Below are 61,084 nucleotides of genomic sequence, written 5' to 3'. Positions count from 1 at the left end.
GTGGCCAGGAACAAGGTCCCACCTTGCTCCAGAGGGCAACAGGGAAACAAGAGACCCTTTGTGCTGAATTGTTTATGGGGCCTGAGGGTTTTGTGAAGTATCAATCAGGAACCCATCAAGGGCTCTCTACCGCATGAGCCTACCCACCATTATAGGTGCTAGCTTAGTCCCAGACCTTTCCAAGTCTTTGCTCATAAATAGAACAATGAGCTCTCCAATACATAGCCCCACTCAGTGCTAGAGTAGGCAGCTTCTATACTCCCAAAGTATTCAGCTCCTGCTGTCTAGCGGCCCAAAGCTAAGCCTCCTCCTGGCTGTTGGCATTTTCAACTGCTCAGAGGGTAGGGCTCAGCCACGCCCCCCAGGGGGAAAAAAAAAAAAGGAAAGAACAGAACAGAACACAGGTGCTTCAGCTGCTGTTTATTGACATTCAGGTGGGCACTATAGCAACAGGCCTGGAGACGCTGCAGAGGACAAGGTGGAGAGTGTCTGCAGTGACAGCAGTGGATGCACAAGGAGGAGAGGGGAGGACAAAGCTGTTGGGAACGCAAGTCAGGGCCAGGTCATCTACACGGAACCCTGGGCCCCACGCCCTCAGCCCCTACTCTTGCCTCCTGACTCCAGGCTAGGGCTGGAAATTCTCTGTACTTTGGAGATGCTGCTGCCCTTCTGTGACAGTCAGAGGGTTTCCACCAGCGTTCCTCCTTCACCCCTGGCGTAGGTAGGGCTATGAAAAACAGCTCGACTCTATTGCGTGTTTCACAGGCATTAACTTCTCCTGGCGTCCCAGCCCACCAGCGCCACATCATGGCTCAGAGTGAGCACTACAAGCGTTGCTGGCCTAATGGATAGGAAAGGGGAGGGGAAGGGACGGGGCTAGAAGAGGGACTCCAAAGGATCCTCAAGGTACAGGCACTACACGCATGGTGTTGGTGAAGCCAGAGCCAGGGCGCCACCCGGTCAGCACAATGACCACATCTCCCTTCTTGAAGAAGCCTCGGGCCTTGCCTGGGGGGAGAAGGAGGTTAGTGAGTAGAGGTACACTTGAGGACAACTGCAAAATCCCAAATCCGAATTGAGCAACCATCACTCTCTCCTACCACAAGGCGGTGCTTTCTCCTAACTCAAGACACAAGCCTAACCAGGTAGATGCAAATCCCTTAATGCTTCTAGTCTGGCTGCCAGACTATTACTTCTTTTTACCACAAGGTGGTGCAAGCCTCTTAGCCTAAACAAGGGCCGAGGCTGGGACCTTTGGACATCATTCAGTTTATATTCTAGGGAGTGGCCAACCTTGCCCAAGGTCAGGGTCAGCTGCCTCCACGTCTCTAGATATCCAACCTTACGTAGGAACAAAACCACAGCAGCTTGAGTGCCCCACCCCACAGGGCAGTAGCTCCAGCCAATTTTATACAAGAGCCTCAGTAATGAGGCAATTAGTTTTGCTTTGGGCTCAAAATTGGGTGAGGACAGATGGGCTAAGCCCAGGACTTCAGAAAATGGTAGTTTTGGGGTCCCCATTTCTCAGCACCCCATCCCCTTGTTTCCAGCCACATACCAACATTCATGGCCAAGTTTACACGGAGGTCAACATCCTCAGCCCAGGCGTCCTGTACCGCGTCCTTACACAGCACAGGGAAGATGCCGCGGTACAGATGGGCCTGGCGAGCCGTCTGGGGATTGCGTGTCACAGCAATGATAGGGGCACGAGGGCGGTACCTGGCCACTTGGTGAGCACTCCTGAGAAGGGAAACAGGTTTGAAAGAAGAACCATTAAACATGTGTCACAAGACCCTTTCAGTAAGCCAAAAGCAGTACCCTCTAATTCAACTCAGACCTTACCCACTCACAACCCACTGAACTGTTGCAGGGCCAGGCCAGCCCCAGACCTGTGTCCTGTCCTTTCTAAATGATTATCCTGAGCCGAGCGTGGGTAGCTCCAGGACTGTGGACCCTTCCAACTGGCAGCAAGACAGTTCTGGCCCAATCTCACCAGAACCCATTCCTGGAGCTGCCAGCAACCTTTACAATCCAGGCACCATGTGCCTAGCTCCTGAATTCTGGTATCTGCAAAGAGCAGCAGCAGGCACCAGACCCTTGAAGCCAACAATATCTGCCGCAGTACTATATATGGGAGTCCTATCGGCTAAATTTGGTGTCAAGAGAAACCTCAGAATTTCTATGGTTTCAGAAACCTGGGCGGTGACCAGGTGGTAGGAGGAACATGTGGGAATATAGGGAACCCCTCCTCTGAACCCATTACAAATCACAGTGTTTATTTCTATCAGGTCTGTTTCAGGCTTACTGAACTAACTAGGCATCTTAAGGACACACAAGAGGTATCGGGGAATGAGGCATTCCACAGCAGAAAATACCCTGCTTCATGCTGCCTGCATTACGGAGGCTTTGAAGGACCAAGACCTCTTCAGAGGAAGCCCAGAATTAGCATAGACCTTGTTTGTATCCCTTCAGGACTTTTGGGGTCCCCATTTCTCAGCACCCCATCCCTTGCTTCCAGGTAGTTATACACCAACATTCACGGGCAAGTTTGCAAAGGTCAACATCCCCAGCTCAGGCGTATCTTTCATTCTCTGCACCACGAGCCCTGGAGTGACAAGCACAGGTGTGCTGGGCAGAATCTGATTCTGGGCACCTTCCCTCCTCCCCCCCAGCCATCTGGGTATTTTGACCATGTGCACCAGTACATCATATACATGCAGCGTCTGGACATTAGTTACAGCTGTGAGCTGCCAAGTAGGTGCTGGGGCTTCTGAAAGAACAGTGCTCCTAAAGGACAAGTCACTTCTCCAGGTAACCCGTCATGATTGTGCACACACTTTATTCGAAGACCCCTCGAGTGGGATGAGAAAGAGCTTTGCTGTGTCCTTGTGCATGGACGTGAGTCACCGTTCTCCTTCCTCCGTGGGTCCTGCAGACCAAATATGGGCCAGGCGTGTGCAGCAAGCTATTTTACCAGCTGAGCTATTTTGTGAGATCAGGCTCTGTCCTGGAACTCACTCTGTAGACCAGACTGGCCGTAAGTTCAGACATTTGCCTCCCTCTTCGGCCCAAGTGCCGGGATTAAAGGCATGCTCCACCATGCCTAGCTTCCACACAGCAACTACCTAAGAAACTAAATATTTGCTTCAGGCTCTCCGAGAGGCAGGCTGTAAAGGTGCAGCGGTGCCGTGGTTCCATGTACCTGTGAGCGCTGCCTGGAGTCCTTTGTTGGCAGCCAGGGGTCTTAAATTGGCCCAGAGCCATTCTCAGGACCCCTAGGGACTCACTGCCGCCTCCTACCTGCCAGACTTGGTGAGCACGATAATGGCCCCGCTGCAGCACTTGAAGGAGGCCTCCACGGCGCCCACGGCGGCAGCTTCTGTGGGGTCACTGGTAATGGGCGCCAGGCGGCGGAGTTCCTCGAATAATTGCAAGTGGTAGATGGCGGCCTCCGCCTCTCGGGCAATCTGGGGGAGCGACATCCGTCCAGAGGGACGAAGGGGGGGGGAGGGGGACAGGGCTTTGTCAGAGCTTTGTCAAAGAGAGGGAGGGAAGGAGTCACAGACAACTGGAAAGGAACATGTCCCCGGGCACAAAAGGCCGGAGAAGGTGAGCCACTACATGTTCTGAACTGAGCGAGATAAGAAACTCCACAGGAACCATCCTGTACCAGGTGCCTGTGACTTCCACTGTGCCAACAAGAGAATCCTTGGTCCTGCCCTATCGTGACCTCCTTGGCTGCCTTCCTGCAGGAGAGAGGCTGTGCCCAGGGTCAGGCACATAGCAGGCCTGGTTTCATGAGAAGCTGGTCATCCTATAATGGTTCCTGCCCTTAGGGCCCTACCTGCCAGACTCCGTCAGAACTATCAAAGCTGCTGCTAAACATTTATAAGAGGCCTCCACGCTGCCCATGCCCATGGCCTCCATGGGGTCTGTGGAGTGACTGGAGGCTCGCACAAGCTCTTCAAACAGCAGGCGGTGGAACATGGCTGCCTCAGCCTCCCGAGCTATCTGTAAGGTTTAGGGGAGGAGGGATAAGAAAAGGGATGAAGGCAAAAACAAGACAGACAACACATGGAAAGACAGGGAACTAGTCAGAGGAAGGAACCTTAGGTTAAGTCTTTTCTTCATGCAGAGGCAGAGGCAGAGGCAGAGGCAGGGTGGTCAAAACCTACATGCTCTGGAATAGCATGTGGGATTTGGGGTTGCTCCTTCTGTTCAAACGCAAGGGAAGTTCCTTCCGTTCTGGAACCCTTTTGGGATTTTCTAAATCTAACAAACAAGACAAAAACTAACTTCTTTGCCTCAGCGGACTTCACTTCCACTTGACCACACTGCCTCATGATGTGTACAGGAAGGAACAGGCCCCTCCCCTCACATGGCTGTGTGGTTACAAGGCATCCAGCTCAGCCTGCACACAAGAGCGAGCACTTGCATGTGCCTCATAGTGGAAACACTAGGGCGGCTCTGAAAGCTGGGGCCAAGTGTCAAAAGAGCCAGAGTTGCTCAGTGCACCATTCTAAACAGAACAGTGGCCAGCTCTGGCTCACTTGAACACAGTACATGCAACAGCCATGTGAAGAGGCAGACGCCTGAGAAAGCATGCAGGCCTTTCAGGACACCGATTAAAACTCAATAATTAAAACTGTTATAAGATAGCAAATGTGTCAGTAAAACTAGGCATTAGAAAGACAATGTAAGTTTTAAAGAAAGCAATCCCAAGCTTCTTAGTATAAGAAGGATATGAAACCATCAACCCATCACATTTATTGGTAGTATTAGCAGATTTGCAAGTGGAAATTGCCCTTTTGGTTAAGAATGGAATGCATGCAGCCCAAAGGACACCAACAGGAAACCACCATAGCTGGAATGTCTCGTTTTTAATTACAGGTCGTAGACTGGGTCAGTTAGATACGGGAGGAAACAGATAAAGGGGGAGAAGCTGTCCTAAGTGTTAACTGAGAGAAGTTTGTATCCTCTGAAGGGACAGCCACAGTCTAACCCGGATCTTGGACTCATCTTCTGAGCAGGGCCTTGCAGTCCCAGCCTCGAGGGTCATAGGAAAGACGAAGGCTCGAGAAAAAGCCAGGACCCAGAACTCCTCCTCTGCCCACACTGCTACAGCATGGTGAAATAAATAGCCGGCCCTACAGACAGCAAAGCTGGGCTCAAGTACTCAACACAAGTGATTTCCATTCAAAAATGAGAAAAGGAAGATTATATCAATGAGTCCAGAGGGTTATCTAACACTTAATTATACAGTAAACTGTCAATGTTGTAATTAATTAATTAATCTCAAATGCCATTTTGGGCAAAGTCCTAAGGTCATGTAAGTCACTCAGAGCTATACAAAAATAAATACATTTATGTGACTGCATACTTTAGAATACCCATTCAAAGTCCTGTTCTTGACTCTGAGGCTAGGTAACACAACTCAGCAGCTAGAGAAGGGGTTTTTGGTGTAATACAGGAAGGCATCCACCTTGGGGGAACACACAGTCTTCTGTGAGAGAGAGAATGCCTACATGCTATTGAGAAGCTATGGGGATGAGCTCACAATACCAATCAGAACAGGTGATGACCAGCTGAGTCCAAACTCTAAAACACTTACCAAAGGGCTGGCCTGTTTCAATATTGGCACGAATCTGGATAAGCTACAAATCAGATAAACCATGGGAAGATCATGGGACCTACAAAACTTCATACACCAGGCAAAGGCCCTCACTGCTGCCCTAGTTAACTGCTGTGTTCCGGAAATTCCACAACGGAGACAGCAGTGAGGCCATAAACAGTCAGCAGGAGTCAGCCTGGAGTCTGTTGTTTCTGTAAGATAATGTCTTATTCCAGTCGAGCCTAGCCTCAAGCTATCTTCCTGCCTCAGACTCTGAATGCTCAATTACAGAGTTGAGCCAGACCCTATCTTACTGAAAGCAGAAGGCTTATATATGACCAGAGAAAAGTCCTCACAATTCCCAGCTCAGAAGCTGCTAAATTCAGCACCCATTCCCCACCCCCAAAGCTATTTCTAGCTCTGTTTTGGGTCTGGCACAGCAAGGGAATATCCACGTCACAGGCACCATGCAAGGCCAGCTCAAAGCAGTTCAGTATGCTATAGCCTGCAGTGGAAAAGTATCTGCTCATGGGATCAGGAGTTCCCATCATGGGATCAGGAGATCAAATTAGAAGCCAAACTAGGAGAACAGAACAAAGTGGTTGGTGGGGCGCAGGCAGTGAAAGCACACCATGAAAACTGAGAAGCACGCCTCCACACACCCCACTCTTGCTGTGATCAGCGGAAGGTTAGGACAATGCAGAGACCTCTGTGGCAGAGTTTCTTTTACCCCAGGCTCTGAGGACTTACCAGGTGCTGCATGCGAACAGCCTCCAGAGGGTAGTCCCCTTTGGCTGTCTCTCCAGACAGCATGATGCAGTCCGCTCCATCTAGGACTGCATTGGCCACGTCGCTGCCTTCAGCACGGGTGGGGCGTGGCTTCTTGATCATGCTCTCCAGCATCTAGGAGGGGACAGACAAGGGCTTTAGAAGACCAAAGGGCCAGGTCTCCTAGGTGGAGAACGAAGAGGAAGGAGATAACACATGCCTGCGTGGCACAGATGACAGGCTTCCCAGCTCGGTTGCACCGCCCGATCATCATCTTCTGAGCCAGGAAGACCTTCTCTGCGGGAATCTCAATGCCCAGGTCACCTCGAGCCACCATAATCCCATCACTCGCCTCCAAAATCTCATCAAACCTGATAAAGGAGAGAGAGAGATGCGGTCACAGGAAGCACCAGAGCAAACAGAAGCTCTCCCAGGATCCTGACGGAGACGCCCAAGGCCACATGCAGCAGTGAGAGGTGAGGGCATCCACCACCACGATGCCACCCACAGCACAGTAACAACTTTACTTGCTGTGCTTCCTAAACACCACCGTGAATACTCCAAAGGGATGAGGTTCAGTTCTACGGACACTGTATCTCACAACCCCTTGCACTGTACTTCCCTAATGGACCCTTCAAAGACAGAATGAGGCCCGTGGATCTTACAAAGGACCACGGCTTCATTTAGCCAAGGGAATGACTGAGTGCTGCCCTTTGAGCATTTGAGCTGCCCATTCCCAGCTTTTCCAGGGCTGAACAAACAAACAGTAAGGCCAGAGGCACCTAAGGCTTATCAAGATAGAAAAACTGCCCAGTACAAAGGACACAGAGCCAAGGACAGTGAATGTGTTGACAATTGCCACCCCAACTTTCCCAAGCCTACTCATAGCCCATAGTAGGTCTAGGAGAAGCAGAAGAAAACCAAGTATGAACATCTATCAGTAAACCCGTTGCTCATCCTTAGGAGTGCCACCTATGGGAAGCCAAATGGACCACTCTTCATCAGCACCATTATCAGGCCATATGATTTCTAAAGGCACAAGCTTTAGCATGGGCATTGGTTTCCAGGTGGGTCCCAAAATGATGACTAAAGGTACTTGGCCTCTCCCTGATGCTGATTCAGGTGTTCTGGACCAGTCCAGGCAGGCTGCATTGTGCAGGACCGTGGACACACCTCTCAAAGGTGGGTCTCCAGGACTCACCTGCGGACACCTTCATGGTTCTCGATTTTGCTGATGATCTTGATGTTCTTGCCCTTCTCGCCCAGGACCTTCCGAACTTCGTGCACGTCGGCGGCCTTGCGGATGAAAGATGCAAACACCATGTCCACATCCTGCTCCACCCCAAACTTCAGGTCCTGGATGTCCTTCTCCGACACGGCGGGGAGGTCCACGGCGGCTCCAGGCAGGTTCACGCCCTTCTTGCTGCCCAGGGAGCCACCATTCTCCACCTCTGTCACCAGGTAGTCAGCACCTTTGTGAAAGGGATTGAGACTGGCTCAGTTACAAGAAGCCAGCAAGTCATTTCTCTCACCTATGAACACAATACCTACCCACAGGCTGCTAAGAAAATTTGAGTTTTGGGTATGGTAGCATAAGAGGCAAATGCAAACAGACTTTCGAGGTCAAGACCAGCCTGGTCCAAGTCAGCAGGGTTACAAAATGAAGCCTTATCTCAAAATAAATAAACAAATAAGTAGCTGTGCGTGGCAGTGTATATCCTTAATGCTAGCATTTGAGAGATGGAAACAGGAAAGACTGGGGTTCGAGGCTAGCTATAGGAGACCCTCTCGTAAACTGTTAGTGTTTAGAAAAATGTGACTATCATTGTAAAGCATATAGTAGTATTCTTATGCACGCTGAGACACCCACCTGCCTGGACCTTTGTGGGATACTTACTTGTCTTTATTTCAGTCAGGCCAGGGATACAGACCAACAAATAACCTTAAACTTTTGATCCTCTGGAGACTGAGCCCAGACCCTCACACATGCAAGGTGAGTGTTTGCCAGAGCTCTGGGGATGGGAGCTGGCATTAGGCCACAGACTGTGCACAATACACACCTTTCTCCTTCACCTGCAGCGAGATGAGCCCATCGTCCACGTAGATCTTGCTGCCCACCTCCACCACCTTGCAGATGTTCTTATAGTCCAGCCACAGGACGTTCTCGTCACACTTCTCCATGTAGGCGTTGTCCAGGGTGATCTTCAGAGTGGCTCCCTTCTTCAGCTCCACCTCGGCAGTGCCGCTCTGTAGAGTCAAGACAGCACCTGGGCGTGAACTTCAGAAGGCAGCACCCGGGGTGCTCAAGCTCTGGCTCAAAGTCCAAGAAACCTTTCACCTTTCTGAAAATCCTGAATTTGCATATTGAGGAAATGAGGAATAAAAAACAACAAACTACCAGTTCTCCAGAGTGAGACTTAAATACCAAAAATGTGTCCCTTAATAGTGCCTACCAGGCAGCTGAAAAATATTCTCATTTATAGACCTAAGGTCTCCATGAATACTCACGCCCTTGATGAGTCCAGTCCGGATCTCAGGCCCCTTCGTGTCCAGAGCCACCGCAACGGGACGGTAGAGGATGGGGTCAGAGGCAAAGCTCTCTGTGGCAGCACGGACATTCTTGATGGTCTCTGCATGGTACTGGAGAAAGATTGACAGGTGACCTCCAGCCCCCAGTCCCCACCCCGGAGCCAATGAAAAGTACACCTGAATCTCAAACCCCGCCCCTTCTCCTAATCTTTCCAACATCTATTCTGCCCTCTACACAACAGCACCAACTCCAGCCTTCACAGCTCCCAGAACGCTGCCACTAAAGCCAATTGAAGGTAAGAATATAAACCTGTCCTGCTGTGTCTCTTCCCTTGTTCTAATGTCCCTAAGGACTCAAAGCATGCTAACAATCAGGACAGGCAAAAACCAGGGATTTGTCTGATGATTTCCTCCCTGGCAGTCTGTATCTGTTTTCCCTATCGATCCAAACTTCAATTCAAACTCAAAGCTGTTGACTTAGTGAACGATGGCCGAGCTAAACAGCTCATTGCTCAGTCATGTAGACACTGCTTTCCCAATCACTTTCTCTGATCAGCCTGCCCCGGTGGAACTGCTTTGCTAGTTTTCACTTGTAATAAAGTTTCCCCTCAAACCTTTTTCCTTTCCTAACTGGGGCTTAGAGCCATTAGCACAACGCTTTTTGCCAATGTGTCTCCATGTGACACTGGTGGCCATTCAGTTTAGCACTTTACGAGCCTTTAACCACTTCGTACAGAAAGACACCTGCAAGCCTGTTATCTATAGGAGGCCGGGGGCATGTATGTAAAACTGCATTATGACTGGAGTATCCGATAATCTATTAACCGTCTGTGCATGTAACACTTTTGGGAGGTGGTTCATGCTTCCCACTTTCATGGCTATGGTTTTTCTGGCACATAACCAAAGGGTGAAGCTCGCCCAGTAGCCATCAGTGCTGTCCCTGTAGAGGCTCTAAATTTAGGCCGCTTAAAAGTCAGTGCGGGAAGGCAGCACTGCCTGCTCAGCAAGAATGACACAGAGATACTGCTAAAGCTGAGAGATTAGTTGCAGCTAGCTGGCTGATGTTCTGGTCAGAGGGAGGGAACTTGATCCCAGCTCCTCAGTGCACATGGAATAGGAGCCCTGGTGAAGCTCTGGTGACATAAAAGTTCACCCAATCTCCAATGCCTTACAGTTTGAAATCAAGGCAGAGCTTCCCTGCCCAACACTGTCCCCTGCCATCTCAGAGCGTCTGCATGGCGTTATTTTACTGGATTCAAGAAGAGCCGTAAAGGTCAGCATCTCAATCTATTTTTGCCTGACTGGAGACTACTGAAAGACCACGTAGATGGATCCAGCTCTGACCGAGCCAGGCTCACCTTCACTCCTGGGAGCTGCTATAGAGAACAGAGGAGCTTGGAAAGCAACGCCCCAGGATCTCACTATGTTACTGAGGCTAGTCCCCAAGCTGGCCTTGAACCCACAATTCTGTAGCGTCACACCCAGCAAAAATGTGTTAAACATTGCTTAGATGCTTGAGGGGCTACCTCAGGTTCCATGACATTTGGGTAGCAGCCTCCAAACTATTTATGGAATATAGTATCTTTAGTCCAAACAACTTCCAAAGGTCAGAGGGCAAAATGGCACAGGGTTAATACTTTTACTCAGACAGAAACCAAGAGGAAGGGAGGGACTCTCCTTTTTCCACCAATGCCTGTAGGAAATCCTCAGTCAAGTTAGAAAGTATCTAAAAGGTAGATCTTAAAATGCTTCCACCTACCCATCTGTTCAGAACAGGTTGTTCTAAACTGGAGCATGGACAGGAATGGACCTTTCCAACAGTTGCCACTTGTTTCCTAGGTACAGCCTCAGGTCATCCCTACCTCACTCCTGGGGAGGGGCACTGATGATGGGCAGATAATGAAGTGGGGACACCAGCGATCATATAGCATTTGTGCACATATGACTCCATCATATGTGGAAAGCCTCCAGACCTACCTACCATCTTGGGCCTGAACTAAGTCAGAATGTTCTTCAATCTTCTGCACTATAGAAACCCTGAGGCATGGGTGCCACATGCAGTCAAGTCATCTGATGGTCTACGGTTTCCAGACAGACCCTCACTGCCCTTTTCAGAAAAGTTGATGGGAGGGATAACCCTGGTCAGTGACAAAGCAGGCCAGGTTGTCCATGCCAATGAAGTTGGCCAGAGGGAAACGGATGTGCTAGAACCACATGCCATTCAGAGACCCACACCTGACTGAGTACCACTGTTAATGAATCCCTCCAGGATGGCTGCCGCTCACCTCATGGGTTCCATGAGAGAAATTCAGCCGAGCCACATTCATTCCAGACTTAATCATCTCCTTCAGCATCTCCACAGACCGGGAAGCAGGGCCTATCAAGAAACCGAGCCACAGGAAGAAAATCATGACAGTCGGGTCAGAAAATGTATGTATGAAATTGGCTCAACATCAACTCTTCATCCTGTTTTTAACAACCTCCATAAATTAAAAGAAAGGTCTTTCCAAAGTACAGAAAAAATTATTGTACTAGTCAACTTTTAAAATAAGTAAGAAGCACCCCACATAATCAGAAAAGTGGAGGAAAAACAATTTCCCCTGCCTTCAAGATGTCTAATTCCCGAATGTTGTTGGTAGCAGAGCACATGAAAAATGAGGTCTCTGAACTATTCCTACAAAGGCCCACTAAAGAAGACTACCCCTGAACCCCACCAAGTGCAGAAAAAATACACTCCCGTGATCTCCCTTCCCCTAGAAATGTGACAGTGTCTCCCTCAGAACCTAGGTGAGCTCTGACCGTTATTATGCCTTTCAAGCCTCCGTGTAGGCCACACTCACCAATGGTACAAATGATGCCAGTGTTGCGGGCTGTGATGGGCGCAGAGTCAATGTCCAGGCGGCACATGTGTTCCAGGAAGGTGTCAGCCATGGCTGCATGGAGCTGCTGGGTCTGAATGAAGGCAGTCCCCGCTTCGCTGTGTGGCTTCGGCATGGTTCCTGAGATCCTGGATCCCAGAGATTTGAAGAGCGCAATTAGACCAGGCAGTGCTTAATGAGCTACTCCACACAGGAGGCTGCCTCCCGCTTACACATTAACCCAATAAGATTGCTCTGTGCACAAGTCACACAGAGGCCTGGCACGTGCTGGTTATGTGGGTGCGACTCAAACTGGGCAAAGGGCTCATGTGATTATGAACAGCAAAGACCTTGGTGAACAGAGCTTGCTACCCAATGTGCATACACACCCTGGGAGCCAGTTCAGGCAGGCTTCTTACAAGGGCTGCCATCTATTTTAAGAGTGTTCACACCAATCCTAGAAAGAACATCACTTCACTCACAGGGAAACCTCCCCAAAGCTGCAGTAAGGAACATCCCACAGAGAATGTTATAGCTAACATTTCAGCACAAGTATCTTGGGAAGCCTATCATGAGAATGTATCAAATCTGCACAAGTACCTGCTTTGGTAGGGCACTCGGCACAGCCTCTTTATCGTGTTCGGCATAACCTAAAGTGGCCCTGCTGACCAGAGAAATAAGCCCTGTCCTAAGTTCAAAGAAATTTTTACTCCTTGAAGTCCTAGATTTACTTCAAGGCATCACCTAAACGTATTCTTTAGCCTCTATCAGACACAGGAATTACAGGCAACAAAGCAGTCCTTCTGGGCAGGAAGCAAAAGTCTGTAATTCTTTAGCAAACACAACAGCACCATCCACAAGACACACAAAGCAAATTTTGCACAAGGACATTGACACAGCCCCAAAGTCATTACAACCTCACTGTAACCTAGAAAACGGAATCACACACAGTAGCTAGTCTATGCTGGCCTGAAATTGACCTTGCAACCTAGGCTGACCTTGGACCTAGCTTCCCCGGCCCCAGTTCTGGCTATATGGAGTCTCTTCCTCTGTGTGAAAGGTACAGCACACAGTAGTCTGAACATCTGTTCCAGTCAATTAACCACCGAGGTCACAATCCCAACAGCTGCCCTGACCTTTGCTTTGACTTTATTACAACTTACAATTAAAAGTTCACTGAACTGGATAGTCAGCCGATTAGAGGACAGAACTCAGGAGAGCTCTGGGCTCTCCCACAGAATTTTCAGGCCACAAGGCTCCCTTCAAACTCCTGAGCACACACTCCTCCCTCAGCCTGTGCTCCACAGTATCACCTTATCCTTGCTCTTCCCTTCCCCCCCACCAAGGACCCTCCACTACTGCTTTTCTGCATGAAGAACATGTACGTAAGCCTGTATCTGTCACCCGAGATTTCAGCCACCAACTAGTGATCAAATATCAGAGGCCTGGAAGTCTTCAACTACAGAAAAGAAAACTTGGAGACAAGTTCTCATATGTAGCCTAGCCTGGCCATGAACTCATAACAGTTCCAGCTCTTGGGAGCTGGGGTTACAGGAGTCCACCACTATTTGCAGAATTGTGAACTTTTAAAAGAAGAAACCAGCGGCCAACACTGGTCATTCCTAACTCTACAAGACCCATTAGGCACTAAGATGTCAAGTCAACCTCCACTCAGAGCCTACTGGTTTTTTGTCTCTCAGCACCTTGTTTATTAAATGAGCCCTCAGTCTCTGCCAAAACCAGTTCTGCCTGGTTTTCCCTCTCCTTAAATCTGAGGAAGTCCTGTTGTGGATGTTCTAGGCAGCCAGGTCCTTGAGGTCTACTCATGGTTGAAACACAACTGGCAAACTCTCATGGCTCCCAGCCAGGCTTAGGTTAAGTGGCCACTAGGGGACAGTACAGATGGTACTAAGCCAACAAGACACAAAGGCCTTGCTGTGACGGCGATGGGACTATGAACTATGAAGTCCAAGTGAGTGGGACAGACATCAGAACAGTGTCTGGAAAGTACTGAAAAGCCAGCCACCAGGACACTCTGTCTGAGACTATCCCTGCAAATTCCTGTTTTGGGCCTGGTGATTAGCATACCTTTGTTTCTCTGGGTCTGGGCTTCTGCTGACATATTGTTGGTCTTTTGACCCAGAGTGGCTTGATGGCCTCACTTGGAAAGACAGCCCAGAGCTGAGTATGCCCCGTTCTGAAGAGCTACAAGGGAAAAGCTGAATGTGACTAAGCTCTTTGGTGGTAATGACCTTAATGGTAGGTGAAAGTTGCCCTTAGGTATCCAGCTACATCAAAAGTGTATACTGGAGAACCAGGTGGTAAAAGTGACCCCTTAACTGGATCTCCTGAAATACTTTACTCCAACACCCAAAATTTACTATTTAGTTTTAGGGGGTACGTGTGGGCACCGTGCAGAGATCAGAGGACCACTGCTCAATCTCCCTACCACTTAGGTTCTAGGGCTAGAAGAACCTGAGTCATCAGAAGTAAGTTCCCAGTCTCCCGAACTATCTCACCGACCCTTGCTGCTTTGTTTCCCCCCTTTTGTTACCTGGGTGGTATTACAACATTCCCCTGCCCTTCTGAGACTGCAGCTCACAATGTATCCCAGAGGTGTAACAGACCAGAGTGGTCTTTAACAAAATCCATCAACTCTGCCTGCCCAGCATTGTCCTTTTATTAATAAACTGTTGATGTGCAATTATTAAGGACAGCCCTTGAAGACAACATAGATTTCCATGCACCCTATAAAGCTCATTGTGAAGTTTCTGTCCTGTGCCCTTCAGAATTACCCAAAGATGCAGGAATGGACGGGTGCTCCCCATCCCCTCACAAGGGCTCAGCAGGGCAGCTTAATCCACTGACTTTTAAAAAGCACCTCCCCAAAAGTGTGTGTCTAATCCTTGGAAAAATTTTATGACGACAACCTATTCCGTTCCATACCAGAATCCAGCAATTTTCTTTTCCTGTTTCAACCGGTCCCAGGTTTGACAGTACAATCTTTGTTGTGCTGACATTTGCTCTGCTGCCTCCAGTGCTCAGGTAAAATCTCAAACACACAGCCCATTTCTCTACCTAGAATTAAACCTAAAGTCTGCAGAGCGGACCTATCTTGCTGCCAGATAATGTGACAAATGGAAACACGTGTTTCAGTGGATTGATACAATCACATAAGACTTCTAACAAAACTTATAAGGGCTTCAAGCCTTCTACTCAACTCATCCCTAAACCCCAGTTCTTTCACTCAAGGCTCTGACCTGGAGTCCCCACCCACACCTCTTCTGCCTGTCCCAAGGCCTCCAGAGCCCCACAACTCCAGCCAACCACCCACATATAGTATAGTATAAATAGAACACCGCTTTAAAGTCTTTCTCCTGGCTCAGGAAAGCAGCCCCAGCCTTGTTTCTCAGGGTAGGGTGGGACTCTGGGCAGGGTTTGCACTATTGCCTAGATACCTGCAGAGATAGGCAGTGACTACCAGGACATGCAGCCCCACCCATGCCAGCACAACTCACTACAGCATCCTCCTCTTCAGGAGGCACCCACATGCACAGCCAACCTCCAGCCGGCAGCAGAAGCCCGGTGTGTCCCACGACAGCAGCAGACACCATGCCCAGGGGCAGAAGCCTTACTCTTGAACCTGAGCCCCTGCAGCAGGATGTTCCTCAGAGCCATTGCCCCTCTGTGAGAAAGGAAGACACCAGCCTAGGCCTCAGTGTGGGCTGCAGGCTGAAGCATGCACAGGCCCAGCTTGGCTCTGATTACCTGCTTATGCCCTTTCCTGTCTCAGGCAATTCCTTGGCCCTTCACATTCACTTCCCTCGTGTCAGGAACAAAGGTCATTAAAGAAAAAAAAAAATCCCAAAACGCCAAATGCCCAGTGCCACCCTGCTTCTTAGCACCAATCCTCTTCTTGTAAGGTCACACCTCACTCCACCTACTACATCTCTATGTTGGTCTAAGCATTGCTGCCCCAATAAAGCATCCCGACCCAAGAACAGGGTTTTGTAGCAACCATTTCCTGATGTCACCCCATAGACCAGGCTGGCCTCACACTCAGATCTGCCAGCCTCTGCCTAAATGCTGGGGTTCACGGTGTGTATCACTTTGGCCCTGTTTATTTGATTTTTAAGGCAGGGTCTTACTATACAGTCCTGGCTAGCCTAGAACTCCATCTGCCTCTACCTCCCAAGTGCTGCAATTAAAGGAATATGCTACCATGTCCAGAGAGAGCATATTTTCTCTCAGGAAGGTCTGGCATTACTAGTCTATCACCCAGTGGAGTCAAGTTAAAATTCCTGTGGTCAAAACAACGAGAAACAAGCAAAACCCAACTCTTACTTAATCCTAACCTGGACCGTCCTACTTTAAACTCCTGCCTGAAAGAGGGATTTGCTGGCTTCTAGCTCAGAGGAGGAAGGAGACAATTTGCAGTTTCTGTTCTGTTGGCACATGCTGTCTTCCTTAGCTGTTAAAAGGGCCAGTGTTTCTGGGAATGAAGCCCATGCTCTGGACCCTGGCTCAGCCCAGAGCCAGGTGTAAGCAGAACGCACAATGGCCTCAGCAACAGGAGGCACTGGCTCAGCATTTCAAGGCAAGCCAAAGCCAGTTGGGGGTGGGGGTGATTAAAGACGGAAGGCAGCACCAGCTGTCCAAGCGCCGACCTACTTACCACTTTGTCCACAGGCTGTACCTACTCCCCCCCCCAGGAGTGGAAGCAAAAACCTCTCCTTTCTCCTTCCCACAACTTAGCATCAACACTGACTTATATTTTCATACTTCCCAAAAATAAAAAAGCATTCTGATTTTATTCAATTCATATACAATTCTGTTTTTCCCAACTCACAACTTCAATCCCACTGTCCTTCGCTCCCACCCTCAACTTGATTACGGACATGTGCAATGATGTGCATCTTATGTAGCACTAGGGATGGCCAAGGCTTTGTGCATGATAGGCAAACATCCCATCAGATCTACATTACCAGCTTCTCTTTGAGACAGACTCTCTACATAGCCCCGACTGTCCTCCTGTCTGAGATTAAACATGTGCCACCATGCCCAGCCCTAAACCTCTGACTCCTCCAAAATGGGCATGGCATGGCATAAAATCTTTTACACACACTGGAGACACCAGTAGCTTAAACCTAAAATATGACCTGTAGGTTAATCACACATTTGGAAGAACACCGCTTCCTTTGGAGGTTTCAGATGCTCAGAGCTCCCTCGAGGCCATTGAAGGTACTGCAGCCCAGACCTCCCTCCTACGTGCAGACCAGCACAAACCACACAGGGGTGTGGCCTCGCTGCGCAGCTAACAGTGGCGGAAGACCACCCTCCAATCCTTAGCTGTTACACTAGTCCTTATGGTCCAGCAGAAGTTTACAGGCACGTGGGCTCACCTCTCCTGACTACTACATAGCCTATCTAAGTCTGGCTCTTGGTAAGTTTCAAGACTCACAAAAGTTCCATGACAGGAAGAACATTCTTTGTCATATAGTCTGTTATTTATAGTCCCCGTAAGTGCAGTTTACAGAGATGACTCGGCCCCTTACCAGAAGTGGTAAGTTTAAAAAAACACCTCACCAGTTAACTTGGCTGTGGGCATTTGGGATGATTCAGAAGCTGAAAGACAATGAGACAATTTTCCTCTACCTCAATCTCCAGCTTACTTGTTGCCCAACCCAGCTTACCTGTTGCTGCAGAAAAGCTACAGATGCTAAAAATCCATGTAATATGAGATGAACTCAAGAAACAGCTTTTCTACCTTTCTGTCCATAGCTGCTTCCTCTTTTCTTCCACTAAATATTAAGCAATCAACAGCTTTAAGAAATAAAAGTGTTTCCTGTGACCAACACAGATGGAAAATCCAGCCCCCTTGAGAGTCAGCTATGAAATGTGCCAAGTCACTCACTGGGGATTTGGTGTTTCACTATGTAGCCCAGGCTGGACTGAACTCACAGCCATGGGCCATCATACTGGCTGGGACACAGACCCCACCCCTTGAAACAGGGTTTCAGTGTATCTCTGGCTGTCTTAGTACTTTGTAGACTAGGATGGTCTCAAAATCAGATTGGCATGCTTCTGCCTCCTGAGTGCTGGCAAATATCTTAACTCATTATAGAAGGGACCTTACAACACCTCAGAGAACAAGTGTGGTCTTCCCACTCACCCAAGGAAGAGAATTTTCTGAAAAGCCGCTAAGTTGAAAGGTTGAGTCATCTTGCCCAGACCCGGTGATGGCTTACACTACTTTCCCACAGAACACCCTCACTGCCTTCCCTACAGCATTCTCAGGCCACCAGAGGCAAATTATTTGCTAACAATGCTACCTTAGTCTTGACCTAAGTAAGGCCCTTCCCTCTGTACCCTAGAATACAGCCACACCCTGAATTTGGGGGTAACAGCATTGCAATAGTACCAAATGCAATTTCCTACAAGCCAGAAGGCATAAAAGTCTCAAATGAACAGAGACTAGAATCGGAAGGCTTCTGAGTACCCGTTTCTTTGTTTCTATCCTCACAGCCAAAGACAAAGGCTGCACAGATTTCTCCCTTTAGACAGCTTTTTCTCAGGAGAGTTGCAATGTAACATTAGTTACTTTGTAAACACTGACAGGGTTCCAGAGAGAATTTGTTTCCATAGAATACTGGGTATTCAGAGCCTATACCCGCCTCCCCAAACTTAGATCTAATGTGCATAAAATTAGCAAGGAAACAGACTCAAACTGGTGCCTTAAATGTAACTACTGCATTCATTGACAAAAAGGATGTAAGTATGTCCTTTTGGGATTAGTCACTATATCGTGGAAGCCCGGTACTTACAAGGAGACCAGTAACTTAGCAGCCTGGAGTAAATGTTTCTGCTCGGGACACAGGACCAGAGGCCAACCAACTTCAAAATATTAATAAATTACACAGAATTCCAAAACCCAGCTGCCCCCACGCACGACTGGATTTGCACTATGAGGTTCACTTTTTCTGAACTATCAATGTCCTGGATTTGTAAAGGTCATCTAGAGATACTTTACTATGACTGGGCTTTATCGTCTTTATACAGCCTTCAGACTAGAAGATGCCCAGCTCCTTCAAACCCGGTATGCCGGCCACCTCGTGCATGTAGCCCCATCTTCCTCATAGCACTGTCTTGACAAATTGTTTCCCTAATTAGACTGGGCTCTGTGGGCTACATGCGTTCTGGTCGCGTCGGGCTCCAGCTTCTGTCGGGAACCCACCCTCCCCTCGACAGCACGTGGGAGCAGACGACCGACAGATGCAGACGCCCCGCAGTACGTGCAGCCCCGCTGCGGAAGGATGGAGGGCCAGGGCACCCTGGGCGGGGTGAGCGAGGGGCCTTGCCCACTACCACACAAAATAGGCAGCAATAGCGGCCAACCTCTCTCGCCTGGCCACCGGGAATACCAGTTACGTAATTCGTAGCTGCATCACCCAGGATCCCTAGTGATTGCATCCTACCTTCCAAGCAGTGGGCCACGAGGGCCAGAGGGGAGTCCGCGGACGTGACTAGAATGCGGGGGAGGGGCAAAGCCGTGGGGAGGGGCGAGGACAAGGAGGATGAAAGGATGCAGTGGCGCGGACGTGACCGGAACGGTGGGGGGAGGGGCGACAAGGAACTGCGAACACAGGCGCGGGAAGAGCACGCTGACCTGAATGCAGGATGAACGTGGGGGCCGAAGGGGAGGGTGAGCAGGGGAGTTATTTCAAGGAGATTACAAGGAGGAGCCGAATGATGAGGGCACAGAGCTAAGATGAAGGTCAAAAGTACTAGTGAGTGTGGGAGGATGAGCATCGGAACAGGGTGGCGAGGATAGCAGTAAGATAAGAGGCTGGAACCAGATTGAGAACAAAGAGCAGAGCCAGGAGGTGGAGAAGGAGCTGGCCGCCCCCCCCCCCCAATTTGGAAGATCACTACTTGGGCTGGAGTGTAGGCTTCTCCCCCATCCCGGAATGGGATGCTCGATGCCTGGGTCCCGCATGAGCAGGAAGCATGCCAGCGTTCCGCACTAGCCGGCATCGGCTCTGGGCACCGATGGCGTAGGTTTTCCCCGCTCACCTCGGGCGTACTTCGGATCCTGTTGCAATACCTAGCGCGGAGGTCCGTACAGTCAGGACGCGTCGCTGCTGTGCGGGGCTGCGCAGACTGGGCCTCAAGGTTATCAGAGCTGCGGGCCGCCGCAATCCCTCCGCAGCCCCGCCCCTCGCCCAATCCCGGCCGCGGCTAGCGGAGCCCCGCCTCCCGACGGGTGCCCGCACCTTCGGAGAGAAGCGCAGGGTAGGCGGGACAAGCAGGTTGCCCTTTTGAGGGGACTACCTTCCGTGGCGGAAGGACATCCTAAACCAAAATTGCGCATGGGCTATTCCGATGACCAATGGGGAAGTGGTTGGGAAAGAGGGCCCGCCTTCGGAGCCACCGCCACCACCCCTAGATCCCCGGCGCCACCGCCACCTGTTGCTTTAGGACTTGAGCAGTGGCTACATGATGTTCCCATTTTGGCCTTCTGCCCAGGTCTCCCCATCTGCCCTGGCCTACCAGGGCGGTGCCCAGATTTATAGGTCCCCGGACATTCCTCCTGCCCCGCCCGGGCACTCTCCACCCTCACCGCACCCGTCCCCGTGCACCCTCAGAAGCTGAGCGGAAAGAGAAGCTGGGGTGATGGGAGCAAGAGAGTGGTAGAAAGTCTGGGCTGCCTCCTAGAGGGTTCCAGACTTAGAGGCTGGATAGGGCGAACTTCTTTTTTTTGGAACCTGAGCGCGACCTCCTAAAAAGGAGGGTCAGATTGGACCCATGTTAATACTTTGAGTAGGATCTCAAATCCTACATTTTTTTTTTTAATGCCTGGAAGCAGTAAACCAGTCCACGTAATCGGTGCTGAACTGACCTTCGCGTAGCCGTATCTAAGCAGGGGTGAGCACTGCTTTTCTTACTCAGTCGTGTATATTTAAATTTGAAGTATTTCAGCCTTCTTTAACAAACTGTTTCCCTACAAGGCATTTTCTAATTTCCCAACTGTTAACACTGGTCTTCATTCTGCAGAATTTTGAAAGCAGATACAATGTTGCCACATTCTAAATAGGAAGACTGTATCAACTCAAGCAGACACTTTGAAGCTGAATCGCAGGCCTTCATTCTATTTCCTGTCAGTTTAGACTAGAGGGGAGAGTAACAACATAAACGCAATTTGTAGTAAAATAAAGTTTTTTTAATTTTCTCTGTAAGCCTTTTTCGGTCCCCTTAGTTTAGGGGAGGAAGTAAATGCTTGCTTGGTTATTAGGGTGGAAAGAACATGAAGTTGGAATCAAAACCAGTTAAATCTGGAGAGAATAAAATTCCTTTCTGCCAGAGGGAGGGGTAGAAGAAATGACCTCTTTGTGCCCTGGACTGAAAAAAACAAAGAACTATAGTGTACAATATAGTGACAGCCATCGGCTCACGCTGAGGTCCGCTGTGTACACCGAGTTGAGCATCGTGGCTCACACCTGTAATCCCAACACTCAAGAGGCCAAGCTGGGAGAAGCTGCAGAGCCAAGGTCAGCCTGACACTCACACACACACACACAAAACCATCACCACAAATCTAGATACAGAGCTAGGCGTCCCCTAGTCTCTGGTCTTGGCACTAAGGAGACTAAGGCAGAACTGAAGGCCAATCTGGATGTGGTCCCAAGGTGACATGAATGTCTATTAAACTAGAGAGCTAACCGGTGGCAGCTGAGAATCGCTATCCATCTGCAGGTTTCAAGGATTCCTGGGAAGTGACAGACAATGGTTGGTCTTGTTCACATCAGATGACAGAATTGTCAGTGACTTCCTAAAGGTTCTTGCTTCTGCTGAGAAACCGGCATGCTATAGGAAAGTACATAGTTGGGTTGTATCTTATCTGTTCTCCACTTTAATCACTAGCCCTATGACTATACCAGTAATTTAACATGTACAGTCCGTTAAAAGTAACTTGAGGACATCCGTATTCCACAGGGTGGAGTTTGATCAGTTCATTTTATATGAATGAGTCCAACAATGTCCAACAGGCACCTTCTTCCTTTGGTAACTGCAGTCTTAGGGGGCTTTCTGGTGACCCAGGCAAGACTACTTTGTGAATTCAGATCTGCCTTCTCTGAGCCACCCTCCCCTCTGAAACATCAGTCTACAGTAACCTCAAGGCTATAGGAAACCAGGGCTGAAGGACACAGGCCTCTGCTCCAGCCAGAAGTAATCCCTTCCTTCGTGCTCACAGGTTTGTTCGGCATGAGACTGAGCTGCTTGACTCACTGTACTGCAGAGATTATTGGCTAAATGGCCACAGAATCTGGTTTAATGACTTAATGGTCTTTAAAATTCAGTGGAAGTTCTTGGGGGAAGATATGTCAAAAAGTCATACTCCAATACAGGATCTGCAAAATAAACTTTGGCCCTGCTGAAATGGTGGATTATAAACTGGCCCATATATCATATGACCTCTTGGTCTCTGGAAATGGCAGGGTCATTTCTAAGGACAAGACAGACTGACAGAGCAGCCCACAAGCTTTGAACTTCAGACCTTCCTCCTTCCAAAGCTGGACCTATTGGACTTGTTCTTGAAATAGGGTTTCACTGTCTACATAGCCGACTAAGATTGTGAATTCAAACATTGTAGGTCTGAACTACCATGCCCAGTGGGCCTTTTTATGAAAACCAGACCTTCTTCAGACATCTACAATATTTTACTACAATGGTAGAGAAAAGTTTCCCCCAGACAAGCCCTGAAAAGGAAAAACATGATGGAATTTTGGAATTAAGGATAAAGAGAAGAGGTTTGTCTCCGTGGGAAAGAGACGGTTTCAAGGAGGAGAAAACATTTTAGCTAAACGTGGAAGGTCAGTTTAGGTATGGAGGGCCTCTCCAGATTTAAGTATTCTGAATGCAACTGGGTTTCTAGGTTTTCCCAGTATCTTGCAAACGCAGCATCGGCACTGAAAAGCAGAGAGATAGGCCTGAGGATTCCTTACTCATCCTGTAAAGTACTATCTCAGCCAAGGAGGCCTAGTCATCCAACAGAACCTCCAACTTTTCTCTATCCCAGAACTGCTGGAACTCGCTGAGGACAAATGGGGTATGGGGGGAGACTTTTTAGAGTGATGTGATCCTAGGAGGCAAACTACCCACTACAGGTGTGTGCTCTCCTTTCTCAGGCTCTACAGTGTATACATTGCAGAGTCAGCAGAACTTATCTGGAGAAGTCCATCTGGACAGTCTGTGACTTTCCATCACAAGGGATAAAAAGGGAAAGATCCTGACACAACAGCTGTGTGATGAAATTGAGGATGGGTTTCAATCAAGATTTGGAAGATTGAGGGTCACGAAGGGCAAGATGACATCCACCAGCAAAGTTACCCACATAGTGAAGCCACATGGATGGCCTATTAATAAAGTTCCCTTGCAGAAGAGACAATCCTAAATTCAGTGCCTCAGAAACATTGAGACCAGTGGACTTCCCTCTATCCTATGACTTCATATCATCCTAAAGGACTTACATCCCCAGGTTTGCTGCTAAGCCAGGAGCAACCAGATACCACAGAAATATTAAAACTATTACTTCAGAAACACCTATGTCTCAAGAAGAAATGGGCTTCATCCATGGGGAAGTCCGGAATGATCATTGTGGATATTGTTCATCATCAGACAGAATAATTCTTTCCAACAAGGAACTTTCAAAATGATCAGTGAAAAACTTAACATTCTGCAGCTGGGCAGTGTGACACACTCCTCCAATCTCAGCACTCAGAGGGAGGCAGAGGCAGGTCAGGCTCTGAGGTCAGCCTGGTCTGCAGAGTGAGTTCTAGGACAGCCAGGGCTACACAAGGAAGCTTTATCTCCAAGAAAAAAAATAAATAAATAAAAAGGAAAGACATGGGCTGGAGAGATGGCTCAGAGCACTGTTTGCTCTTCTAGAGGTCCTGAGTTCAAATCCCAGCAACCACATGGTGGCTCACAACCATCTGTAATGGGATCCGATGCCCTCTTCTGGTGTGTCTGAAGACAGCAACAGTGGACTCACCATAAAATAAACCTTTAAGAAAAAGAAAAGGCAGGAAACAATGGATCAAGTGCACTCTTCCTGAGATATGCTGCCTCTCCTTAGACGTATGCCTCACACTCTGTCCTTACAGACTGACTACCTGACTGACTCATCCGAGGACAACTAGAACTAAAGAGACTGTGGGTCCTCTCCTGTGCAGTTATCTCTGCAGAAAGTTTTTTAAAAAGATTTATTTATTATATAGAAGTACACTATAGCTGTCTTCAGATCACATTACAGAGGGTTGTGAACCATCATGTGGTTGCTGGGATTTGAACTCAGGACCTCTGGAAGAGTAGCCAGTGGTCTTAACTGCTGAGCCGTCTCTCCAGCCCCTGCAGAAAGTTTTAAGAGGGCAGCATCTCTGGCCCTATGGTGGTAACCATGTGAGATGGTCTGAAACTCAGTTTGTGGAAAGTCCAATGTTCCAGAGGCTGGTACCTCGTTTAAATGAACTGAAGCCTACCTTTTACTCATCCCTGGATGGGGGGCTTCAGTGGAATATGTCATCCACAGAACTCACCACCTATGAGAAGCCAGATGTCCCTAAGTTTATCCAGAATAGTTCTGTGAACCTGTAAGAGCCAGTAATGACTCAGCAGCAGACTCAGCTGCTCCTTCCCAGCTCGAATTAAAGGCAAAAGGAAGCTCCTCCCCAACTGATGACTACATTCTTACCACAAACTGAGTCATGGCCACACCCAGCCTGCATGGAAAACTACTGGGGAAAGGCAGGAAGGTGAATTTGAAGGAGTTTTTGAGTCTCTACTTAGCACTGAGGGAAATTGTTCCTTTTCCTAACCCTATCCCTAATTGGACATATCTAGGTCTAAGTGAGGCAGGATTGCTTGTGAAAGGTGGGCTGTGACTGTGTGTGCAGTAAGAGCTCTGGCCCATGTGAAGAATGCTGTCTTCATGGACCCCAGGCCTTTTCCCTCCTGAGCAGCCAGGCCCCCAAGTCTTCCTCCATGGTTGTGATCAGGCATCTCTTAGAAAGCACAGGACCCTACAGAGCAATTTTCTCTGCAGTGAGAATATTCTCCAGTCAGATAGACTTTTTCTTCCTTACACTGCTGAGAAATGAACCCAGACCTTTTTATGTATTAAGCAGAGATGCTATGGCCTAACCACATCCTCTGTGTTCAGAATGCATTCTTGATTTTGGCTAGAATTTTTTAATCTCATGTTTTGAATTATCAGACATTATCAGACATCAGCTTTTCAGTAAAGAACTATAAAATATGTACAATCTCATTGATATAAAATGTTTGTAAGTAGGAAAATCTTAATTTCTAAAATTGCAAAAAAATGTTTTATAACACGTGAGCAGCCACACCCCTAAGGTCCAGGCAGGGCAGCAGGCAACTGAAGTTTTGGGTGCCCAGTGTGGTGGGGCATGCCTTCAATCCCAGCACTCTGGAAGTAGAGGCAGGATTTCTGTGAGCTAGTCTATAGAACAAGTTCCAGGCTAGCCAGGGATACAGAGTAAAACCCTTTCACAAGGGCAGCATATCGGATGTGCTACATTCACATCTCGATTTCTAACAGCAGTAAAATAAGCTGTGAAGTAGAATAACTTCATAGTTGGGGGTCAGCACATATGAGGAACTGTATTAAGGGACTGACTGCCACATTAAGAAGGTTCAGAACCATTGCTCTAGACACATTTAAGATCTCTGAAGAAAAGGCTGGAGAGATGGCTCAGTGGTTAGAGCACCAACTGCTCTTCCAGAGGTCCTGAGTTCAATTCCCAGCAACCACATGGTGGCTCACAACCATCTGTGATGGTATCTAATGCCCTCTTCTGGCATGACTGAGAGAGTGTACTCACATATATAAGTTAAAAAAAAAAAAGATCTCTGAAGAAAATGTGTCTTCCATCTCTGCTTTCAGCAGAAAATGAAGCTATAATCACGGAGCCAGAGAAGGAATTCTGGAATCAGGTTACTATGATTAGGAGTATAGCAATTATTTATCCTCTAAAATTGTTTCATCATCTGCAAAATGAGAATAATAGCATCTATTTCTGGCCTTTGTGAGAATTAGTACTCAATATATGTAACATGCTTGCAACAACATATACTAATACAGTAATATGTTATCAAAATATTAAGGTACTTTGCACACACCTGTCAACTTGTAACTAAAGTATGTTAAGTATGTTAGCTATCTCTGATACCATATTATGGCTTACAAAGTCTTCCCAGGAGGATTTTCAGTTTCATGTGCCCACTGATAGTCATTTATTTGGTGAACTATTATTTCTGTTAGGCTTGAATCTTAGAAGACTTGAGAGTAGTAGAATATAATAGCTATTTCCTCTTCGAGATGAGATTCTTGGTTAATCGCTCAGGTTGACTTTGAAATCCTAGACTTAGTTGGTTCTCCTGCTTTAGCCACCAGGGGATAAGCTGGGACTGTAGGTGAACCCTACCATACTCATTTATAATGAATAGTCATAAGGGCTTGGGAAGACCATGAAAAACGTTCTTCGGGAAGACTCTTCAAGAGAGGTGTTGACTTGTTCAAGATAGCTCTGTAAGAAGATGCTGTGAAATACGCTGATGTCACGGAAGACAATACTGGTCTACTGAAAGCAAGAGCTAGAGTAGAACTTGCAACCATTATTATTGGAAAGCTGGGCTTTTGCTAGGCATGGCGTGTCCACCTTTAACCTCAGCTCTTGGTAAGCAGAGTCAGGCAGATCTCTGTGAGTTAAAGCCTGGTCTATAAAGTGAGTTCCAGGAGAAACCCTGTCTTCAAAAAACCATTTAAGGGCTGGAGAGATGGCTCAGTGGTTAAGAGCACTGACTGCTCTTCCAGAGGTCCTGAGTTCAATTCCCAGCAACCACATGGTGGCTCACAACCGTCTGTAATGGGATCCGATGCCCTCTTCTGGTGTGTCTGAAGACAGCTACAGTTTATTTACATACATAAAATAAATAAATCTCGTTAAAAAAAACATTTAAAAGAAAGAAAAAAAGGAAGGAAGGAAGGGAGGGAGGGAGGGAAGGAAGGAGGGAGGGAGGGAGGGAGGGAGGGAGGGAAGGAAAAAAGCTGGGCTTTTAAAGGAGCTTTGTGGTGTTCTCTGTATTTACATCTAGTTTTCATTATTTCATAAAATATTTGGAAATGTTTAATATCTCAACTGTGCTTAGAATTAAAGAAAAGAATCAGGCATGGTAGCAATGACTTTAATCCCAGGACTTGAGAGAACAAGACAGGTGGTTCTGTCTGAGTTCAAGGCCAGCATGGTTTATACATAGTGAACTGTATGCCAGCCAGGGCTACATAGTAAGACTCTACCTTAAAAATTAACTAAGGGTTTGGGTTTTGGGGTATAGGCCAGACGCTTCCTTAATAAAACAAACCAAAATCTTCCATGGTTAGCCAGTGTTAAGAAAGGCAGTGGTTTCAGGACATCTATCTGGTCAGGAAATTCCAACCCTTTCCTGGTGAATTCTCACACCAAACCCTGACAGCCCATGGTCCCCTTAGGGCCTCATGCACACTAAGCAAACACTGTACCACAGACCTATACCCACAGCCTACAAGCCTTTCTTAAAGGACTTCTGACCATAGAACTCAGCTTTCTCACACCTGCCAACTAATCCTTTCCCTTGACCTCACTTTTCCCAACTAAAGGCCAAGCAGTAGAAAAAGTAAGGGCCTAGCATCTGAGATACAGAGCAAGCATGGCTGACAGGGCTGGCTTTGTGTAGAAAGCAGCCAGTTCTGAAGGTTAAAAATGTGTGTGTGTATTTTCCCCCCAAAGCAGCCCTGGCTTTAAAGGCACATTTAAATCTTGAGTATCCGTCATCAGTTGTGTTCTTACCCTGCTTGTTTCATTTTCATAACTAATAAACTTCAGCTCTTAATTATTTGATTAAAAATACTAACATATAGGGCTGGAGAGATGGCTCAGAGGTTAAAGAACGCTGTCTGCTCTCTCAGAGGTCCTGAATTCAATTCCCAGCAACCACTTGGTGGCTCACAACCACCTATAATGAAATCTGATGCCCTCTTCTGGTGTGTTTGAAGACAGCAACAGTGTACTCATACATAAAATAAATCTTTAAAAACAAAAACAAAAAACAAACAAAAAAAGAAACAAACATCTGTAGAACACAAACTATAACTAACTAAACAAACAATGCATCTTTTACTTCATGAAACACAAGTAGTCCCAACCGTCAGGATATTCCACTTGCAGGGAAAAAAAAATCCTTCACCTAGGACCTCGGTGAGATGCTGGGCCCAGGCCAGTCAGACCACAGTGATCATATCCAGTCCACAGCACCTTCCATTTTATTGTTTTATTTACAAACAGGGTGAAGTCAATTGGGCAAATCAGGGGTGGGAGTCAGTCAGGCCATCCAAATGTGGAGTAGTTCCTGGATCAACCTCCATCATGAAGGCCACCTCTTCTATCCTTTTCTTGCCCCTTGAATTTCTCAGGGCAGCCTCACTTGCTGCTCCTGAGCCCTTTCACAAGAGCAGATGGATCCTGGGGAACAGGGTGGTGCGAGGGCTGGGGCCCCCTCAGTTTGTGTAAACCTGAGTTCCGATCACACGCATGATTTCCTTCTGTATCTTGGGGTCCTGAGTATTAATGTTGGCATCGCCCACCTGCCCATCCTCATATCTGCCAAAGACAGGGCAAGTGTAAGCATAATGCCAAATAATGTCTACCAGAGGAAATGTGTTTCAAGACATGACCGTTTCATCCTAAAGCCAAAGATTTTGTCACTGTTCTTCTACACAGACCCAAATAATCTATCCTTATCCGTAAGAAAGAGTCCCAGTGCCTAAATTAGACAGCCAGGGAAAGGACTCAGACAACATCCTCAACAGCCACACACCGTCCACCGCCCTCACTCTTCAAGGAATTCCAAGGGCTCCTTTTAGACTCACACAAAGAAGAACCTTGTGCAGACATGGTCAGACACAGGGCACACCCAAATGTTCCCATGCTTCTGGAGGTCCTTAGATGTAATCACTGGAAGAAAAAAGCCAGAAGTCGGATAGAAAGTTAAGTCAGTCCAGGTAGGGAAGAAGAATATGATGTTTCAACATAATTTTTGGCTGGTTCATGTGCTAACGGGGCATCAGAAATAAAGGCTAGGGTTCCAAAGAGACATGAACTGGGTGATTTCATACCTTCACAAAGTGCTATACAGTTTAGATTCCGACTCTGCAGGAACCTTGACTGAATGGATCGGGTCTGAAATAGAAAGGAGCAAAGGAGAGTAGAGCAAGGTAAAATGTTAGAGTTCCCTCTCAAAATGGTTGGTTAGATATTGATTATGGAGATAGGAAGCCTCCAACCATTTGTGTTTGCTTACATATTATCACCTAGTAGGTCCACAGCTTCCAAGTTCACCTTGTCATTTAAAAACCTCTCTTTGCTCCATGCATACAACAGAGATGACAAATGACTAAAGATCTTAACAACACATTTAATGTCTTTAAATGACCCACAAGGACCCCAGCTCTACTATTTTCCCATCCATTATTTTTAGCAGGATCCGGGGGAAGATTCCTAACTCAGGCAGAGACAACAAACCATACCTGGGGGATAGTGTTCATCCTGTTGTATCTCTGGACCAGCTCATCCTTAGAAGGCATCCTGTGCTGCCCTTTACCCATTCCTGTCACAGAACAACAAACTCAGTTAATTCATCCATTTCTTAAATGTTTACGGACATACATATGCCAGACACCAGCCTAAGATATTTGGGAACACGGCAGTGAATAAAACAAACTATTTTCCACACGAAATTTAGTCTGGTGGAGACTGCAGGCAAAGAATAAGTAATTACAACACAGTATAGTGAGCATCGTGACCGCTTGTAGAGTACTGTGTGAACCCCATGAAGGGGAACTAGCCTACCCAGAGTCTGAAAATGTCCTGAGGCATTAAGAGTTAGTATAATAGAATATGAAAACCATAAAGACATATAGAGCCACAGGACTTAATTTGTACATAGTATAATGAATGTTAGGAAAATGGGAAAAAATGATGAACAGATGTTATGTAGGGTCAGATCAAGCAGGGCTTATGGGCTGTTACAGCAACTAGGGTTTATCCCCTAAAAACTCCAGGGAACCACTAAAGGGTTCTTTCTAGTACACCAGATAACACATGGTTCAGGAAAGAGGGGCCTAGCAGAGTAGGGTAACTCAGAATCAACCAGAGATAGGAATTAAGAGAAAGCAAGTAGAAGTTCAATATAATATAGTTTTAAAGTTGCAAAGAAGACTGGCCATTCATGATCAAAAAGCAGAGTCCTTCTGTGTGGATTCTCCATAGATGTTTACAATGACAACCACCTTGAAGAATCCGACCTTTTAAAAAAGTACCAATTCCCTCTCATGTCTACATTACTGCAGTGCATAAATTCTATACTTTTTTCTTTGTTTAGAGTGAAACAAGGTTTCTCTGTGTAACAGCCCTGGATGTCCAAGAACATACTTTGTAGACCAGGCAGGTCTTGAACTCAGAGATCCACCTGCTTCTGCCTCCCAAGTGCTAGGATTAAAGGTGTATACACCATGCCTGGCTTTTTTATAACAACAACAACAACAATAAAATCATCTCTACCATCCTTAGCAATTACAGAAGAGACCTTGTTTACAGAGACTGAAAACAGTTCTTACTTAGGTATCAAACAGTACCTGTATGCTCCTACTCCCAACTCCTTTTTTGGCCTAAGGACAGGATTTCAGTGTTTCCAGGCTTATCATAAGTCCAGCCTTACCAGTTAGGGGGGCATGTAACCAAGGAGACGGGGTAAACATGAAATCAGTGATGCTGTCATCACAAGCCATGAACATGGTTCCAACCTCACCATTCTACTTCATCGCAAGTTCACTCTGATTTAATTCTTAGTTTTGCCACTGGCTTTTTATCTCAAAAGTTAAAACTTAATTTTACTTATTATTAGGTGTCTATGATGTGAGTGCAGATGCACTCTGGAGGTCAAAAGACAACTTTTTGGGTTTTGCTGATTTGTTTTTATTTTGTTTGGGTTTTGGTCTTCTATTCATGTCTAACCTAGAATTCACTATGAAGACCAAGCTGGCCTCAAACTCACAGACGACCTGCCTCGTTGAGCATTGGGATTGGTACTGATCACACCAAGCTCAGAGGACTGCTTTTTAAGAGATGTTAAGGATCACACTCTGATATGAGGCTTGGGCGTCAAGCACTTTTACCAGCTGAACTATCTCAGCAGTTTACTCGTGGTTTTATAAGTGGTGTGGGCTAGGTGGTAACCGCTGGATTACAATTCTTCACTGAGCAAACAGACTGTCAACTCAACATACTTACTTTTTGTCATTCTCATGACAAATCCATGGGCTGAACAAAACTCAGCTTGAACTACCAATCCCTTCCTTCTATAGGACAGAACCCTCTACTTCTACGTGTTCTACCATCCTTAACAAGGCTCCACTCTGCATCCAAACATCATGGACTCAGCCCAGACTATTTCATTGGCAAAATTCTAAGAGAAATTCCATTCAGGTCTACTCCAGAAAAATCAGGCAGAAGAAAAAAGAATAATTTGATTTCTTTGGTGAATCTTACAGATGGCATTTGAAGTAACTGAAATCTTGTTCTGCCTCAAACAGTACCTTGTGGTACTATCTCATTCATAATGCCCAAATGATTAATCTATCCTTGTCCTGGGACTAATGATCTCTGGACAGTTTGTGTCCAGAAGGAATCTCTAAACAGAACTAAACAAAGGAAATTTCCAAATCCATTCACTGTCCCTAATTTCTTCTCATACTAGTGGCCAAGTTATCAGCAGTGCCATTGGTCAACTGTATGTTCTCTGTTCATATCGATCCCCACCTGGAAAGTACACCCAATGCTGCCAACCCAAAGGTACCTTGAGGAAAATGAAACAGAAAGCCAGAGCAGACTAAAGAGAAAATATGTGAGAGTAAGAGCAGTGAGTGGGAAATTTGTGTACATCCACCCAATGTTGCAGACATTCCTATTCCTCTTCTAGGACCTCAGAGGCACTGTCACCCAAACAATGCTTCCCCTTCTCAGTCCAATAAAATAGTGAGAACAATAGCCTACAAGTGAGAAGACAGGTTCCAGTCATATCCCTGCTACTCAAAGCTGTATGACTCAAAGTGTTTTCTTTTCTATATATCACTTTCTTTATCCATAAAATAATAAGGAATTGTACTAGATGATCAATAACTCTAATAACAAATTCCTATTGAAATCCTCTGGTAGTCTGGATCTATACTCACTGATAATTCCAAGAGTAAAATCTATGATTTGGAAAGGGCAGTGTGATATGACACTTTAATGTAATTAGTAAGGTGCTAAGAAATTACAAGAAGTCTATAAAGATTCCTGTCTCCATCTAGCAACTGAAGGCATTCAAGTACCCACTGACTCGAAGACAATAAAAGAGAAGACGAGAGACGAGAAAAAGGAGAGAATACAAACACTAAAAGCCAGAAAAATCTGAGTACTTGGAAAAAAAAAATCAGAGGAATGCTCAGACTGGACAAAAGATAAACCCTGAAAACTCTGACAAAGGAGATAAAAAGACTAATTTAACCCCTCTCCTATTTTGAATCTGAACCACAGCATATGATTCACTCACATATTAAGGATGCATCGAGCACTTACCCTGTGAAGATTAAACATGTTATTTCAAGACATTGACTCTAGTCAGCAACACATCTTAGAGGAACTGTTGCCCTGAAACTTATGTGACATTTATCCTGCAGCACTGGGAGCTGAAGCTAGGGCCCAACACATGCTGGGCCAGTGTTCTACTATGAATGACACACCAGCCAGGGTTTCAGTTCTTTCACACTTTCTTTCTTTCGTTCTTTCACTCTTTCTTTTTTTCAGTACACTGCAGCTGTCCTCAGACACACCAGAAGAGGGCATCAGATCCCATTACAGATGGTTGTGAGCCACCTGGTGGTTGCTGGGAATTGAACTCAGGACCTCTGGAAGAGCAGTCAGTGCTCTTAGCCACTGAGCCATCTCTCCAACCCCCATATTTTCATTTTAATCTAATTTTATCACATATACCCCTGTTAAGTTTGATTTTTGTCTGCCTTTGAACAATATAAAAAACACATTACACACAGCCTTCTGGGACTTGCCTATTTTTTTTAGTATTTACTTACTTATTGTACATGTGAATCCAAGTGCACATATGCCATAGGTGGAGTGCATGTGTGGAGGTCCAAGTACATTTTCAGAAATCAATTCTTAACAGTCCCACCTTGAGGCAGGGTCTCTGTGGTCATTCTCTACTGTGACTAGCACTGAAGCGCTCAGGTGTCTCTCCTGCTTCTGTCACCTCTCTCTCCACAGCAGTGCTGGGAGAACAGATACTTATCAATGAATCTAACTTTGTTTATGGGTTCTAGGTACTAAACTTGGCCATTAGACTTGTATGGGCCACTAGCTCTTTTACCTACTGAGTCAACTCCTCAGCCTAAATTGCCTATTTTTAATCAATATTACTAGAAATGTCTATGTTATTACATGCTATTGATGGTCCTTCATTTTTATTGCTCAATAATTATGTGATTATATCAAATAATTTGTCTCTTATTCTGATGATGAAGATCTAAACTATTTCCAAGGTCTGTTGCTGCAAATAGTCTTGTGAGCATTCCTGTATATCTTTGAGTTTGCATATACAGGAACAAAAATACTGGGTCAAAGAGATAAACTATGTTGCTTTATAAAGTAAAGTCAAATTGTTTTTCTGGTCCAGGAAGATGGCTCAGTGGGTAAAAGCACTTATCTTATAATAAAGCTTTATGACAAAGCTGGACCTCTAGAGTCCTCAGTAGAAGACTGACTCCAGCAAGTGGTCCTTCTGACCTCCAAAAGCACAAATATGTGCACACATATACATGTGCACACACATACACATACAACACAATAAATGAATAAGAAACGTTCTTCCTAAAATGGCTGTATAGACACTTAAGGAAATCTTGTGGGTTTTTACAGCCTTTAGCATAACTTGGTATTATCAGATTTCTTACTTTTTGTTAATCCACATGAGTACTAAATAACAAATCAATTTGGTTCTATTTTACTTCTCTCTAGAGGTTCCACAGTTTTCACACGAAGAAGGGCATTTCTCTTCACTTATATTCTCTCTATGTATGTATTATTTACTTGTTTTTCCAATAAGCTTTGCAGTGACTGACAGTCTTTTTCATATTACTTGAGATTGAACTCAGGACTTGGTATATCCGCTTCCATTTAGCTGTATATATATTGGCCCTTCATTTAAAGTCTAAGATAAGGTCTTCTCAAGTTGCCCAGACTGTCCTTGAACTTGCTATACATATAGCCCAAGAAGGCCATATGTTTGTGATCATGCTTCCCAAGATACAACTGTAGGCCGCCACACCTGGCTAAGAAATTTTAAGTTCCATTTTAAATTATTTATTATGCATATAACTGTGCACTATGTGCAAATCCTCAGAAGCCAGAAGAGGATACTGAATCTCCTGAAACTATGTAGATGCTGGAAATTGAAACTGAATTCTCTTGAAGGCAGTCACCAAGCAAGCCATATCTTCAGCACCTTTCCCAGTTTGTAACATGTCTTTATACTCCCTTTAAGATACATTCCTATAGCCAAGTGGGTATCTGATTTTGAGGTCAGCCTGGTCTACAGAGTGAGTTTCAGGATGGCCAATGCTACACAATGAAACCCTGTCTCAAAAAACCAAAAATACATGTTGTTTGTGTGTGTGTGTGTGTGTGTGTGTGTGTGTGTGTGTGTCTAATGGAGAACGTTAGTTTCATTCGGATCTTCCAAGCTTTGATTTGTTGTTGCAATTTCTATTTTCTAGATTTTTACCTAAAATTAAAGCAAGTTGCTCCTTTATAGTTTAAGACTTGTAAGATTATGGGAAGAGGGAGAGGCCACAAATTCCATCCTCAAAGAAACAACCAAAACCCCAAAATGCTGTCACATTTTTCTAGTTTTTTCAAAAAGCTTCAAATGACTGATTTAACATTTACAGACTTTAATGTGTTACATCTGGAGGTATGTTGGCTTCTTTGTTCCCATTTCTACCAAGTCTTCTTAACCATGGGTCTACAAGCTGCTTTTGCTGTTGCCTCACTACACATGTTGGCAAACACTGCACCACGAAACCATATCTTGGTTCCCCATTTTTTAGTCTGTTTAGCTTTTGAAATAAAAGTCTCATTCTGTAATCAAGCGTGGCCTAGAATTTACTATATAGCTCAGATGGCCCTAGAACTCACAGAGACCCCCTGTCTACCTCCTGGGGGCTGGGATTGAAGGCATGAGCCACCAAGTTGCTTAAAAGAATCATCTGGTTTCTCAGTCCTGCCCTATAGTGTCTGTATCAGCACACTCATTTTTCTCTTTATCTATCACTGCCTCTTCCTTTTTGATTGGTTTGTTCTATCATTAAAAAGGGTTCTAGATTTTTTTTTTTTTTTTTTTTTGGTTTTTATAGTACTGAAGATTGACCTTAAGGATTCATGTATGCTATGAAACATTCCACCATGAACTTATATGTAAGTTTATTTTAAAACAGGCTCTCAATAAGTTGCCAAGACTGATCTCAAACTCATGATCCTCTTGCCTCAGCCTCCTGAATATCTGGATTACTGATACCACCATAACTATATTATTAGTTTTGTAGTTATGTGATTCTAGATATGTTTTCTTATTTCTGTAATGACTATAATTAACAAAAATACAAAATAATTTAGAAAAAATATCTAGTGTAACTACCTTCCTATAGAGCACATGCAACTGCATGGTGACCATAGGTTAGAGAAGCCACTGATCAAGAACAAAAGCAGACCAAAGAGAAACATGAACCTAAAAAACCGAGTCACAACTCCAGTTGTTTTTCTGAGCTAGATAATGCTAGAATCATCACCTTAGATCTGGACCTCATTCGTGTCTCTAGAATAAAGTACTTTCTCTTGTACTCAATGTGACTATTATACTAATGTGTGATTATAGACTAAGTCATCTTTGGACACATACCGAGTTCTAGAACAGCATGGACTACTGAAGTTCATCTGTAAAAACAACAAATCTATCTGGTCTGTCTATAAAAAGCCTTTTTTCCCCTCCCCCTTTCCAGTTACTCATTAACCAATCCCCAGGGCCTAGTTCCTACACTGTATAGAAAACCGTTTTTAACAATAACTACTCTTGTCTCATAATCTAAGTTTCTAAGGAGAGAAAAATAGAAAGAGACAGATTATGTATCCATGATTGGAGGAAGTACTGACAAAAATCAAGGATCCATGATGGGAGAGGAGACAGCAGAGATCATGTGTTCACAAACAGATGCAATATAAAGAGTCAAGGGAGCCAGAAGGTATTGCTTACCTGAGTATCCAAAGGAAATACTGGAGATGGGGCTCAGGTAGATGCCTTTGCCATAGGCTGCTCCATGCAGCTTGCAGGGAAACACCAGGATGAATATATGAGCCTGGGCCCCCCATGGCTGTTTATTAGGCATCCATAACACTTAAGCAGTCTTCTGTCCTTCCATTTACCTACCTTCTCACTCAACCAAAAACTCTAGGCGCCTACTCTGGAAAGCCGATTGGCTGGAGGACAGGTAAGGCTAAACTGCTGGCTTACAAAGCCTTAGAGAATGGGGAGTAGCAGAGCCGCTGAGTCACTCTCAGCACTCACACTCCTGACCTCAGGCCTGCAGACATTTTCAGATCCTCAAACAAAGGAACTATGGGAGAGGTATCAGGAAGAACAAAAACCATTCCCAGTACTTTCTCAGGACAATGAAATAAGCCTTTGTAACAACACCCTGAAGAGCCATAAAATGGAAATTCATGGTCCTTATAATAGGTTACTTCTCATTCCCCAAATTACCAAAACACACAGCTCAGCCTAAAATATACACATTCATTCTGCATTTACAATGCCAACTTTCTCTTAGGGAAGCTCCCAAATAGGCTAGGTATGAAGATGACGAGGCATGAACAGGTTTTCAAGTACTTTAGAGCAGACTACCATAAAACTGAGTGAGGTAGGGAATGGAAAGAAAGAGGAAAGGGACACAGCCTCACCTGCAGTTTGGTGTAGGATGCATTGACCAGCCCATTGCGCAGGATAGAATGCCAATTCTCAATGTGGGACCCACTGTAAGGCAGGACAGTACATGTCTCCTCACTGTACGAGATTCCTAGGCGTACTTCATTCCCACCCTCCTTACCCACACGGTAGACACCTATGACTGACATGCTCACAGGTACAGTCATAAGCAGCTGTGTGTGGTTAAACTTTTCATTTCAGGCTCAGTATTTTCATTTGTGTAGTTTCTTGGAGTTTCAAATTCAATAAATTCATCTCAAACCCAACAAACATATCACTGATTGTTTTCTAGTCCAGAAATAAAATCATAGTTTTTTAAAAGTACTAGCAACCCCTCTAATTTACCCTTAATACTTTTCTCTTTCTCCACCTCCCCATTATAAATAAATTATAGATTTCCTCCTAAAATGTACAAGTTTTTCCATCTGTTCCAGTATATCTTTTACATGTAAATATTCTTTCTATCCAACTACATTATAAGCAATTTAAAAATAAAAACTATGTCATATGTAGCACTTTAATCCTTTATAGCACCTACCACAGTAGCACTTAATAAAAAACTAATTAGCTGACAATCATGAAAAACCATAATTCATATTTCCAAGGGCCCTACTTCCCTATCCCACCGCCTGCTGCCCAGCCTCCACCTTCCTTACTGGAAGGCAAAGGTGCTTCCGTAGAGCTTCTTGGCGGTCCGGAACCGAGCCTCCTTGGCAGGAGGGCTGCTCAGCAGGAGAAATTGGTGTGAGGTGTGCATGAACTTCAGCTGCTGCCCAGGGTGGGGGTGGGATAAAAAAAAAAAAAAAAACAGCAGAAATAGAGATCAGGGAAGGAAAGGTTGGAGGGAAGCAGGTAACAAATCATATTTACACTAACCACCCTGAACAAAGGAAACACCATTAGACTCACAGACTGCTGATGAACAGCACCAGCCAAGCTAATTAGAGAAGAACATGGTGAGTGGGCACAGAGCCTCCTTGCCTCTCACCAGATGTTCCAAGCTTACAGAGGGAGACTAATCACTTACCCTGCTGAGAGGTAGTTTGACAATGTGTGACCTGTTGCTAGAAATTATCCTGGGAAAAAACAGAAAATAGGAAGGAACAAAATAAGTACATGGTAAAGCTATCCTGAAAAAGCAACTTCCTTCTAATCTAGGGACAGCAAATCAGATTCCAATGTCTGAACTGTGTACTTATATCCCAGCCACACTGCTATTTAAGTGATAATGCTTATATATAAACTATATATATACTATATATGATATATATGTATTTATAAGTATCATTATCATATATATATGTACCTATACACACACACACACACACACACACACACACATAAGGAATTAAACAATGAATAAAACGAGTCAAGGGGAAAGCTGCTCCATCTAGGGAGAGAAAAGCATAGATCAAAAATGTTAGCTGTTACCAATTAGAGAGGTGGGGGCAGAGTAGGTCTGAATAAAAACAGCTCAACTTGTGTCTGGGGTTTAAAGTCTCAAAACTGAGTCAGAAATCATCTAACTTAAGTTCAAAGGAATCCTAAAGGCTCTCAGGAATGGGAAAATAGAAAGATACTGTTGGCCTCTACTCCTCTACTTCTCTGTCTCTCTGTCTCTCTCTCTCTCTCTGCCTTTCTCTGCTTTTATTACCCTCTTAACTCCCTCCCCATCCCCTGAATAAACTCTTATTCTATACTATACCATGATGTGGCTGGTCCCTCAGAGGAAGGGATGCCTCAGCTTGGGCCGGCAGAGGTACCCCCTTCCCCCACAGCTCACCACACCTTCATAGAACATATTCCCCTCTCTTTATCTTTTTATAAACACATCAAATACTACACAGGTTGGGAAACTAGAATGAACTTTCTGAGGAGTCAAGGGCAACCTAGGCTGTACATAGGCTAATCACAGAGGGCAGGAGAACAAAAGCATAAAATACTGAGGGTTTAGCAGCAACACTGTTGCCTACAGTGAATACAATGTATTTTCTGTGCCTAATCTATGCATTTATTTTGCAGTTATTTAAATTTTTGTGTATGTATATGCAATTGTACACTGGGTTGGTGGCAAGACACATGTGCCCGTGAAGGCCAGAAGTCAATCTCAGGTGTTGTTCCTTAAGAGATGATAGCTTTGTTTGTATACTTGAGTCTTTCACTGGGACCTGAGGCTCACTGATTAAAGTACTTTGACTGGCAAATGAGCCCAAGGACCTGCCTATCTCTGCTTCCCAGTGCTGTGACTGCAAGTGTACGGCATCATGCCTGGCTTTTTTGTGGGTGCCAGAGATCAAACTCAGGACTTCATGCTTGTATGGGAAGTGTTTCACCAACTAAAGAATCTCCTCAGGCTGTCACATGAACGTTGGGAGTCATGCTATGAGGGAGTAATCTATTGCACTGGCTTCTTCGTGTCAGAGGCTGACTTGGAAGGAAGCGAACTAGAAAGAACTGTCAGGAAAACAGAGAAATCAGCAGGAGGGAGGAAGAGCAATAGGTAATAGTCTAGCAGTAGAAACAACAGCGTCTTCTCTAGCCCCTCTGCATCAGGAGATAGCAGGTAGAGATGAATTTCTTTGAACACACAGAAAACTAAGCTGAAATGAACTGGGATGTGATAAGAAACCTAAAACCTACTAAAGGCAGCTATAGTTAATAGCATTAAATTTTTGAAAATTGCTGGGCTGGAGAGATGGCTCAGTTAAGAGCACTGCCTGCTCTTCCAGAGGTCTCGAGTACAAATCCCAGCAACCACATGGTGGCTCACAACCATCTGTAATGAGATCTGATACCCTCTTCTGTTGTGTCTGAAGACAGCTACAGTGTACTCATATATAATAAATAAATAAATCTTTAAGAAAATTGTTAAGTCGTCATGGGCAATAACTTAGCAACCAAAAGAAAAGTCTCTAATAAACCATTTTATAATGCATGTTGTACATGACAAATACACATATTGTATATATTTAAAAACCATTATAATTAAAAGAAGTAAGTAAGAAAACAACCACTGGGAGAAATCATGTCAGAATTTATGAACTCTTTGTAGGATCTCAGTTACTGTTAAAGTCAAGGCTTGTAAGCATAACACCAAGAAAAAGCAGTCATACTTAAAACCTTGTAAAGAATGCTGAAATGCTTCTATAAGAAGGTGCTGATCCATGCCCCCAACTCCTCCCTTCCCCACTTCCTATGAAGCCCCAGCCATTCTATCCGTACCACTGCAGAAGAGGATGGGCCAAGGGATCCAGCTTGTCCATTTGTTTCTTGATTTCCAAATATGAGCCCTGTAGGACAATGGCCATAGATTATTTCCCAGGAGAGGAAGGGCCTCTTCCACTCTTTACAGACAACTGGAACTCAAAGCAAGACAGGCAATTGGAGGAATGAAAGGCCTAGGCAGGTTGGGAAGACTCCTAGATATGGAAATAACTAGAGACTCACAGAACCACATGCAGGTGGGTTTCCCTCTTCTGTGCAATTCCTACAGTTCTAAAAAAGTTGCTTATACATCAAAAAATAAATAAAGTCAATGTAACCCAAAAATTAGACTAAAGAATCCTGTGGCATATAGTCACATAAAACAGTCTTTCTGATATTAACCCTTCTAGGTGTACCTCAGTGTTAGTCTGCACTGTGACATATAGGACTTGCTGAGAAGAGGGCCACTTGTAAATGTGAGTACAAATGAATGTCTATTCATTCGGACGAGGGGTGGGGAGATCAGGTGAGGGACAGCCTTCAGTCAAGGGATGATCACTGCTCCATTTGGCTGCCCCACCTCTAGGACAGAAGATGCAGCCCTGGATCTAGGTCTTCAAGCCTCCTCTTCACCCTCCCAACCTTAAGCAGAGGTCTTTCCCTCACTTCTCCAATTCCCTAAGAACTATGGAGAATCACAGAATATGAACAACTTGTGAAGGATCAGCAGCAGAAATAACTCTGATAGAGACACTAGGAGTGAGGAGAATTGGGGTAAGAAAGCTACAAAACAAAGACCAGGAACTGGAAGGTTACAAAGGGAACATAAAAAAACCTAAGAGTCTAAGTGTCTTCTCTGAATCCATATCCTAGTACTGTGAATTACAAGCAGGAAAGGGCAGGAGGGAGCCAGGCAAAAAACAAACAAACAAACAAAAAAAAAAAAAAATACCTGGGTCATCTCCCGGATGGACATCACACTGTCCAGAGCTTTCTGAAGCCGCTCATAATTCTTCTTCTATTGATAAAGTCAATGAGAAGAAAAGAATCAGAAACAAATCAGATACAAAGATACAATGAAAAAGAAGGTAAGTTTAAGTCTAGACCTAACTGTACCATGGAAACAAGAATTTTATTAGAAAACTCTACAGTTACATGATAGTTCTCTTTTACCAGTTGTAATTAATGGGTAAGTCATTGAACACATTAAAGTATTTCAAGCCCTGTTTGCAAATGACAAGATGTGGAGAGCTTTTGGGGCTGATTAGCAGGAATTTGACTTCGGACCAGGACAGGGACATAGGCTCAGATATCTTAGTCATACAGATAAGCCCTGAGAAACAGTGATCTTGGGACTTTGTTTATGGCCTTGTTTGTTCCTTGACTATTTGTGTTTATTGTCTTGCTTGTTCCCTTAACCTAGAACTGACCTTATTACTTGCATGAAATTAAAATAGGAGAGATGGCTCAGTAGTTAAGAACACTGGCTGCACTTCCAGAGGTCCTGAGTTCAAATCCCAGCAAATACATGGTGGATCACAACCATCTGTAATGGGATCTGATGCCCTCTTCTGGGGTGTCTGAAGACAGCGACAGTGTACTTATATATAATAAATAAATAAATCTTTTTTTTTTTTTTTTTTTAAAGCAGACTAGGAAAAAATAAACCCACCTCAGCCTCAGAACTGGCTGGGGTCATGCTACAATGTTGTCTACTTGTCCTTTTTCCTTTAATCCTCCTCCTGCGCTGGAGAACCTGTTCACTGACTGAGCTGGCTTCATCAACAAGAGGTGTTCTCCTTGTTTGTTTTCATGTCAGGATTTTGGTATTGCTAGGATCGATCCCATGGCATCACACATTGCTCTATATTGAGTTATACCCCACCATCCCCAGAGATGTCCACAGAATTAAATGTATAAATCTAGTTACACAGTGCCCAATGTACTGACATAGCAATGAGGCATTGTGACATACAGTGATGGTTAATTTTATAAGTTATTTTGAAAGCTGGTGATGATGCCTTTAATATGAATGCATGGGAGAAAGAGGCAGGTGGATCTCTGTGAGTTTGAGGCCAGCCTGGTCTACAGAATGACTTCCAGGACAACCAGGGTTACACAGAGAAATGCTGTCTTGGAAAAAAAAAGTCAATGGGTACCTACTTATCTGGTCAAACATGATTTCTGGGTTTGTTGTAGAGATGTTTTGGGGTTCTGATTAACAGCTGAATAAGTACACTAGGCAAAGATCATCCTCCTTAATAGGATCTCATCTAGTCAAATAAAGACTCAAATGGAATAAAAAGAGCTAACCCTCCTCAACTCTGGCCCTTGAATAAAAGGGTATGCTCTTCCCAGCTTTAGATCAGAAGGAATTACAAAAGTGTCCCTGTGAGTCTTGAGACCGTATGGTTCTCAAGCCTCTGAACTGAACCTGGAACATCTCTGAGCACAGGCTCTCTGGAGTCTCCAGCTTTGCTGACTGTAGATATGGTGATTTCTTAGCCTCTCTAAGTAGATTACATTATTCCACATAATAAACCCTCTTTCTGTAATTCACATGTATATAAATGTATATGAATAATATTTAATTATTCACAGCCTTTTAGCTATTCTTCTGGAGAACTTTCATAGGGAATCTTATACACATTATCTCTCATTTTTTATAACAATCCACAAAATAACAGGCAGAGCAGTTGAAAATGAGAAAGACTAAGTACCTTCCTAGCACCATTCTACTAGGAAGCCAAAGACCTTCTGATGGAATCTAGGTCTGGCTAGCTCCCAAAAAGCCTATCTTCTTCATTGTTGCTCTGCTTTATTTTCCTACCAATCATGGTCTCAGTGTACAGCCTAAGTTAACCTGAAATTTACTATGTTATCCAGGCTGTCCTCAAGCCATAAGCAATTCTCCTGCCTCAGTCCAACTTCTGGAACTGCAGGTATGAACCACTTCATCTAGCCCACACCTATGCTCCTCCCCATCATGATTATAACAGATACTAATTTTTTCCCCTTCTTTTGACAATCCCAGCGATTTCATCAGATTAACTCTAGAGTTAAAGAGTACCCAAGAAACAAGTTCCATCTCTCCTGTCCTTTACTTGAACTATATGTATTGAAACGACAACCCAACCTCCCACCATTTACCATTTCTGTTCATTAGCCTTTTCTTCCCAAACAACTATACCTTAGGGTTAAAGGCCAGAGTCTTGGGATCAGTGGGGTCCACCACAGAGGGATAAGGCTCGAAGATGATGCTTTTTCTAGGGGACTCCAAAGCTGCTCTACACATGGCCACCAGCAGGTCTACCACCTTAGGAGAAAAGAAAGGGAAAGAAGTAAATGGTTACTTAGTTCTGGGAATAAAGTTGTCTTCAAACTACAAATACTTTTTCATGCCTTTCTAATTAGAAAAATACAAATGTCTAAAAATACTAGGGCTAGAGAAATGAGTCAATGGGTAAAAATACTTGATGCTCTTGCAAAGGACCAGGGTTCAGTTCTCAGCACCTACATGACAGCTTATTGTCTGTAGCTACAATTCTAAAGGATCTGATACTTTCCTTCTGATCTCTGTGGACATCAGATGCCCACAGAGTACACATACATACATGCAGAAAAAACACTTATATACATTAAATATAAACAAATCTTTACCCGAAGTTCAAATACTAGCAAAATGATTAAAGAAATACCATCTCTAATCCTCCAACTGTAAAATTTGATAAGTAGCCTTCCAGATATTTTTATATACAATACTTATCAGTTCTCTTCTTACTTGGCAAAGAGGGCTGGGAATGCACAGAGGACTTCACCTCTGCTAAGCACTTGCAACTTTTTGACAAACTCTCCTGCTTTGTCCCCCCAAGCAGCTAGGAAGTGAAAGAAACATGTCACCATCACAAGCCTGACTTGGTATTTGATTTTGGATGTAACTGTGTATAACAATTTGATGTGTATAAATAATATCTGTTCAGTAGTTTCAATGTAGAGATAGGCAATGATTTGAATGGGCCTCCTATAGTTTATAGGAGGCCCATTTTTTTATTAAAAATTTTTTTAATAAAATTTTCTTTTTTATTATGCATAAAGCATTCTGCCTGCATGTACACCTGCACGCCAGAAGAGGGCACCAGATCTCATTACAGATGGTTGTGGGCCACCATGTGATTGCTGGGAATTGAACTCTGGAAGAACAGCCAGTGCTCTTAACCTCTGAGGTATCTCTCCAGCCTCCACTTTTGATTTATTATAAGCTTTATATTGTAGTGAACATCATTAAGCACAGAAGTACATTTGGAGGCTAAATTCCAAGGAATGAAATTGCTGGGCTCTTCTGCTTTTTTTTTCTTGCTTTGTTTTGAGATAGGGTCTTGCTATATAGTTCTGGTTGCACTGAAATGAAACTCACTATGGAGAACAAGCTGGTCTCAAATTCAGAGATCCTCCTGCCTCTGTCATTCAAATCCTGAGATTAAGGAAAGATGTGTACCATCATGCTTGGCCTCTTCTATTTTTCTTGGTCCCAATTCCCCAGTCTTGTTCCTACCTCTGCTCCTGTAGCCACTTCTTCTGCAGCTCCAGACATGACTCCCAGTGTGTAGAAGGAGAAGACGCACAACTCGCGAGTACACACAGCTGGCTAAAGGGACACATAAAACAGACAGTGGAGCTATGGGTTTTGTACTGAGAAGATGTAGGGACAGACAACTGACTTTACGCAATTCTAGAGCATAAAGAATATGGGGTGGGCAGGGTATGTTGAAGGGACTATCAATCAAAATTTAAATGCTTTACTAGTAAATTTTTCTCTAGTCTTGAAGGTATTTAGAAGTTCTCTCTTCTGAGTTTCTAGAACATTACTCTTTACTCTTAAATATATACATATAGATTATAATTTATAGCTAAGTGTTCTGCCTACCCAGTGAGATTTAGGAATAGCCAAGTACACCCTGGTCAATACCAGATTCCTGTTCATAGTCCAGAGAAAACTCGTTTTCTAAGAAAGCAATTATTTCTAGAGTTTCCAGGATTGAGGACAGAATTCCTCAATACAGGCGCAGGAAGAACAGAGAGATGGTCAAGAAAGCAGGACAGGGCAGGGGCCTATACCTTGAGCATGGACCCATTCTGGAAGACATGCTGCTCATCACACACCACACAGTACTCATTCAACGTTGGAATCCTCTGTTCTGCATACTTCATAATCTGGAGAGAGAACAAAACAGAGTCCACAGCTTTGGGAATTATAGATGTTTTTCTTGTTGTTTTGGAGATAATGGAAATTTAAACTTTTCTAGCTTAGATTTTGAACTTAAGTGGATGGCTTCACTACACTAGTAACTCTGTGTGACTGTACAAATAAGAGCAGTGTGACCTTTGAGATAGAACGATGGAGCTGACATCTATATCAGCTATTCACTATCAGATATAAGCAGGAGAGTCAGATCAATTTAGCCTTATTTTCATTGATAAAGTAGGACATTATACACCTCACAGGTATGTTGCAAGAAAAGAGATTTATCCATGGGAGTATTCAAATTCTAGGGGGAGGGCGTCAAGCTTGTGAACTAGAGTTAATGGGACCCATATGCAGAAAGAAAGAACCAACACCCACGTGTCTTTTGACACTTCATGTAAGTGTTACGATATACAAGTGTGTGCATGCATGCACATATAGGCACTCACTCCCTCTCTAATTTAAATTTTAAAAAGTAAAATTTTAAACCAGGTACTGGTGGCGCATGCTATAGAGGCAGAGGCAGGTGAGAGTTACAGCCTGGGCTGTTACATTGAGAGAGACTGTCCTTCCTTGCACCTTAACTTGCACTTTGGAGACTTGCACAAGTGTTTTTACCAGTTTAGCCATTTCACAGGCTCCGGTGAAAGTATTTTATTAACAGGTACTAATTAATCAGTTGAAGTGGTTATAGTCATTATAGACTTTTTATTTGTGGCACGTGAGTATTCAATTCAAGATTAGATGCTGGAGGGGAGAGCTTAAGCCATTTCTACCACCTAAGGCAATTAGCCCATCTCTACACAGACACACACACACACACACACACACACACACACACACACACACCAAACCATACTAAAAAGAAGGCACAAATCCAGAGCTCTTACAGCAATATCTTAAACTACTTGGTTTAAATTTTTTTTATTTACTTAACACTGACTTAACTTGTTCTTGTGCATAAATCAGGCTGTCCCCATTTACATGCTTATGGGCTAGTTATTTAGCCTATAAGTCAGTGGTTCTAAGCTTGTGGGTCAAGACTCCTTTGAGAGTGGAATGGACCTTTCACTAGGGTCACCTAAAACCATTGAAAACAAAGATATTTACATTGCAATTCATAACAGTAGCAAAATTACAGCTATAAAGTAGCACCGGAAATAATTTTATGGTTGGAGGTCACAACAACGTAAGGAATTGTTGCAGCACTAGGAAGGTAAAGAATCACTGCTGTAAATGCTCTCAGTAAAATGCTGTGACCCTCTTAAGGATGGAATACAAGCTCTTTTCTCTCATTTACTCAATCAATACTTAACATAGTTCTGGGAACAAATCAACTCAGGAAATAACTCAAGAGCTAGGAAATATAGGCAGTTGGATGGGTGAGCAGCAGGGAAGAGCTCTGGAAAAGAACTCTGGACTTGTTTACCTGTACGAGGAATCCATACTCCAGAGTGGGGATGTTCTTGCAGTGACCACTGACCTAGTAAGAGGACAAGACAAAGTCCATTAGTCTCCAAATAAGTGGGACTCAAACACACCTCATTTACACCTACAACCCAGGATTCTCCTAAAATTGCTAATCCTTAGCTCAGATCAGCCTAAGTAATCAAAAGTTTGGAAAGATCTTTAGAAGTTTTTGTTAAAGGTTCTGAAAAAGTTCATCTGTCTTTAACCATCCTCAAAGCTAGAATAGGCTCACAAAGCAACTTGCTACCAACTAGTAACCACAACCTACATTATACATGAATTCTCCTTGGCATGCCAATCTCTAGACTCTGTTTTATAACTACTATCCGACAAACCTGTCAGGCATGACAGTTTAGATACAGCATTTAATAGTTAAAAACTATACCAGTCTTGATGTATGTCTGGACTTGACTGGAAAGCTTTACCCCACTCCACCCCTTTGAAAACTCATGCCCCTTCATTCCCACTCCACCCCCACCCATCTGATGCCCACATCAAACCATCCCCACCCAGCCCATGTACCAAAGGAGAAGTCCGTGCTGGGGGAGGGAGGCCCACGTGCTGGGGGCACAGGAGACCTGCCTGGGGGCTAGGGGGATAACCAAACACCTCTACTTTTGGGTTCTTCATGGTGCAAGAAATGGAACGATTCATAAGGCGTCCAACTCGAAGCTCTGGTACACCCAGTTTGCCTTTCAGCATGGAGTCCTGTATGATAGGAAAACTGGGAGACCTTCAGAGAAAGAACAAAGAAAAAGTAACCAAAGTTGAGCAGTGGAGACAAATGCAGGAAGATCTCCGTAAATTTGAGGATGGCCTGGTCTACAGAGTGAGTTCCATGACAGCCAGGGCAACAAAGAGAAACCTTGTCTTGAAACACAGACAGACAGACAGACACAGACACACACACACAGACAGACACACACACACACAATAAAACTTTGAATTCACTATGGGCTCTAAAAGAGTAGAGAAAGGAACATCTTGGCCACAAATGATCACAAATCCAAGTGACAGTCTATTGCTATCTCAAAATGTCAAAAGAAAATATTAACAGTTGGCTTTTATATCATTATTTTTATATTCTTTAGGTTGTAGCATAAAGAAAGGCGAAGGCAGATTCTAAGTCACCATGTCATTAAGAATAAGTATGGCTAAGTATATTCTTTGAAGATGATATGATCATTTTTTGTTGTGGGAGAGAAGGACTAAGCAGTCAATACTATGCTAGGCAAGCAGTTGCACTCTAAACCTTGCCTAATGCCAACTGTCCAACCATCAATAATAGTGATCTCTGGGACATTACAAGTATAGCTTTGTGTTTACCTTTGGAGAATTACAAGATACTAAAGTGGAGAACTACAGAACCAGAGACAAAGAATAGAGCAATGTTTATTTTCAGAGCCTAGAAATCAGTACATTCTACATGTGAGAAAGAAGTTGCTGTCTATTACTCTGTGTCTTCATGACAAGTATAAGGAAGAGAGCTAAAGATAGGATGGAAAGATGAAGGGCTGGAAAGATGGCTCAGCTCTTGCAAAGGACTCAGGTTTAATTCCCAGCACCCACATGGCAGCTCAAATCCATCTGTAGCTCCAACTTCAGGGGATTCAATACCCTCTTCTGGCCTCAAAGGATACCAAATACACACATTGCACAAGCAAAATACCCATAAACAAACAAACAACAAAAACTTTAAAAATACGGAAAACAAATACACATGCCTCCAAAAGCTACCTACTGTGCTTTACACAAGAAGAGCTACAAACACTGAATCAAACAGAAGGGTAAGGACACAGAAACCAGGACCATGTGCTATTATTATTAGATGAGGACTGTGTGTTATTATTATTAGATCAGGACCATGTGTTATTATTATTAGATCAGGACCGTGTGTTATTATTATCAGCTTCAGGTACAGAATTGAGTGAACTCAGAGAAAAGACATAAGAAATTAATCTAGGCATTTGAGAAGGAAACAAGACACGTATTTGGAAAGGATATACTCTACGGAAATGCTTACTTGGGAATGGGTGAAAAGATGCTGAGGCCAGCTCGGAACTTCTTGATGGTACCACTTGCCTTGAACCAACTGTGCCTCTTCTCCTGCTGCGTCTTCAGGAAATCATTGCTCAGATGCTTCCATTGTTGGGATGTAAACATACACAGGATTCTGGGGAGATCAAGGAGAGTAAGCAAGATCAGGCAGAAGAATAGGACTAACCCATAGACTCATAAAGTATAAAGCTAGTTATGATAGAATAATGTATGACTAAAACCTCCTTGATATAACACTGGTACATGAAAATACTGTCCTAAAGCCCCTTCTCCAACCTCACTCCCATTACCTAACCCAATGGACAAGAACATTTCTGGAGAAGCTGTAAAGGTAAACCTTTAGCCTGGAAAATTTAATGCCTCAAATAACTACATTGAGAACAGAACAGAGGTGTTAGGATAGAAGAGAATACAACCTTCTGCCTTGCAAACAGTGCAGTAACGATGGCCATGAGGTACCATCATGTTAGGTGAATCCTGAATTGATGGTCTTCACCTTGCAAACCAACTTGAAAATCATTTGTCCTGAACAAGCTCTTTGTAGAATTACTTTATGCTATTGAGATAAAACCTCATCAGCTTCTTCAAACTCAAAACTTTACCTATAATCAATCATCTCTTTTTCTTCTCTTAAGAAAAAAATCATGAGGTGTCTGTTTTCCTAGTTTTTCAATCCTAATACGAAAATCTAGGGCTGGAGAGATGGCTCAGTGGTTAAGAGCACTGACTGCTCTTCCAGAGGTCCTGAGTTCAAATCCCAGCAACCACATGGTGGCTCACAACCATCTGTAACGAGATCTGATGCCCTCTTCTGGAGTGTCTGAAGACAGCTACAGTATACTTATATATAATAAATAAATCTTTTAAAAAAATCTATTTCTACTTCAAATCTTATCTTCAATCCTTCATTCTCTGGAGACCAGTGATCCTCCTAGTTAAGACCGACTTCTCTACTTAGGATCTATTTCTACCTCTTCTTGTCTTTAGGGACCATGATCTTCCTCCCTCCCCAAACTCAATAAAAGACTTCATTTTCCTGCATTTCAGCTAGGCAACTGGTCTACCTCTGAGCTGTACCTGGAGGGGGTCCAGATTTCTCTGACCTCATTTTTGTGTTTCTTTGTCCCTGTCTACCCTTTTGAAGGTTTCTTGGAGACTTGAGTAAGTCCCGTGTACACTGATGCTTACCTCCAACCCCAACTGCTACTCTAAGTTATCAAGTTGATATATTGCAAATTGAATACTTTGTTATATTCCAAAGTTGCCCTTTTAACAGCATGTTTAAAATTCTTATCCTACAAACATGTTTGTCTTCTTACATCCTTATTGGTAGTATAAGTATTTCTGGATTCTCAGAACATTCTATATATCTAAATCAGCTTACACATTACTAAGTTTATATCCTGTAAATCTTCTGTCTGTACATATATGTAGGAAAAATATTCACATATAAAACAAAATGAGTAACTCTAGTTTTTTATTGTTTGTTTAAGACATGGTTTCTCTGCATAGCCCTGGCTGTCCTAGAACTTGATCTAGAGGCCAGGCTGGCCTGAACTCTGAGACCCGCCTGCTTCTGCTTCCGAGTTACCACCAGCCAACAATAAAAAACATTTAAACAAAGGAAAATTACTGAAATATTTTGCATGCTGCTAGAGTGGTTTTTAAAAACGACATCAGACCATGTACTTTCTCTGCTAAAAACCTTTCAATAGAGGCTGGAGAGATGGCTCTGTGGTTTAGAGTGCTGGCTTGTCTTCTAGAGGACCAGTTGCCAAAACCCATATGGGCTCTTACAACCACTGTTTAACTCCAGTTCCAGAAATCCAACAACCTCTTCTGGCCTCCACAGGTACTACCACACTTAAATACATGCAGGCAAAATAATAATACACATAAAATAAAATTTAAAAAAGAAAATCAAATTTTCAACAGAGGCCGACAAGATGGCTCAGTAAATAAAAACTTGAGTGAGTTTGATTCCAGGAACACACATGGTAGAAAGAGACAGTCAACTCCCACAAGTTCACTTCGATCTACATATATACCCTGTGACACATGTACCATGACACAAACATGCTCACATAATAAATATACAGTTAAACCAACCAACCTTGTCTCACTGTCCTCACTGCCTAAAGCTCAGTGTCTTCCTGGATTTGAGGCTTTCATCTCTTGCACCTTTTCATCAGTATCTCCTGCACACAAGCTGCTTTCTGTGACTAGATTCTTGCAAGTGTCAGCCACTCTGTCTATATGAATAATTCTTTTTCTTAGGATTTATGTACATGAGTACACTGTAGCCATCTTCAGACACACCAGAAGAGGGCATCAGATCCCATTACAGATGGCTGTGAGCCACCATGTGACTGCTGGGATTTGAACTCAGGACCTCTGGAAGAGCAGTTGGTGCTCTTAACCTCTGAGCCATCTCTCCAGCCCGTATTTAAAACCCATTCATCTTCTTCCTTTCATTTTTTCACTCACAGCACTTCCTTTCCTGCCCACTAAGCCTTCCTCTGTGTCCTTCTAAACTGTTGGATCTGTACTGACCTCCATGGGAAGGGAAGAGAAGGCAGGAAATGTCCAAGGCAGGAAAATGTGCTTTTGTTCTTTTTGTGCTCCAAATACTCGAATATCAAATCTTTAGCACAAACATCTTACTACATTCAGATCTTTAAACTTGTCCAAGCCCCCTGGAGCCCTTCTAAGAAAACCACAAAAGAAAACAACGGTGTGGCTCCCAATCCAGGATTGTACTTTTCCTTAAGCACTAACGATGAACTCCTTGAATTTCCAGAAAGTGTCATGATAGACACTCAAAAATCACAGGCTTTCCCTCCAAAACCATAAATCTGGCTTTTCCTAGAAATATTTAAGAGGAAGTGTTTTGTTTTTTTTTTTTTTTTTTAGAAGAAAACGCATTCAAAGCTCTGACACATTTGTTGTTATAGTCTGGACTGTGACTGTCTGCTAAAGGTTAAGATGCTGAAGGATTAGCCCCGAGTCTGTGGCACTGTCAGGAAGTTGGGGAGTATTTGGGAGGTGGGAACTAGCAGAAGGAAGCTATGCACTCGCAAGGTAGATTGGTACCCTGGCCCCTCATGTGTGCATGTGTCTGTATGCCCATGTTTACCAGCCACTGTTAAGTTCAACAGACCTTTCTATCACATGCTTCCACAATGATACACCAGTGTGCTGTCAAAGATCTAAATAAGGTCAAACACTGTAGGTTGACACCTTCAAACTGTGAGCTAAAATTAACTTTTCTTCCTTCTACGTTGAATAATTCAGGTATTTTGTCACAGAAATGGAAAGCTGACTAACACACATATATCTTGGTCTTTCTACCTCACATTTCCTTGACCAAAAGAAAAACAAAGTTCTTACTTTTTCAACTGAAGACCTAGCCCAAACCCTTCCTTATTCGATGGCTGGAAAACCTCAATTGATGGCTCTGCAAAGAGAAAAGAAAATGCCAATACATGCGATCTCTAATTTCCACAAAGTCCAAAGTCACAGTTCACCAGGATAGCTTCCTCAGATTCTAGACATAGGAACTGTTAGATAGTCTCAGACATATCCAACTTGCACCTAAAGATAACTATGAATGTGATATCTGAACACAAAACAGTTATTGACTTAAATACTATGAGAATTTTGTAATGGTGGGGTAACTCAAGTCCTCAGTTCTTCAGTGTGGCTTTTGGAGAAGACAATGTGTTCAAGTGTCAAGGACCTGGACATGCTTACATCTTGGAGAAAGAAAATTTGAGATAGCAGTAGACTCTAGAAGGTATTTAATAAATGCCAAATATCTTCATCAAAAAGATGAGAGGTTTTGAGAAGAATAAATATCTTCAAAGGAAATAATTTCACAAATCACAAAGAACGCTATCTGATGACTGGATAAAGATACTATGAGAGAAAATGGAAACAAATGAGTGAAAGTCTTATTTCTAACTTTATTTCTTCTTCAGTGAACAGAGGACTTTGGATCAGACCACACACAGATTGCTCACTTGCCCAAAGTCACTGCCCGTTACCTGGTCCATCAAGGTACTGGGAGAGAGAAAACCGTAGCCTCAACACAATAGGTTCTGTTCGGAGGACCTTCCAAGCTGTAGATACTTCCTCCTAAAAGAACAAGAGAAGTCACTTCTGCTTTACAACAGAGAGAAATGAACCAAACGTTTCCTCTCTATGACACACACACGCACATAACAGTAGATACCACTGTTTGTTGATGGTCTAGGAAAGACAGAGATGAAGAATATATGTTCCAAATACAGCACTCAAGTACAAGACACAAAGTCTACATAAATAAATACACAGTGCAAGCTACACATGCTGTTGGCACTACTTACATCGAGGAAGCTGATGTTGACGTGGAGGTCAATGTCCACATCATCGATAGTTCCATATTCTCTACAGAAACAGACAACCACGGGGGAAGCTCATTAAGAGAGAAAGAAAGCCACAGAGTCAACATAAAGAAATGAACCTGGCAACAGGAAAAAGGGTGCTTGATACTTAAGAGCTTAGCTACATGTCAAGCCATTACCTCAAAGGTGAAACTAATGACACAGAAGCGTTTAGGATGAAAGGTAGTAACTAAGAAGTAGTTCTAATCCCAGCCCCTCCTGACAGCCATGTTTAAATACTCTGAACATCCTTTTATTACTAAACTCATAAATTCATCAGTCCATCACGCCATCAGAAGGAAACTTGAGCCTTTTAGAAATCCTTGTCACCCTGGAGTCCCACCTGATGGACACGGAGTTCTCACTGTAGATCTCCTTCACTGCTTCAATGTCTGCATCAAGCTGTGGGTGTCTATACAGGTCAGCTGCACAGCTCCCCTGAGGAAGAGTTAGACAAAGGAGAAGAAAGAAAGAAACAAGAACATAAAGATACACCAGGAACAGGAGACATAAACTGGTGCACATAGGTTCTTGGTAATCCTGGCACAAATTTCAGGAACAAGTATCTCTCTACTCTCTCTACCCTCTCTAAAACTTCAGCAGGTTTACAGGCAGGCTTTGCTTAAAGAGTTTGCATGTTTCAAGGTCTAGCTTTTCCTCTTAAACTTCGTCTTCTATGTACAGTCAGAAGAACTCTCTCTGAAGAACGTTCTAAGTGTCTGAGCAACTGTGCTCAGGACTGTGTTCTGGGTAATGATGAGTCCTCTCCAGGAGCCACTTAAGATTTGACCCTAAAGATGGCATGACCCTCTTTGCTAATGAGAGAAGAAGGAATTACTTCTAATACTGGGGTAGCTTTCCTGTAAGGGAATCCTTTACTGTAGGATCATGACAAGTTCTAGGTATGAGCAAGGACAATGAATCAGTTTTGAAAGACTCCCATCAGACCTCACCAATATTACATCTCATTTCATTTCATTTCTGTTCAGCAGAACTTCTTTCTTTCTTGATGTAGCCAACAAGGAAATCAAAACCATCAAACACTGAGTTCTGGGGAATACAACCTCACCTGAACTCCATACAGAAATTCCTCTGATTCATTATCTCCTTCTGAATCATCATCATTCCAGAACTGGCCTTTGATGTCCTGGAAACAAACAAACAAACAAACAAACAAACACAAAGGCAGAGGCACATTGCTTCGTTAGATCCGTTACTGCATGAGCTAGAATAGGACAAAAGGGCAGGGAGACAGAATAATTGGAGCTGCAGTCCCTTTACATGTGCACTTATCTCTTCCTGAGTCCAACAGTACCTTCAGCCCAGCTCTGACTCAGTGGGACAGAGGAAAGTGTACTCAGCTCTGCCTCATCACTCCCTCAGTTCAGAGACTCACTGCAGACCTGGCTGGCCTGGACCTTACAACAATTCATCTGCCTTGGCCTCCCAAGTGCTGGGATGGCAGGTGCAAGCCACCACAGCCAACTCCTCTATCTCTTAAGAGTATATACTTCTCCCCGCCCCCTTCCTTTCAAAGAGAACAGTCCTACACAGCTCAAGCAACAGTTTCCACACTCCTCCCTTCAACTTCAAATAGCTACTGCCAAAAGGGCAAGAGGGGGAAATACCAGGAAAAGGTGGTCAGCATTTTGTCTTATCTACCCCTTAGATGACCAGTAGTAGAGATAAAGAGTCCTCACCATTGGGTCAGTGGGTTTCACACACACTCTCAGGTCAGTGCTAAGCAGCACCCCTCCATACCACCAACTGAACCCAGCCCAACGAGGTGAGCATTTAGGAGATCACAGAATGAGACAAAGAAGTGGATGATGTCATAGGTGCTGGCAATCTGCTGCTGGGGATGGCAGGCTCTGTTGTGGTGGTAATAAGTCACTGTCCTGTGGGAAGTAGATAACAGTTGGGTTCACCACTTACTAGCTGGGTAGTATATATACACATGTATTTTATGCATCTCTAGACACATGTAAAGAGGCATAACGAATACAAATATACATACACACATATGTATGTACACACACACACACACACACACACACACACAAAATCTTAGTAGTTCTTAAACCAGTTGAAAGTACTCTACAAATAGAATAAAAGTTGCAAGTTGGGACTGGAGTAAGGTTACAGGAATCTTAAAACCAAAAGGAACAGTGGAAGGACCAACTGCTAATGTTTCTGTGGTTAATGAGTTCATTTATGAACAGCTTTCACAATACTAACCCCACCACCCATAAGACCAGAACCAGATCCCTTTAGATAACTCTTTGCTCCTGTATTTCCATACTGGGCCATTATCACTTTTTTCTTTATATGTATTCATACGTGTGTGTATACACACACACACACACACACACACACACACATATATATGTATATGTATAAAGAAAAAACAGGCCTCCAAGGCTGACTTCAATCTTTCTTAATCACTCTCTGCCTGAGGCAAAGTTTCTCAACTAAACCTGTGTCTCACCAATACAGGCTAGTCTAGCTAGCCAGCTTGCCGAGATCCTATCCCCACATTCCTAGAGGTGGAATCACACATAGCCACCATGCCCAGCTGACATTTACACAGGTTCTAGGGATCCACACTCTAGTCCTCACACTTGTATGGCAGACATTTTAACCAACAAGCTATATCCCAACCCCTCATTGTTGCTGTTACAACTCCAGGGAGGGAGGGACAGAAGATCACATTTGAGCTCAGCCTGGACTATTAAGAGGACCCTGTTTCAAAATAAATTCAACAGGGCTGGAGAGATGGCTCAGGGGTTCATATTGCTAACTACTCTCATAGAGGACCTCAAGTGGGTTCCCAGTACACACCCCCTTGCAGCTCATAACTGCTATAGCTCTGGTAGATCCACCTACACACACATTTATAAAAATAAAATTAAATCTTTAAAAAAATCAACATTACTACAAACCATTTTAAAACAATCATCTAATTTAGAGTTCTCAATAACACTAAGGATGCTCTGTTAAACACTATCTGAGTTGTCATGACTAAAGCAATGCTCCAGGGTCATCTTGGAACCTAACTTCCACAGTTACAGCAATGATCCAACAGGTACTCAGAGAAGCACTAACCTCCTCCCCACTTCTAATCTAGAAGACCTCCATCCTATACTGCCTTACTTTTAGCCTCACTGAAGGCTTCACTTATACCAGGTCAGGAAAAAACACTCAGCTATAAAATTATGAAGGCTTGAACTATAGATAACGTCAAAGCAACTGTAGCAGGCTTTTAAAACTTTCTGCTACCTGCTATATCCAGTCACAAACATACCTATACATTCAGATCACCTGGGTAACTTTCAGCTAGCACACACCCATATCCCATAACCAATCACAACATTTTAATAGGGATTAAGCCTATATGTTAATCAGTTAAAAGCTCTATTTATTAAGCCAAAATTAGGAAATCACTAGTCTAGCCCTTCCTGGTTCTACATATTCCTCAATCTAACCCATTCCAAACTCAGGAGTATTCTTGGTCCTTAATGTGATTCTACCAAGCCTTAGTTTTTTACATCAGTGGTTCTAAGCGGATGGTGTGCCTACAACATCAGTATTACCTGGAAACTTGTTAAAAAGTCAACTCTAAAGGTTAGCAGGATGATTCCCTTTGTCTCTTTGCTTTTCTTCAAACACAGCAAGCATAGTCCCACTACATGTCTCTACCGTTCTCCCCTTTTAGGATGCCTTTTTAGATATCCACACTCTGGTCAAAGGTCACCTTGACTGCCCCATATAAAAAACCCACACTAGCATTCTCTGATCCCCCTCCACATTATTTCCTTCCCCACAGCTCTAACCACTCCTACATTTCTCTCTCCTCAGATTGTAAGCTCTCTCTCTGTATGAGTGCTCTGACTTCATGCACACCAGAAGAGGGCATCAGATCCCATTACAGATGGTTGTGAGCCACCATGTGGTGCTGGGAACTGAACTCAGGACCTCCGGCAGAGCAGTCAGTGCTCCTAACCACTAAACCACCTCTCCAGCCCAACTGTAACCTATAAGCAAAGATTTTACTGTTTTCACTGTTCTCAGCCTCTATAACACATTTACTGAATTAGTGAATGATCCCTCAGCTATGTACCTAAGCCAAATAGGAGATAAATATATAAGAACATAAATGCCGCTACAAAACATTGATCAAAATGCTTTTGTAAAAATCAAGACTTCATTCACCTTCAGGAGCAGCTGAGGCGCCGATTATGAAATTCAGGACCAGGGTTCTTTTAGACTTGAAAACAGTCGAATGCTGCTCTGGATGAAGAGGGAAGCACTACAGTCTAGCCTGGGTTGTCTTGGGGTGAGCAGAAGACGGAGGGCCACTTAGGCTAGAAGTGCCAACTTTTTCAAGGCCTTTCACTGTAGAAGTCAACAAAGTCTGAGCATCTCTTCAGGGTTTGCTGTTCCGTTTCTGCTGCTATTAAAAGGGGAGGGGGAATCAGTTTTTCTAAGGAAAAGATAGTTATGAAATGACCAGCTTTACAAACCAGACAGTTTCAGTAAAAAAGACTTGAATCCTCAACACTAAATGCCCTTCTCTCGGGGATGGAGAGTGGATTTTAAAGCTGGAGTGTGGGAAAAGGCAGATGGTGGAACACAGAATTCATAAACATTAAAAAAAAAAAAAAAAAAGAGGGGGCTGAAAGATGACCTAGTTCAAAGTTTTCATGTTACATATTTAATACTCCAACCTAGGGCGGTCAAACAACTTTCGTAAGTAACGTGCACACTTGATAGGTCCCGAATTTACCCATTTTTCACGTCACGAGGCAATAACTAAGGCAGTTCAGAGGGGGAAAGATCTTGAACCTTTTAAGAGTAGCTAGATCAAATAAAGACTACAAGAGTGTCCAGAGAGGTGTGCTGTTAAGCTCAGCGTTTATTTTGGGTGATGACAGCTCCCGTAACATCCTTGATCTATTTCTATGAGATGATGCCCAGAGTAAATAAGCCTTAGGACGGACGGCTCACAAAGGTCTTTTTCTCTATGTCCACCGGCACTTTTAAGAGTGACCATTTAACGGATACCTAGTCAAGAGACACCTCTGATCTCAACGACTACTTTCTGTGCTTGACTTCCAGCTCAGTGTGCTGGGAGAGGAGAACTCCCCTCCAACAGAAGTGTCAAAAGGACTAGGCTACTAAACAAAGGGATAAGGGAGGTGCGGAGGGGCGACACCCGCGGGCCAGCGCTAACCCAGGCACCCGCGGAGGGAGAAGACCGAGATGCTCGCGAGGACACCTGCGCATGCAGGGCAGGGCCTAGGCCTCCTCTCCAGGTGTCCCCCAAGGCCCTCCGCTCCGGCCTTCCCGGTTGAGAAGCCGTCTGCAGCTCACGGCCGCCAGCCGCCCTGCCGAGCGAAGCCTGTCAGCATCCCTCACTTGGTCCCTCGGGCAGGGCGGACGTAGCCCGCCGCCCGGCCGCCCCGCCCCATCCCCGCGCCAGCCTCCCGACACGCCAGCCTAGAGAGTACTCACGGCGACCCCGGGCCGCGCGCGGCCGCCGCGGAGGGGACGAGCGGCCCGGGACGCCCCGCGGGGGCGGAGCGGCAGGCCAAGGGGCGGGGACCGAGGCGGGAGGGTGAGGTCGCGCACCCCACGCCTCAGCGTGCGGGCTCGGGCACGCTGGGCCACTCTGCGCATGCTCGGGCGAAGACGCTGCGATCAGGTGTCTGCTTCCGACCAACCGCGGCGCGAGCTGCACCTGGGCGGGTCCCCGCCCCCGGATGCTAGCCAGGGTGCGCATGCGCAGTGATCCCTAGTCGAAGGCGTGAGGAAGCGAGAGAGCGGCGCGTGCGCCTTGTGTCCTGGAGGGACCGTGAGGAAGAGCTGCTCAGGGCTTGCCAAAATTTTATGTTTCTCTTTGTCGCCTCGTGTGGCTAGGAGGATTGCAAAAAGAACGGCAATCTAGATTGCCTATATAGAGATGCTGAGGTGCCCCTTTGGTGCATCTTGAAGCCAGTCAAAAATAGGAACCAAAAGTTAAAATTCTGAAATCTGACTTGCTCCGATGCTCTTATTTGCTTCGGTGTACCGACCGCACCCTGGCTTTCTTATCAAACAATCTTAAGGGACTGGGACAGCTCACTTGGAAGAGTGCTTGCCTAGCAACCACAAAGCCTTTGTTTATGCACTAGTGTGTAGACCCGAGTAGAGCCAGCAATCTGTATTGTGTAATCTCGGCATTCAGAAAGTTGAGGCACAAAGATCAAGACTCAGCTCCATAGCCAATTCAAGGCCAGCCTGGGGTTTATGAAATCATCTCAGAAATTAACTAAATAAAATTTTAGGTGGGATGGAAGAGATAACTCTGTAGCCAAGAGCAGTGGCTGGCTGGACATCCCAAATGCCCGTTCCCAGCACAAGGCAGTTCACAATAATCTGTAACTTCTACTACCCTCTTCTGGCCGTCACGAGCAGTAGGAATCAATGTGGTGTACACACATATGCAGGAAAACACACAAGTAAGCAAGCACACACACACTTAAAATAATCTTCAAGGGCTGGAGAGATGGCTCAGTGGTTAAGAGCATTGACTACTCTTCCAGAGGTCCTGAGTTCAATTCCCAGCAACCACATGGTGGCTCACAAAAATCTGCAATGAGATCTGATGCCCTCTTCTGGTGTGTCTGAAGATAGCTACAGTGTGCTCATAAATAAGTCTTTTAAAAAATGTTTTAATTTTATTTTTAAATTTAGTGCCAGGCGGTTGTAGCACGCACTTTTAATCCCAGCACCTGAGAGGCAGAGGCAGGTTGATCTCTGTGAGGCTCTTGTCTACAGTACCAGTAGTAGAACACTCAAAGCTACAGAAAGAAACAATCTCCCCCTGCCCCAAAGAAGGAAGGAAAGGTATCAAAGCTTGGCTTGAGCCATTGGGATTGTTCGCTGGATTCTAGGTTTTTCCTACTCATGCATGAGTCTCAGCTGGATCAAGCCAAGGATCCTCATGCAGCTGACTGCTAGCAAACTTTGGTGTTTGTTACATTGTAACAACTGAAGAAAAAAATGAGGGATATGTTTCAGTGTCAGAATGCAAACATTCACAATAGTTCAGAACTGGTTTGCCCCACTCATGACTTAAGGTCATATCGTCTTCTGAGAACCATGCCCTGTGGAAATGTGCTCAACATAGTGTTTTTAAGAAAACACAAGAATTTTGTCTCCATGAATGAATGTGGAATAGCAGAATCCCACAACCTCCCGGGATTCCCTCTTTAATACTTTCCCTCTCATGCTAATGTACTTGGTGAATTTTAACTGCTTTATAGGTTATTATGCTCTTCCTGCCTTTATTTTCCTGTGCACACACATCTGTAAGTCAGTTACTTCCTGTGTGTGTGTGTGTGTGTGTGTGTGTGTGTGTGTGAGTGAGAGAGAGAGAGAGAGCTAATCAGAAGTGCTGCTCATAATTAAATAAACTGGTTGACCAGCAAGCCCCAGGGATTCTTTTGTCTCTTCCTCTTCAGTTCTGGGATTACAGACAGTATTACTGCACTCCACTTTTTACATGGTGTATTGGATGGTTTTGTGTCAACTTGACACAAGCTGGAGTTACCACAGAGAAAGGAGCCTCAGTTGAGGAAATGTCTCCATGAGATCCAGCTGTAAGGCATTTTCTCAACTAGTGATCAAGGGGGGGAGGGTCCAGCCCATTGTGGGTGGTGCCATCCCTGGG

The 61,084-nt window shown here is 44.5% G+C and overlaps 2 protein-coding genes across 5 annotated transcripts; both read right to left on the bottom strand.

Moving 5' to 3' along the window:
- Window positions 1-403: 403 nt before the first annotated feature.
- PKM (pyruvate kinase M1/2) lies at window positions 404-19,991 on the bottom strand. 2 transcript variants are annotated; one of them, XM_080929795.1, is made up of 11 exons: window positions 19,840-19,991; window positions 11,749-11,915; window positions 11,194-11,285; window positions 8,888-9,019; window positions 8,440-8,626; window positions 7,581-7,851; window positions 6,600-6,750; window positions 6,362-6,514; window positions 3,845-4,011; window positions 1,559-1,740; window positions 404-1,008 (listed from the first exon to the last, which is right to left on the bottom strand). In XM_080929795.1, exons 2-11 carry the CDS (start codon window positions 11,900-11,902, stop codon window positions 902-904), a joined length of 1,596 nt encoding a protein of 531 aa, XP_080785921.1. In that variant the 5' UTR covers window positions 11,903-11,915; window positions 19,840-19,991; the 3' UTR covers window positions 404-901. The 2 variants fall into 2 exon arrangements, with proteins under 2 accessions (XP_080785921.1, XP_080785920.1); XM_080929794.1 differs by lacking the exons at window positions 3,845-4,011; window positions 19,840-19,991 and adding an exon at window positions 3,301-3,467.
- Window positions 19,992-28,117: 8,126 nt separating this feature from the next.
- Window positions 28,118-58,933, bottom strand: PARP6 (poly(ADP-ribose) polymerase family member 6). 3 transcript variants are annotated; one of them, XM_080929777.1, is made up of 24 exons: window positions 58,885-58,933; window positions 57,583-57,823; window positions 55,071-55,268; window positions 54,440-54,517; window positions 53,714-53,808; window positions 53,314-53,374; window positions 52,993-53,083; window positions 52,337-52,403; window positions 48,912-49,061; window positions 47,411-47,621; window positions 46,848-46,901; window positions 45,292-45,387; window positions 44,729-44,821; window positions 43,367-43,492; window positions 41,129-41,194; window positions 40,195-40,262; window positions 38,000-38,048; window positions 37,629-37,741; window positions 36,948-37,020; window positions 36,244-36,313; window positions 29,411-29,490; window positions 29,000-29,063; window positions 28,754-28,838; window positions 28,118-28,484 (listed from the first exon to the last, which is right to left on the bottom strand). In XM_080929777.1, the coding sequence occupies exons 3-24, from the start codon at window positions 55,071-55,073 to the stop codon at window positions 28,382-28,384; spliced, it is 1,896 nt and encodes a 631-aa protein (XP_080785903.1). In that variant the 5' UTR covers window positions 55,074-55,268; window positions 57,583-57,823; window positions 58,885-58,933; the 3' UTR covers window positions 28,118-28,381. The 3 variants fall into 3 exon arrangements, 1 of the variants encoding a protein (XP_080785903.1); XR_013975354.1 differs by lacking the exons at window positions 28,118-28,484; window positions 36,244-36,313 and having other exon boundaries at window positions 28,769-28,838; XR_013975355.1 differs by lacking the exons at window positions 28,118-28,484; window positions 36,244-36,313 and having other exon boundaries at window positions 28,769-28,838; window positions 37,629-37,738.
- Between the last annotated feature and the right edge of the window lie 2,151 nt (window positions 58,934-61,084).

The sequence above is a fragment of the Micromys minutus genome (genome assembly GCF_963924665.1).
Source record: "Micromys minutus genome assembly, chromosome: 16".
Classification (NCBI taxonomy): Eukaryota; Metazoa; Chordata; class Mammalia; order Rodentia; family Muridae; genus Micromys; species Micromys minutus.
The sequence above is the reverse complement of the archived record's forward strand: the minus strand, read 5'-3'. Positions and strand labels throughout refer to the sequence as shown.

Coding starts and splice junctions, on each gene's coding strand:
- PKM (XM_080929795.1), bottom strand. CDS start 11,902: ATGCCGAAGCCACACAGCGAAGCGGGGACTGCCTTCATTCAGACCCAG. Junction 6,751..7,580: donor AACCATGAAGGTGTCCGCAG/GTGAGTCCTGGA, acceptor CTCCTTTATCAG/GTTTGATGAGATTTTGGAGG. Junction 1,009..1,558: donor AAACTTGGCCATGAATGTTG/GTATGTGGCTGG, acceptor TTCTCCCCCCAG/GCAAGGCCCGAGGCTTCTTC.
- PARP6 (XM_080929777.1), bottom strand. Junction 53,375..53,713: donor GAGAACTCCGTGTCCATCAG/GTGGGACTCCAG, acceptor CTGTTTCTGTAG/AGAATATGGAACTATCGATG. Junction 46,902..47,410: donor CAGCACGGACTTCTCCTTTG/GTACATGGGCTG, acceptor TCCTCTTACTAG/GTCAGTGGTCACTGCAAGAA.